At 38.7% G+C, this 72089-nt stretch overlaps 1 protein-coding gene across 5 annotated transcripts; it reads right to left on the reverse strand.

Moving 5' to 3' along the window:
- Positions 1–1008: 1008 nt before the first annotated feature.
- On the reverse strand, positions 1009–45893 carry SULF1 (sulfatase 1). 5 transcript variants are annotated; one of them, XM_070942227.1, is made up of 18 exons: positions 45654–45893; positions 38110–38261; positions 36413–36582; positions 28008–28158; positions 24015–24190; positions 23313–23441; positions 22990–23046; positions 21420–21549; positions 17634–17850; positions 16455–16746; positions 15326–15422; positions 14270–14364; positions 13381–13449; positions 9927–10099; positions 9041–9183; positions 8013–8136; positions 6029–6062; positions 1778–1860 (listed from the first exon to the last, which is right to left on the reverse strand). In XM_070942227.1, exons 1-18 carry the CDS (start codon positions 45877–45879, stop codon positions 1830–1832), a joined length of 2466 nt encoding a protein of 821 aa, XP_070798328.1. In that variant the 5' UTR covers positions 45880–45893; the 3' UTR covers positions 1778–1829. The 5 variants fall into 5 exon arrangements, with proteins under 5 accessions (XP_070798327.1, XP_070798328.1, XP_070798331.1 ...); XM_070942226.1 differs by lacking the exon at positions 6029–6062 and having other exon boundaries at positions 1009–1860; XM_070942230.1 differs by lacking the exon at positions 23313–23441.
- Positions 45894–72089: the final 26196 nt, after the last annotated feature.

The following is a 72089-nucleotide window of genomic DNA, read 5'->3' on the forward strand; positions in this document are numbered from 1 at the left end:
CTGAAGTCATTTAGCTACCTTCACACAATTCCAGATTACGGTATCTTTTTTTTCCTGCTTGGATGCTATATTCTAAAGCACTTTAATAAACCAAACATATGCAAACTTCCCTGATGTTTCTGTGAGCAGCATTCATTTCTTTGATTCTGGAGAAGAGTAGAGAAGCACTTTTGCACATAATATTATTCCCTGTGTACAGGACATTCCTGTTTAAAAGGTATATCTACAATCCAGTATTCCGTATGGCTACATACAGATATGGCAATGCAATTTGTAGTCTTACCTTAGATTGTGTTTAAAAAGGGTATGTGTTGTACGTCTGCAAGTGTGCCAAGATGCAATATAATATAGAACATATTTGTATACAGAACCTTTCTTTGGACTAGATTTTATTCTAAAATGACTAGAACTGCTGTGAATACATTAAGACCTTTTGCAAAGTGGAAATCAAATTTTCCTGAAAAAATCTTAATAACAATTTAGTCCCTATCTACTGGAAAATGAACTCACTTTAACTCTTTCTGTTAAGTTTCCTGTTTGTTATATCTAAGAAAAAAGTTACTGTGAATTGATTGGAAGATAAAGATTTTAAATCAAACATGAAAATCTGCTCAATATACCAATAATTGCTTTTTACAATCCATGTATATAATGTATTCTCTATCAACTTCTTTTATTGTTTTGTAAATTACATTCCATTAGCAAAACTATGAACATGTAGAGGAGTCAGATTAATAAAGACTAGGCACGATGATTACAAAAGGGCATGTAAATTTACTTTGACAATATGAAATTTCAATTGTTCAAATTAATAAAAATTACTCAAACGGGATAAGAATATTTGTTATGAGAACAGAAAAACAAGCTTATTTCCTTTGAAGGTGCGTTTACACTACTTTAAAAATAGGGCTCTGCTAAAAAGTCACAATGGTGCCTTTTTAATTCTCGGATTTTAATAGCTGTAGCCATATTGACAAGAATGTGAATGTAAAATATACACTACTGGAATTTTGCTGTTTTGTTGTTCCATTTGCGAGCTTATTAATAGTACCTGACTTGCTAACCCAGCCTAATTTGAGGAGAGTGGATTTGAACCACTGCCTTCTTCATTCAGAAACTGTGAAGATTTCTGGAAACCTTCCCTTTTTCTCAACATTTCAGTTTTATGCTGCACAACAAATGTATTTAAAGCCCAGCTGATTATTTTTGTAGCAGAATTCATGGGAAGATAGACTTGCTCTTCAAAAATACCCTGTGCAAAATCTTTGTCTGTCATAGAGGCTTTCTGAATAATGTTAATTGGTTGCAAGATGAAGCTGTGTCTGGACTCCAGTTCTGTCAAATCGTTTCCACTAAAATCCATTTCTGAATTAACTGGCTCTTCAATCTTCAGCCTTGTTTTGGCTTGGTGGCCATTTGTACTCCTTTTTGCAGGAATATCATTGCTTAATTCAAGTCTGCCATCCTTGCTTGACACTACTGTGCTCAAGGTCAGGTCTCCATAATAGGTTGGGATGATAGGTTGAGCCTCTAGGGTTGTCAACCCACTCGAACCTTCATCTATTTCAGCAGAGCTCATTCCCAGCAAGGAAAATGATGTGGATGATTCATCCAAGTCTCCACTCGTATTAACAGTGGGAGTCTCTGCTCTTTGATTTTGCTTAGAGTAACTGTTCAGCAGTGCAAAGATTCTATCTACATCCTTCAAGTAATTTCTCCAGTCATCAGAATGAATGCTGTAGTTGTTTCTGGCTTCATATAAACTTTCATTCACACTGTACAAATCCTCCAGTCCTTGCCAGCTGATACTTTCTGTAAAATTTGGGAGCCTAGCCTTCCCATCCATGCCATAAGTGTCCTCTGTTAAAAAGAAAAAAAAAAGAAACAGTAATACTTGTAATATTGGAAATCAATCATGTGCAGCTTAGCTCGGATCTGATTCAAATTGCTTTGGTTCAAATCATAATTTGGAAAGTCAAATCCATTCCATTTGGCACTTCAATCTGATTTTCCAAATTGATTCAAGAATATCTAGTTTGATTCAAAGTGATTCATAGATACAGAGTGATTCAAAGTGATTCATAGATACAATTGAAAAACCAGTGATTTGAATTGAATATCAATCTAATCTTTGCACAGTTGTATTTAATAATTGCCTTCTTCTCAATTGAGTAGCACAATACAGGAAAATCTTACATGCTCTTTTTCAGAATTTTAGTATATTGTTTGCAATAATAAAATACCAACTCTTTTAATATTAGGTGGGGATATGTAATCAATATTTTACGCAAAGAGCTCAAGTGTGACATGAGTGGGTTAATACCAGGCAGCAACATTTTCTTGCATTTGTTCATAGCAGGTCCCATTCAATATGATGAAAGTGAATTTGCTTTAGAAATTCTTCCAAAAAAAGAAAAGCATTACAGAAACATTCACATGGATTTCTTGCTGTTATAGTGATTGACATTTAGTTGCAAGATAGCCAAAGCATATGTATGAAGAGTCATTATACACTCATTTCTCCATGGCTTAATTAAATCCTAGGGAATTATAAGGAAGCTGCTTTTAATGGAGAGTATTTCTAATTTGATGTTACCAAATCTTTACAAAACATAGGGCTTATAACAAGATGCTCAAATATAGTGAAATAGTTATAAGGTAAAAGTAAAGGTTCCCCTCGCACATATGTGCTTGTCGTTCCCGACTCTAGTTATATCTTTAAGCAAAGCATGTGGTTCATAACAAAAAAATCAATTTCTAAGCAGTAAATAAATAAGTTGGTGAATATGTTCAACAATGCTTTTTTCCCACAGCACCTCCTGAAATTGGGGCACCACAAGGCGCTTCTCTTGAGAGGATCTTCTGAGATGAGGTTAATCTGATTGGTGGCCCTGCAGATACCTAGGGACCAAGCCATATAGAGAATTTCTCTTTTCCCTGGAGATGTGGATATATTAAGACAAAGCAAGAATCGGCTTAACTTTTTTTTTAACTTAAACAGAAACATTTTAAAAAATTAAATGCAGTAGAAGAATCACTTAAGAGTAAGCGCTGATGTACACTTCTATAGTGTGTAAATTGTTTTACGTTTACATTGCAGATAATAAACTGTTAAGCTAATTCTTCCTTGTCTTCATAATATTTCTGAGCTATATTAATATTCTGAGCTTTGCTTTAAATCTGTCCAACATCTCTGGCACAAAACTGGAAAAGCTATTGATGCCCAACTCCAGAAAAAGAATGACCACATTATCTAATCCTGTACCTTTCAAATAGATTGAGCTACAATGATTGTCAATAATGAGAATATTCCTGGAGAAAAATGGGTTAAGACAGAAACATAGCAGGCATTTTCCCACCAAAAGCACACATTTGAAAATTTCAGGGAAGTTCTCATGTAAGGCATAATAATTGATACCAAGAGTTATTTTATCTCTGTGTTATTCATAATTGTTATAAAAAGAAATCCTTTTGTGGGGCATAATAAGATGCTTCAAGATCTATCCATGTTGCCCAGTTGACTTGTCTTCTGGAAAACTTCCGTAAGTTTTTAGCTCCAGTCAGTAATTGGGACGGGTAAAGAGTATATTTGTTTTATATATTTTTTTGAATGTAACAACAAATGGAAAAACAAATGGCATTTAACTCATAAATATTCTTATAGGCAATAGCAATATTACCAATACTCTGGATTCATTTGGGTGCTTATGGAAATAACATCACTAAACTAGCTGATGAGGACTTATTATAGACACTAATTGAAAATATGGATGCATATACGGACTATACAGGAGAGTCACCCAGAAAGGCTTGCTTCAAGAATCTCAAAATCTGTGAACAAATGCCTTTCCTATCAAAAAGGAAGCAAATATTATATAGTGAAGACTCGGTATGCCCAAATATTTGGGGAATTGGAAAGAGAAGCAGAAACTAATTTTCAGTGCTAATTCTACAACATTTAAATGACTTAATGCTAATCCTTTTATTTTCAACAACATTTCCTGCCTTATCAGGGATTGCAAGACAGTTTAAACCTTTCTATCATTAGCCTCCCAATTCATGACCAGTTGACCAAGAAGTTGACTTATTGATTTTATTTTAAATGATAACAGAAGTTTTGGTGAATAACTAGCTTATTTTAGTTTCCTATTGATTAAAACTGTGTCTCAGTTTGATCTGAAGGCAAGTAGATACTGGCCCTCAATCACCTCTGGCTTAGCCTGAGGCAATCTGATCTTTGGTGAAAGTCATCACTGAGCCATCAATTTGAAGTGTGTAAAGACTGGTAATTGTTGCCACCAATACCACAGTAAGCAGAGGCAACTTGAAGCAGTTTGACAGAGTAACAATCCTTGTGAAATTAAGGAGAAGAAGATCGTAAATGCCAAAAGTGAAACAATGTAAATGATTATTTTCTATTTGACTCTAAATATGTAACAAAGCCCAACCTCTTACTGAAGTTCTGCAAAACAATAATCCTAAGAGTTAACTCTTCTTTGAAAATTGACTTAATAATTATTATCTCATAGCATTCTATATCATCTGGGTCAGGGGTGAAATGCTACCGGTTCGCTTCGGTTCGGGCAAACCAGTAGCTAGCTACCGGTTCAATTGAACTGGCAGTTTAAAAAGCTGCCGGTTCCTCCAAACCGGTATTTCCGACGATCAGCTGGGCAGTGGGGTTTAGCTTTGCTAGAAAGCAGGAAATCCTGCTTTCTAGCAAAACTAAATCGTGCACCACAGCTGATCCCCCACCCTCGTTCTACATACCTTTCCAAACCTCCTTTTGGCGTGTACTGCGAATGCGCGCGCACAGCTTGTGCCAAAAGGAGGCTTGGGAAGATAAGTAGAACAGAGGGGGGAATCAGATTTAGCTTTGCTAGAAAGCAGGATTTCTTGCTTTCTAGCAAAGCTAAATCGCATGCCACAGCTGATCCCCCCCCCGCTTCTACTTACCTTCCCAAGCCTCCTTTTGGCACATACTGCGCATACGCAGAGTGCACATTTGGTGCGCACTGTGCCTGTGCACGCAGCACACGTTTGGCATGCACTGTGCAAACGCACACAGCACATGTTTGGTGCACATGCACGGCCAACAAACCGGTATCAAACTGGTTCGGATTTAACCACTGATCTGGGTGCTGATCCAGTCCACATTGGCTTAACTTCAACAGCTTTATAACTGGTGCAGAATTACATAACCCTTTTTTGCATTTTATTTGGGAAATGTGCGTAAGTGTCTTATAGACCAGGTCGCTATCTTGCAAGCTGATATCAGTTTTATAAAACATCAAGTTCTACAGGAGAAAAAGTGAACAAGTATCCAATCATGTTTTATAGGAGAAAAAGTGAACAAATATCCATTCAAATATATGAACATCTACATACAATGTAAGCTCAATTGATTTTGCTTTGCTGTGCAAAGGTAAACATATTTAAGCACCCTCTTTCGGGCATCATGACCTACAATACATACAACAGTACAAGAATGTATTCTTCATTCCAGGTTGCCTAAACATGGAGATGCCTGATGCCCACAGAGTGATATGTAAATGTTCTAGATCAGGGCTGTCAAATTCCCGGCCCATGGGCCGGATGCGTCACACGCTGGCCACGCCCACACCCAGTTTAGCTATGGGGGAAACAGTCCCGATATGTCACGTGATGCTGCCGCGACAATGTGAGTTTGACACCCCTGTTCTAGATGGAAAGACAGATGTGGGTGGATTGGTGAATAAATGGCTGAGCATTCTTTCTGCACTATACCTTCTCTCCCTTCCTCTGCTTAAATATGAGGATGAGAGTGAATTTCCTAAGGTGGAATAAAATAAAATGAAATTTTGATGTAAAAATATTAAATGTCATGTGAAAATGTAAACACCAGTGGTTTCATGAACAGCATTAGCGCTTGCATGCAGCAAAAGCTATATGATGTGCAGCAGGCAAAGTAGAGGCATTAGTTGAAATGGACCAGGTCATGCAATTATTTGGAAAGAAGCTGCTGAGGAGAATAATAAAGTGTGGATACCTGTGTGGATCATAGCTTCCTCCATCTTTATTTCCTGATATAGGAAAATACAAGAGTAACTTTTGTTAGTGTTTAGATTTGGTAAAATCATTCACAACGTAGCTTTCCATGCACAGCATCTAATTCCTAATAATAATTTTATGGGGTTATAATCAAGTAAAGAAGCAGTCCAACAAAGATACCTGAGTAAGGTATGTTCTGAAATAACTGAAATGGGACAAAAAGATGATTAAGTTACAAGAAAAGGGAAAATGTTTATTGTAAAAGAAATGAAACCATAAAAAAAATGGGAGATAAATCTCCAAGGAACAAACCCATGATTTCTAATTATATTACAGATGATAAAAGAATGGATATCTTGCCCCTTTGGGAGGAAGTGAGCTGACTCAGCTATGCACGTCTGTAATAGGAGTTGATGTTGTGCAAGGCTGATGCCAATTCAAATTCCTTTCTCCTATTGGCAAGTTCAGGTTGCTATTGCTATGGGATTGAAACCCTCCTGGTGGTCACTGTAACTTCATCAGGACATCTGATGGGCCTATTTGCTAAGAATCCCATCCAACCCTACTGCATTCCTTCTTTGACTGAGGGCTTTTCTGTATAGTTCTGTACAGAATTCTGTGCAAATAAATTTGTTTAATAAGTAAAAGTAAAATCTACTAACCATAGGTGGAAAATATTTTAGTAGTTGTATCAACAGAGTTTGAAAGCACATCACATTCAACTCATCCCCATCACAACACAGAGGCTGCCTGCTTTCCTGTTGTGCTTCAAAAGGAGTGTTTTCCAACTTATTCTAGCACAACCTGGTAATGCTGTTTGAGGTGCTGTGTTTGATCTAGGTCTGTGTGGCAAACCTATGGCATGCATGCCAGAGGTGGTACGCAGAGCCCTCTCTGCTGGCACACGCACCGTCGCCCTAGGTCAGATCTCTGTGGCGTTTCTTTCGTGAGCGTCTGTTTCCCTGCAAACGACGAAACAGAAGGTCACGAAAGAAAAAGATCTTGCCGTGCTGCCAGTGTTGGGGTGCCCTGCCTCCTGCGGCCAGCTGGTCTTCAGGTCTCTGCTGCGCATGCATGCATGCATGCCCATGCACATGTCCATGCATGCACACCTTTTAGTTTGGGCATGCACGCGCAGTTTGGGCACTCGGTGTCTAAAAGGTTCACTATCACTGCTCTAAGCTATGTAAAAAGAGGCACGTTTCAGGCTTTGTCCATCTCCAGTAGATTTCCTAGTCACCAAAAAGCTCTAAAACCAGCTAAAGAAAATATTTTAATTGACAATACAGAGGATATGCAACATCAAACTAACATTAAGGAACACATATTAAGGTCTCATAATCTAACCATCTTAATGGTTATTCGTATAATAAAAACATAACCACTGTAGGTCATTTATTTTTATTTTATCATTCTCGTATCTCAAATTCCCAATGGATTTTTGAAGAAAATAACCTAGCTTAATTTATTGATAATGGGTAATTATTATTTAAGGTAGGGATGATTTCTTAAATCTATCCTAGCTTACATTGACCAAAATAAAAAAAATAAAAATGCCCGTCTGTTAGAAATATGTTAGGTATTTAACATATGGGTAAATAAGGAAATTGCAGGTTTTTCTACTCCTTAGATGATTGAGCCAATCACTGTCACTCAGTCCAACCCACCTCACAGGGTAATTGTTGTGGGGAAAATAGAAGAAAGAAATATTAGATTGGTTTGTCATCTTGGGTTATTCATAAAATCAATAACGGTGGAATATAAATGAATAAAAATAAAATATTTTGATATGTATTATTCATATGTTCAATGAAGTGCATTTTTTTCTTGAGCTTTCCTTATCTGAAAGTCATTGTCAGGATCCATATTTTGATCCTTGAATTATTGCACAACAAGAGGTTTCACAGACAACTTAGCTGCTCCTTGGACTAATTAGGGGAAACAAAACACAATATGGCAGTTTTTAAACCATAGGTTGTTACCTGTGTCAAGTCCCTTAGGTCTTGGATTGCACTGCTTATAACCTTGACAACTTCGTAGCTCCATTAGCTGAAGATGTAGCTGGTTCAAAATGCCTCTTTCTACCGTATGAACCGAATTTGTTAGCTGGGCAGGGAAAGAAATAAATGAATGCCTGCATCTGCAAAAGGTGTGAACTTTAAATTATTATGCTTATGTATGTGGACTTTCAGCAAGTTATAACTGCTTCTCACATTTCTTTTGTAGTTATATTAATCTCCTTGGAAGACCCCTTGGAAACCTGGCTAGGTGGCTCAGTGGCTAAGAGGCTAAGCTTGTCGATCAGAAAGGTCGGCAGTTCGGCGGTTTGAATCCCTAGTATAGGTCTCCTGCGTGAGCAGGGGGTTGGACTAGATGACCTCCAATGTCCCTTCCAACTCAGTTACTGTTACATATGCAAGGATCTACAAATAATCCTTGATTTACAGCTCTAATGCAGTCTGCCTCTGATGGTCATAAGTTGTGATGGTCATAAAACAGGTCACCCACATGACCAATCCAATCTTTTTGGAAGTGATCATTACATGAACCAAGGGGCTGCTTTTGTCAAAAACTGGAAGTAAATGCCAATTTTTGGCAAAATTGTAATAAAAGGCAGTTATGTGACCACGGGAGCAAAAAGCTGCAAATGCAGGGAGCCTAACATACAGCTATATGACCCAGGTGGGGGGACAACAGCTTTCAAAACTTTGGAACTGGGTTATAAGTACCCCAGGGAAGTCTGTCATAACTTTGAACAGTCTTTAAGCAACTGGTTTTAAATCAAGTGCTACCTGTAATATTTTCTCAGTGCCATATACGCCATGTACTAAGAGAACTGCAAAATACTCATGACTGTACGCTTGGATCAAAACCTGGATGTTTTTGGGGAGACCAGCTTACATTATTTTGAGTTCCATCAAGATATAAAATGGGATATAATTGAAATGTATTAATAGTGGCTTAGCTAAGGTAATGTTCCACAACTGTATCATTTTTAACATAAATTTACCTGATAGGGATCAGAATTCATATCAAAATACTCCAAAAATCCTGTAGCAAATTCACAGAAGAGGAAGTTGTGTGTTTCATTTACTGTTCGCAAACACCAGTAAGTGTTGTTGTTGGAGCTTGTACAAGCACAAAATGATCCCACTGTTATAGGGAAAAAATAAATTTAAACATGCATGTATTCACTTCACTTGAGCAAGGGCAATCCGTTGATAGTTCCATAAGCATATCACAAGCTGTATGCAATGATATTGCATATTAATGGACAATGCTTGCACAAAGTACAGATATAGCTGTTCCAAGTGCACAAAAACATTTCTGCAACCCATCTTATAATGTTAGAAAACAACCTCCTGATGATAAGACCAGTTTGGAATTCAAATTAGCCAGCAGGAGAACTTTCTCTCCTAGGAGTTCTTCAAAGCAGAGCCTAGGCAGCCCACCACTGGATGAGTTTAAGCTCTAGATTTCTTGAACGGAGGAATGGATTGGCCCGTTTGCCTACGAGACCTCCGCCAGATGTATCACTAAATAGATAATAGGCACTGCTAGGTTTCCTAGCATTGTCACATATGTTGCTGTCCCTTTTGCCCTTTTGCACACCATCTATTTAATCAGGCAAATCTTTATACTCCTACTGAGTCACACGAGATCTCTGGTTTCATTTACTTGGAAACTGTTTTCACTCAGAAATATGTAAATTAAATCTAATCAGTTCAGCTCTAAATGTAATTCTAGTTTGAATTAACATACCCATTTTTAATGAGCTCATTGTCTTTTCCTCTCCTCTCCATATGAGATCCAGAACAAATATGCCCTCCAACTCCCTAAGAGCTCACATCAATTCTTATTCCCATGAGCATGCATCTACTGGAAGTGGTTCTCACAGTTCCAGAATGGCGCAGTCTGCCAGTGATTGTTGTCATGAGTAAAGCAAGTGAGTCCAGGAAGGCTGCATTCGTCTCCTTTCTTCTGGCGCTTTTTCCCTTTCCTTTCTTTTTTTCTCCTCCGATTCTCTTTGAAGAGCTGAAGTTTACCATCCACCTCTTGAGCAGCTTCCCTAATCATTCAAGAATATTTAATAGATGTTAAACAATAGCATACTTTAATAATCGAGGCTACAATAAACTAAGTCTATGTACATGTAGATTTTTCACATATGAATTGACAACTATAATTTGGTTTATAGTCTAGAAACATTATGTAGTATATTTTCCCTAGTTCTGGAAGAGTATCATCAGTCACATTGGCTAAGCTCACTACTGCTCATGAGAACTACCGTGTTTCCCAAAAATAAAACCCAGACTTATTTTCTTTTGGGCCCCGAAATAAGCACTGGGGTTTATTTTTGGGGATGTCTTAATTGTTTTGAGTTCCACCTCTGAGAGGTGGGGTGGACCTGCCTGACACACACACTGGCTTACCTTAGGGCCTCATGGCTCCAAGCCCCGACAACTGCCTGGCGGCGGCAGCACCAACTATATGCAACAGAAGCCCATGTCGTTGTTGGCTCACTTCTTCCAGCATCAGTGCGGCACCAGAACAGGAGGCCAAGCAATGCAGCCAGGCAAAACACTCTGTTCCCAAGCGACCCATAGACATCCAAATACTTTTCACCAGATGGAAAAATAAGGGAGAATCAAAGCTTTATCTGCTTGCAAATGGGACACTTTGAAACAGAGCGTCCCACTCACAAGCAGAAGAAGCTTCATCTCCCTCTGGGCGAAAAGTGCATGGTGGAGGCTGTCTCCCACCCACCTCTGCCTCTGTGCTTGGATTTATAGGTATCTGCACTGCACCAAGGGGCCAGCGGGCCACGTCCATTCCCCCGAGCTTATTTTTGGGGTAGGGTTTATATTAGGCCCACTCCAAAAAATTCAGGCTAGGGCTTGTTTTCAGGGTGGGTCTTATTTTTGGGGAAACGCTGTATTATGCAAAATATACGGATTGCACCAGGTTTTGAGAAGTTAATCTGTTTTATCCAGGGGTGGGTTCTAACCGGCTTTACTACCAGTTCTCTTTGTACACGTACTTTGCACGCGATCATCGTGTGGATGCTGGCTTCGCTCACATGCGCACCAAACTTGCGCTTTGCGCAAGCGCATTGCGAATCTGCCCAGCTGAGGTGTGGCAATCTGCTCTGCCGCACCTCTCAGCTGGGTGAAAAAAGAAGAAATATAAGGTCGGAATAATGTGGGGGCGGGCATGAGGGCCCAGCTCCCGAAGAAAGAGAACCGGTTCAGTGATGTAATAGTGTCACCGCTACCGGCTCGGCCGAAGCAGGCCGAACCGGGAGCAACCCACCATTGGTTTTATCTAACCTCTGTGATTTTAGTTTTGCTTTTGTTTTTTATTTTTTCCCCAGAAAAGAAGAACTAGCTTATTTCACAGTGGAACACAGATATTACTTCTCAGCTACTCAACTCTATCATTAAGAATATAAAGACATAAAATCATGTTCCGAAACCTATATGCTTTTAAGTATACATAGAAACCTGACATAAACAACGCTTCCTGCTGTTATAGTCTGCTTTGTCAGTGCTGGAATATGGTTACTGCGGTTTATTTTCCTATTCTTTACTTATGCATTTATCAGGTAGTTAATAACTTAATATGCATTTTTAACAATGGTATTATGCTTCAGAATGGCCCTCTAAAATTTAGGCTGATTAACTCAATAACTTCCTCTTAGAAGCTGTGAACCCTGAGATCTTACAGATGATGATTGGCATATGATACTTTGCCATATAATCACCATCAGTCAATTGCAGCTTTACTTGGAATAGCCTGCATCTTGCAATGATATCCTTAATACCATCAAACAACATCTGCCTATCTCAGGTCCTTGGAAACAACTTGATCGATAAAAATACCAAATTCAGGTCTAAACATCTGTCTTATTGCAATCAACCATAATAATAAAATCCATTGAATTGAGATACGTATATAGAAAATACAAACAAAACATATTAAAACCTAAACAGCTTTAACCCTAAGGGAATAGTGGAATACAAACAGATAATCACTTTCTTTAAAAAAAGAACACATAAACTAGACCCTGTAAAACCTACCAACAATTTAAAAGGAAGTGGACAGCTTATTTGAAGCTGTTAAGTGAGGCCATCTGTGTTTTGAATCTATATCTCTCTTGGTTGATCTAGGCTTCCTGGGAGATGATTTGCAGTAGTGGTGAATGAAGTATTATGAGATTAGGTGGTTTTGCAGGCTCTGAAGGAGACAGTGGTCTAATCACCCCAATAAACTATGATTGGATCCTATGAAACAGACAATTTCATCCAGTCTCCAATCTTCCTTTTTTAGAAGGAGGTTGTGTTTCAGCAAAAGGCCCTGGAGAAAATGAATTAAGTGAGAGCTCTTTCACTTGGTTCAGCTGGAGATGTAACCAGAGGTGGTTTCAGCAGGTTCTGACCAGTTCTGGGGAACCGGTAGCGGAAATTTTGAGTAGTTCGGAGAACCGGTAGTAAAAATTCTGACTGGCCCCGCCCCCATCTATTCTCTGCCTCCCAAGTCCCAGCTGATCCGCCCAGCTGATCGGGAGGAAATGGGGATTTTGCAGTAACTTTCCCCTGGAATGGAGATTTTACAGTATCCTTCCCCTGCCACGCCCACCAAGCCATGCCATGCCATGCCACGCCCACCAAGCCACATCCACAGAACCGGTAGTAAAAATTTTTGAAACCCACCACTGGATGTAACCCTTTTTGATGAACCTATTGTGTGTGTGGGGGAGGGAGAGAGAGATATCTTCCTTCTGACTCTCTTTGATCTCTCAGTAACCTTTAATACCATCAACTACAATTTTATTGGGGATTAGGAGGCACAATGTAATGGTGGTTTTCCTCCTATCTCCAGAACTGATTCCAGCTGGTTTGCTGAGGAGAGACAGATCTCCATGGTGGGGTGGCTTAGTGATCCACTCTCTTCCACTTTTCTTTAACTTAAGTTATATAAATAAAATTGCTAGATGTGGCCATTCATTGGCCTAGTTTAGGGATCATCTGTATAGATGGGAATGTACTGCATTCAGGTAGACTGAAAACAATGTATGTTTAGAAACTGAACAAAATTGAAGTAAAAAGAATTGGGTACATCACAATTCCAGTGAAATGAACAAAAAGTTAAGCCATCAATATGAGATACAACAAAAAAATTGAAATGTAACTAAGGAATTCTTTAAAGCTATTTACTTATTCCAAATCCCACATTATTAGGTGAAACATTTTTTTTTGACAAACTTCCCATAGTATGTGAATGACAAGATGATTGGAAGATAGATCTCATGAATATATGCTGGAAAGATAATAAATTAACAAGACTCACTTGAATGGATGTAGATGACTTGTCTTAAGCTTTTCTTGAACTTTTGCCCCCTTTTCTTTGTGGTAATAGCTATAAAGAAATATTATAACATAAAAAACTTTCTGTAAAATGCCCATTTAAAGCAAAAACATGTCTGATGTTTTAAAATCTGATTATGAGCAGCACTGATACAGTGGGCGTCTTAAAGAAATATGGATCTGGAGTAAAAATTTCTTGGATTTCAGAAGCATTTACTTTGACCAGAAACTTTTTGGTCAAAGCTTTTTTATATTAACAATATAAAACTTAATATATATTTTTTTATATTAACAATATAAAAGATCTGGGACTATAGCAATATGGTCCTAAATTTTGTTTTAAAAATGCCTCTAAGATTACTTACTTCAAAAATCTTCTGAAATTCTACTACTAAGAGCGTTGGTAGTACAATGGTTTAATGCACCCTGTAATTAACACAGCTGCCTGCAATTTCTGCAGGTTCGAATCTTACCAGGCTCAAGGTTGACTCAGCCTTCCATCCTTTCTAAGGTAGGTTAAATGAGGACCCAGTTTGTGGGGGCAATAAGCTGACTTTGTATAAATATACAAAAGTATGAAGGCTATTGCTTAACGCATTGTAAGCCACCCTGAGTCTCCGGAGAAGGGTGGCATATAAATCAAATAAATAAATAAAAAATAATATATATATATATATATAAGTAGAATTCCATCAACTAATGAAATTATATAATGAAACAAAATCCAATAAAACAATACTTTGTCTAACAACACTATATGAGTATTTTTTTTATATGCTGTCATAATTAGTTACAAAATCAACTTAAGAACAATCAGTCATGCTCCCAAGTTAGATGATAATACGTTAAGTTATTGAGAAAGTTTTATATACCTCTTTTTGCTACAGTCACATTCATCTGGTTTTCGTCTTTTAAGATGTCCTCTTACTTCTCTTAAATTTTTAATTTTATCCTGGAGAGCTTCAATCTGAAAAAAGAATGTCTGGTTTAATAGCAATATTATATGCCCAATCCTTATATTGTTCCTGATAAATCTTCCCATTAAACTATTTCATATCATTGCTAAATGTATATGAAAATAATTATTGCTTTTTAACTCTTTAAATTATTCATATATTACAAACACATCTTGTAAATTGTTGTATATTTACACATGCCACTAGAATAGCAAGTTCAGACGTGGTGAACTACCACTAAACAATTATTTCCCAAGGCCATAGAGTGTTTAGAATGTTCTTTAATGTGATGTGGATTATCAAAAGACATTGACTACTTTCAGTCTATTTGTTTAGATTCTGTAGTTTTCCCATGCTCCATTTCTTATATTAGTTTTTTGAAGTGAACAGAATTGTTGTTACACAATCCCAATCAGTGGTGGGTTGCCCCCCTGGTTCGGACCGGTAGTAAAACTGGCAGGAGGCCCTGCCCACTGCTCCGGATGTCGTCATCGGCGATCTGCATATGTGTGAGCGAAGCAAGTGCACGGACGCGATCCTGTTGCGAACTGGTAGTAAAAGTAGAACCCACCCTTGATCCCAATGTGTTTAAAAGTTTCACGTGGGGAAAGACTGGTTTAGGGAATCAAACCCAGAAACATGGCCCATTGTCAGAAGCTGCCTTGTTTGTATCATTATAAATAGGACTACAGTTTGTCCAAATTAGCATTTTATAAGAAATCATAGTGAATGACAGTGGGGATCTTCCATACAAGAAAAGATACTGGAAAAGAGAGAACCACAGATAAGTTTCAACACTGAAACAATAGTTTAGCATTACCTCCAAGAACATATATTGTGCATATCAATATGCAGAAATTTCTACCCTATTCCAATATCATTCCAAATGTTCATTCAATATATATCTTCTGATAAATTATTCTGTCTCAAAATACCAGTTCTAATTCTAAATTAAGAAAAAGACCTTCCAACCTCCTTATCGATGTAGGCTTTGTGATCTTTCCAAGCTCTGGCTGAATGATATAGCTCCCTTTCACAATGGATGGTGTCATTTGAAAGAATAAAACATCTGTAAGGAAAGAATGAAGAGAAAAAATAATAAAGTGTGATATCTTTGAGACACCTTGCCCAGTCTAAATTCTAGGACTCTGCATAGCAATAAAAAAAAGCAAATAACTCTCACGGCTTTAACAGTTAACTGTGGTAAGTGCTTGGCCTAAAAACTTTCTATACAGAAAGCAATACCAATGTTTTAGGAAGTGTATCTAAACATTAAATCTGAGTTTATGAACACTTAAGTATACAGACAGTTCAAGAAAAGGTATTTGCTTTCGAATGTATCTACCGCATTTCCCAGGGCTTAAATGATACAAAACTATCCCTAGAATTGTTATTTTTCTCCTTCTACCTCCATCAAATATTTATCCTACCTTTTAAAAGCTCTCCATAATATTCTCCTCTTTATTATACAAACTAGTCCTATCTCAAATGTGCTTTTCTTGTCCTCTTGGTTCTCAAATATCCTGTATTAAGCATAAAATGCTCTTGTCCAGATTTGAATAAAATCCTCCATGCAATCAAAAACCTGTTTCATCTTGAATTTTCACTCAAGTAAAAATAATTTCAGACCTTCCTGCTCAGTGAGGGAAGTTGAGAAAAGAGGGAATGGCCACACAGGGAAATTGGCAGAAGGGCTTCTGTGCTGCTGTAGCTTTAATGTTTCAGATCTTCTGTAGTTCTTCTAGATCAGAGGTCTTCAAACTTGGCAGCTTTAAGACTTGTGGACTTCAACTCCCAGAATTTTCCAGCCAGCTATGCTGGGAATTGAAGTCCATAAGTCTTAAAGCTGCCAAGTTTGAAGACCTCTATTCTAGATAAACCAAAAGCCTCTTTGGCTTTAGTATTTGATATTCATCCTAAAATGAAAAGCAGACATTCTTTTTGCTCAAAATGTATCCCCAAAGATCTTCTCTCAAAGATCTTCTCTTTTCTATCCCTGAAATCTGCCCTGGAGCTATCTTTACCTCTGCTACCTGGGATAACACACATAGTAGATGGTTCTGAATAAATAATGAAAAGCAATTAAGTAAAGCACTCCTACTTATGAGTAACTTTGACAGAATCTGGCTGGCCAACTGTGTTAGTCCCATCAGCAAGCATTGCTTTAATTCCATCACCATCTTCTGGATGATCTTCCTCTGCTTCCTCTTCTTCCTCTTCACTGTAACTTCCATGCCGCTTAACAATGCTTTTGGACTGAAGGATGTGCAACTCCTCCTCCTCTTCCTCCTCCTTCTCCTCTTCTTCCTCCAGATTTATACTGTATATTTCCCCTTCAAATTCCACAGATAAGGACCGAGTTTGGCGAGTATGGACAAACCGGGGTTTGTATTCTGCATAAGATCACAGACTCATCAATAGGAAACCATAAAATGCACACCAAGCTAACCAAGACATTGGAACTAGGCCTGACATTCTTACAATGCTGATGTCTATACAATCCATATAAATAGTGATAGCTATTTCCAATTCTGCATTTCAGGGCAAAGGTTTTCTAAAGATGGTTTGCTACATTTTTAAAATTATTATTTATTTAAAAATAATTGTAATCCTTTCCAATCTTGACAGACTCTCGATGGCTAACAGAAAACAAATATCATTTAAATGGAACGTGAAAATAATGAAAACAACAATATATAAAAATAACTATAATGGTTGTCTGTCCAGAATCAGTTAGGACCATACCAACTTTCACTAGTTTGTAAAATGCAAAAAAGACTGAGCACCTTAACCATCAGAAAGATATTCCACAAAGGGCGAGCTACCACTGAGAAAGGCTATGATCTCATCCATATCAAATGTACATTGCAAGGAGGCAGGCCTTTCTGCAGGGCCTCTCTAGATGGCTGGACTGGATGGGCAATTTCAATTCAGTTATGTCTTTAAAAGATAGCTAGTATTGAAAGAATATGCTTGTTTTATGCAGATAGAAGAATGAGCTAGTAAAATGAATTGCACAAATTCTGCAGGTGGGAAATTTAATTTTTGAATGCTCTGCAATGTAAAACTAAGACATTCTTTATAAGATTTTACCTTTGCTCTTCCAGATTACCACCTGAATATTTTTTTAGGATGATAATTCAAAGATGTGATTCCCATTCTAACAAGTGAGTCTGAATACAGTGGCAGTTTTTTTTTTTTCAACCTATAAGGAATAAATTATTCTTTAGCATTGCTGCCCATCAAGATCTCTGGCTTTTTCAAATCTATCATCACCTACTTTGTACACTGGATGTCCTCAGGAAGCCTCTTTGATTTTTCCTTTGGGCCCGACTGGTCTGATAATCAGCCTCCCCGCAATCACAGTCATTTTCTTTGCTGCTATATCCCTGGGAATGTATACTCCGTGTTCTTTTTCTCATAGCAAGAATGTCACTTGCCCCTTTGCATTTGTGAATACGTAGTTTTCCAGACGTGTCTTCAATACATTGCCATTTCTGTGTGAAAAGAAAAAGACAGTCCAGTGAAATACAGATGGCAATAATAACCTAGAGAACATTTATTTCTTTCTGAATCTTGTTAAACATTAATCTGTGTACTACAGTGACATTCATACTAGCCTCATCTTACCATTACTGCATAGATATTCAGGATGCTGCTCTCAAATACCAACCCTGCTACAACATACAGGTTAGCAGATTGTGTGCAGCAGTGCTCAAAATTTGTCAGATGATGACCAGTGCTACAAACTATGGTAGATTTAATGAGCACCTAGTTAGTTATATCATAATGCTCTGTAACTTGACCTAGACTTCCACATACTGTATTAACATTTTAAGGTCCCCTACACCTCATCTAAAGCATCTTTTAGATTTTTGTTTCTATATATACTTTGTTTTTTAAATTCATATACATTTTATATTTTATAGCTTTTAAAAATATAGAATTTTATTTTTTAACTCTGATTTAACTTCTGGTTTTTAAATGACTATACTCCACCCTTCCTATGACAATAAATAAATAAAAAATTAAATGTTTTTGGGCAAATTAGTTTTTTAAAAAATGAAATGCAAACAAGGTAGAAATCCTTCAGGTGAATTTTGTTGGGAGAGGATACATTTATAATTTGCCAAATTCAAAAAGTACTTGCCTGATTGAGGCTGCACTTCTTGCTGTTACCAAAAGGGGTCGGCAGAACTCTGCTCATAATTTAATGTTTTGAGATGCATACAAAGTTTCTTTATTCTGAGAAAGATATCCACAGCTACTAGTGGAAAAATAATTCTAGTAGAAAAGTAGTAATCTGTTTTATAAAGTTACAGCTCTATTCAATGAGAAGTGTTTCATTCATGATAACCAGGAAGCTACATCATTAACAAGAAGATCAATCCATCAAGTCATGTCAACTCTCAGTGACTACATAGATACATTTTCTCCAGTGGGATTTATCCCTAACTTGGTATTTCAGATCTTTGAATGGTGCACCTGTCACCACTGTTAGTTAGCCCAACAAAAGGACTAGAATAACTAAAATTTATAGCATCTAATCTGGTGCTTAGCATTTCTTGAGTTAAATAGATAAAACAACCCTCTGTTGACTTCATCCTTGATGAGGAGTCACCCTGCGTATACAGGATACCTCACTGAATATTGAAGCCACTACTTGAACTGCCAGAATTCTATATATAATTTTCAGAAAATAGACAGGTAATTAATAAGTAATCCCATCTTTATGTTTTTACACTCCGATATAAAAGTAATACACTCATCTCAATCATGGGAGGACTACTGGGTAGTTTTATATTGTAATAGGAGGATGTAGAAGTGAGGAAAGATAATTCCCGTACCAAAGTGATAAAGCATGTGCTATTTGCTAAAATTTGAATTTATTTATTTATCATTGATTTTTTAGAACGCCTGTTGGAAATAGGCAAATTATTCTTATATTATAGACAGAGAACCACATTTTGCCCAAGATCATCCATTAAAATAGCAAAGAATTTTACTGATTTTCTCAGACACTTATTGCTTAATTCTGACCGTGAAACCTAAACAATTTATAGATGTAAGAATATATAGGCATGTTTATCTTGACTGTATGTATAGTAGCTTTCTGATATTGCTGTGTTTTCTCAGAGTAATCCTGGACCTTGTGCTTCCATCTTCCTGCTGCATTCTTTTCTAAAATTATTTTCACAGACTAAGCTATCTGGAGAAAAAAAAACTTTTCCTGTCTGTTGAAGAAATTACAGAGAACCAATGGTGACAAACATAATTCTGGAAAGATTTGCAATAAACCACATGAGGTAGATTATGATGATCTCCCTTTATTGGTTTTTGTAAGAGTGTTAATGTAGCTTTGTATTCAACATCATTAAAGTGCAATAAATGTCCCTCTGAAGTCTAAAAAGTGAACACCGTTTATTTAATATGCTGTGACAGCTTGAAACAGCCACAAAAGCCTTTCGTGTAATAAGGAAATTAATTACATCGTCTACAAAATATGTCTCAATGATAGGCACGCCTGAAGGTTAGGGAAAGAAACATTGCCAGCTGACAATTCAAGCTTTAAATATGCTGGAAAGTTTGACTGCCAAGACATAAAAAGTGCAATACGGAGTAAAGAACTTATTCATAGGCTTCAGCAAGACTTAAATTTCCTCAACGTGGTAAAAGAGGGTACTTAAGAATGAATAGATGCTGAGTGAAGGTAGTTGGAATACACAGGCAGTCCCTGGTAACAGCCATTCAATTATGACTGTTTAAAGTTACAAAGGCACTGAATGAGAAGTGGCTATGACCAGTTCTCAAAGTTCCAGCACCCCCACAATTACATGATTATGATTTGTGTGCTTCGCAACCGGCTTACAGTTGCAGCAGCCACCTATGTGACTGTAATTTGCAACCTTCCTTGCTGGCAAAGGAAGCAAGCGAAGTCAAGGGTCAAGATGGTAGGGGTAGACTGCAAATTGTTGGGGTAAGTCCTCCCCACCAATGCACCCAGCCCCTTTGTACTGCCACCATGTCCCCTGGTCACTCACACACCATCACACACCTTTGCCCATGTGGCAGCAGCCACCCCAAGACCTGCTGACTCCTGCCATAACTCCTGCTATTTGCACACTCTTGTGCATTTTTCTTGCCAGCAGCAGCGATCTACTTAACTGCCAGCCTGCTTATAAGATAAGTGGGACTTGCAACTTCTTGTCAGCTTCCCCCAATGCCATCATAACTCAAGGACCACCTTTAAAAGTAAGTGATTAGAGGAAATAAATATGTTACAATTGTTTGATCTTACAAAGAGAAGAGGATTGACTTGTGACTGTTTATATATATGAAGGTGGGGTAATGGGCTGAGTTGAAAGGAAAGTCTGAGAAAGTCATGATAGGATGGAGTTGATAAAACTCATAATTGCTAGGTTTATCAGGAGCCTCTTTAATGAGTGCTACATACCTTAATTAATCAACTCACAAAAAGTTAATCTCTTTTGTTTGTTTGTTTGGGTGGTCTATATCATCCTTTTTTCATTTATATTGACCCAAATGCATTCAAGATGGTTTTCATCATTGTTTTGCTCTATTTCTGTAGATAAGTAATTATTTCTTATATATAATGGAACTCCACCTCTTCTTTTATTAGGTCTGTTTCTTTCATCCCTCTAGCTGTATATTCCATTCATGGGTTTCATCCCACCAAGTTTCCATAATGCAACAATAGCATATCTGCCCTCATGAACTTGAATTTCTAGATCACCCTGTTTATTTCTCATCCTTTGGCATTGCTGTATAGACATTTGAGTCCTTTTGGACTGACCCTGTATTTACTTTCTACATACACTGTTTGTATCTGAGTTCTCCTTCTTTCTTACCACATGTTTGATTAGTGCACATGCTATGGCACACACTATCAAAAATTTGATTTTACTTGGTAGTAAAAAGTCCCTTACAAAGCTGGTTCATATGACATGTGCTATCAAATTAATCACTGCATTATCACATCAGCTCTTAAAGAATTATGAATTATATTTAATTATAATTAAATATTATATGATTATCTGTTGCTTACCTGACCAGGTTGTTCACAAGCTGTTTGGTATCGCGTCTGTTGACATAATTCTTTTACTCTCTCATATTTAGGCAAATGATTTGATTGCTGGGTATTTTTGCCCAATTCTTCCTTCTTACGCAAAAATTTGCTTTAAAAAGAAAAGAGACAGTACTTTTGAGAATGTATGAATAATATACATGAATCAAAACAGAAGTGTCTCTATAAGATGGAAGTAAATCAACAAGGACTGACAATTGTTTATCAGAGAATTAAAATGCAATGCATTTTAAACACAGGTCAGGGTGAGGCATGAGAAGAGCTTTAATCTAAAGCAGTGTTTCTCAACCTTGGCAACTTTAAGATGGGTAGACTTCAATTCCCAGAATTCCCCAACCTGCATGGATGGACTTCAACTCCCAGAATTCTCCTGCCTCCACACTGAAGTCCACATATCTTAAAGTTGCCAAAGACTGAGAAACACTAACATAAAGAGATCTTTGAGCAGTCTTATATGATTTATATATGTTCACCAGGATATCTAAAAAGATCTTCTGCATGCTCAGTTCTTTCCATGTACAGATTTCCAAATTTTGCAGGGAGATCCGAACACTGGAGGGGGAACATATTTTAGTGTAGAACGTGTATATGTATATGTATATGATATATTTGTATATGTTGGACAAAGGTGACTGGCAGGATTCAATGCTGCATTTCATGCAGTTGTTGTCTCCTAATGAGAAAATGCATGGATGGAAGAAAGATATATGTTCTACATTAAAATATGCAGGATAAACTCAAACAGGGATATGACATTTGCAAAACCCTTTCTATCATTTCTTGGCAATGGCTGAAAAAAGAGGGCAGAGTAAGAGTTGGCATCTGGCCTCGCCTTTAGTACTGCACTGGATGATCTCCCTAGGCTTGTTCACCACAAGCTTTTAACATGGAAGCTGTCAAAGAGTTGGAAGGATTCCTTCCTCAGCGCATATACTTTGGCAGACCCCTTCTTATGTACTTCAGTTGTGATAATATCTGACTGGGGCAAGGATGAAAAGAGACAAACCAGCAGTGTCTTTTGTCAAATGACAAAAAAGAGAGAGAGGGGTGGGGAGAGAGAAAGAGAGAGAGAGAGAGAGGGAGAGAGAGAGAGAGAAAAAAAAGAACAGATTCTCTTCTCTAGGCATGCTGGTTTGTGAGGGACAGTGCAGTCCTAAAACCAAACCAATTTCATTCTTATTAAAATGTTGGGTTTTGCTATTTTTTTCCTTTCCTCAGTTCCTAAAGGGTGCCATTGGGAAAAGTTTGTATTACTAAAACTGAGGAGATGGAAAGCAGCTCACACCCAGTGAGATCTGGGAGGAAAAAGCCCAAATATTGTTCCCGTTTTGCCTTCTTCCAATTCTCTAAAGCATCCAAGGAGATTTTCTTTTACAATTCGGGTCAACCTGGCATGGCAACGAATCAGCTTCACAACCTGCACTGTTAATAGTAGCAAAACAAGGTTGAACAAAGGATGTCTTTGCATTCAGAATTAAGAGGATTGCCCACCAGGCAATTTTCCTAGAACTCACTCAACTTCAATAATTACCCTCTTTCCACCAGGAATGTATCACGCCAGACTTTGGTTTTCTTGTTTGTTCGAAACCTAAAATCAAAATAACAATAATTTACTGTTGGCATTCATGGCTATGTTTGGCTATGCAATTAAAGATGACTAATTTATTTTTACTCCAAGCAAATTATTTGCTCACAACTTCCACAATTTTATAAATATGATCTTTAAAATTGTTTCGTGTGCTGGGAAAGCAAGGGTCACTTATACTTGTTTAGACATGTTTCATTTTCCATTTGCTTCACAATCTAACTCAGGCACTCGCTGCCAAATAAACTTCAAGAAAGTGTTCAGCTCACCTGTTCCCTGGTTTTTCAAGGTCCAGAAGTTTAAGAATAGATTTGCCATCCATATCTGGAGGTGTCTCGAGTCCTGCAATATCCAAAACTGTTGGAGCAAGGTCAATATTCAGCACCATGTGAGATACTCTGCAAATGAACAGAAAAGGTCGGAGCTGTATTATGCACATTAGAAGAAACATCTTAAATCTTTGTAGAATTAAAAGAATCTGAGTGTCATTTTATACAAGTACAGCACCTTAAGACAACATTGTATGCAATGGCAGTTTCAAGTTTCTTCCAAGTTTCCCTTACCGGACAGTGAATTAGGACAAGGCACACTAATTTCATGATGTACTAAGTTATGCAATGAGATAAAGCAGCCATGCTATTTGAGCCAGCAGACTTGTGGCTAAATATTTATATACCCCATAAAGCCACAGTAAGTGAAATATATCCTCACATGACCCCATTACAGTCTTAGCAGCAAGCTACAAAATAACTGTCCAAGGCTATAACAATAAAAAAGGAATATGCCATTATATTTCTAGCAAAGTTGGGAAAGAATAACATTTACAAAGTAACAAAAAAGATGCTCTTCTTTGTTCATGCTTTGCAAATAATCTTGATGAAATAAATCATCCACAAGAATGACAATCAAATGTGCTTACAAATATTTTACATTAGGTACAACAGCTGTGCTGCAGACATAGGAGAACGTACACTGATCCCGGCTCTATACTTGGACCACGAATAAAGAAAGGAACACGAATATCAAAATCATATGGCATTGACTTTCCCTTGACCAGTCCAAACTGTCCAATATGGTAACCATGATCAGCAGTGTAAATAATGTAAGTATTCTCCAGTTCTCCAGTTTCCACTAGCATATGATATAACTGAAATGCAATAAATGGAAAAAAGATCAATGCAAACCAATGCTAAATCAATCATTATAAATACACACAAAGCAGTATTTACAAATTTTACATTTAAACAATTCTGTTAGGGCTATATCACTAAAACCAATTAAAATCCAGCTATCATGAAACATTCACCATATGCTTCTAGAAGAGATTAAACAAATTCCATCAGATGTAAAGCAATATTGAAATGCCACATTTTACAGCTTGAAGCTTCAAACAAAATGCATGCATTTCATCAGTGGTTTCCAGATTGGAACAAAGCGCAGTAGTTTTGCATGATTTTGGAAACGAACTAGTTTGTTTCAAAGTTGAAACAATTGAGGCTTTCAACCATTATAAGAGTGACAATTGGACTTCGGTGCCGAGTATTTATTTTTTCTCTTTTTAATTCCTAGCCTACCAATTCAACAGCAGGATTTTGGCTTGACTGATCTGAAACATTCTAGGCCACTTAAGGAAAAGTGGCCATTCATTTTGTAGGCCCAGAGAAAGAGGGGAACTGCTGCAACTGACCACCTGCAACAGGGCTGCTACAGCTGTCTGCCTTCAAGGCAACCCCATCTTCCTGATCCATCCTACTTTAGCAGGTTGTTGCTTTTTAATGAGTTTATGCTTCACTACAATGTACTGTATTAGATGGGAAGATTGATTCTCCCTCCCCTTAACCCTGCTTTTCGGTTATCTCGCGCACATAAAGAAACAACTTACAGTGACGTGAAATCCTTTCTTTTTGCTTTATTTTTCTTTCACCTTTCCTTTACAGTACCCCTCCAGTTTAAGGCTAGATAACTAGATCCAGTTTATCTGCCCTATTAAATTATACTTCCCAAAGTCATGATGGGAAGAGGCAGAGGAATAGATAAAGAGAGAGATGCTAACCAGAAAGAAGAGAAGGACCAAGGCAGAATTTGCTGGTCAGCGTGGGCAGAAAAGAACTGCACAGAGGCCTGACTTAATAATACACTCTTCTTGTGCTACATCAGCTAGCATCATAACAGAACAAGCCAAGACAAAGCCCAGGACCAAAGAATAGGGTCTTCCCTCTTCACAAACAGAAAACAGCTTCCATTAGCAAGCCACTGGCCTGATCATCATTCCCTACCCATATATGGTTATTGGTGCTCCATGAAAGCTGTTCTTCAGATACCAATTCACTTGTGTCTAGCACTAGATGTAGAAGGTGGAAAGAAGAGCTGCTACCAAGAAACAGAGAAAAGGAGCCTGAAGCCAGGCCAAGAATTTAATGTGAATAAAAGTTTAAAACAAGTTCTTCCCTAGCTCACATGAAGATAAAGGGAAGGATGGGAGAATACATTCAGACTTGTAAGATTCTATTATTGCACCTTTACAATAAAAGTAGTACTTATCTATGAGGCATTGGTTTCCTAGACTGATCTACTTTGAAGGGCGGACTATATTCTTCCCATCCTTATTGTGAGTATTCAGTGGGACCCTGGTTGCTAATTATCTTGCAAGATAAAATGCACTGGCTCTGAGACCACACACACTTTATTGCCTTAAAGACATAGACATGATTCTTGCAGCAGCCACAGCCAAGTCAGATGAAAAAGACAGCTAACACAATGTCTTCATGCCATTGCCTGCCTATTTAGTAAGTAAACTATTGCTATTTTTAAAATTAATTCTGTTATGGTGAAACTTAAGTTCATGATATGGATAGTAGGCAGGTAAATACAAAGTAAGTGTGCTTGTGAGAATGAGGCCTTGTGAAGTAACGTTGCTGAGATTAATTTGCCTTGAATGATTTGTTGGGCCTATTTGGAAGTGGGCAGTCTGTGCAAGCTATTATGACTTGTAGAAGCTGAGTTTTCAAAGTGTATTCAAAAATACACCAACTGACATTTGGAATTGTTTGATGAACTTTTGATTTCTCTTCTGTTTAACTTTTGCTGATTCGGCTGTGGTTATATGAGTGATATATGTTTGTGAATATACAATCAAATGCAAATAAACACATGAGTACATAATTGTCCCGACTATTGCTTAATCAGTTTTCAGAAAACATTCTGGTCTTGTTTTATACTCAACCAATATTCTGTATTTTTTCTGCGAGAATTATAATTAAGCATTTAAAGTAGTGAACGGTACTTAGTTTAAAAATTATCTGGAAAGATAACCACAAACCTGATAGGTAGAACCCATAAAAAAATAACTTTTTGTCTATGTCTGCATCTAATTACTTACTTATAGCTTGGCTGGTTGGTTTTGTATTTGCACGCTGGCTGTTAACTGTTGAATATCAATGAGTCTTTCTAGCTTCCTCTCTTTGGTTTGTACTGTGTTGCTGAGCATCCCAGGGATGTGTTTAATTGAAGGCTTTTGTGGCCTTTCCTGAACACCTTAAGGGTTTTTCTAAGTTAATGGTTGGGTGAAAATGCTTTAATTATGATTTTTATAAATGTTTTTATTCGCCACTTTTCCCAACCATCATGTGAGTTCATTGGCCAGCACAGCCATCACCTACTTTTGTGGTCCTGGGCCATAAAACAAGGCAGCAGCAACAGCACTTAGACTTACTGTATATACAGCTTCACAGTGCTTTACAGCATCTCTAAGCAGTTTACCCAGTCAGCATATTGCCTGCAACAATCTTGAGTCCTCACTTTACGGACCTCGGATGGAACGCTGAGAAGGCAGTCAGTTTCTGATTCCAAGTTCTCATTCTTCTCTTGGAATCCCAGAGCATACAATTTATTTTAAGTTTGATATGATGAAAGACTGAATCTGGTTTGAATTTTATTTTATTTGATTGTTTCAAATGGGGTTGTTTGTTTCAGGCTCAAAACAAACCATGTTTTCCATTTTATGTACACCCTGGGAAGCTTTTGTAGGTCTCTGCATTTCTGATATTCTCCAGGTCATATTAATCTATTTGGCTGCAAAACAAGCAACTATGACTGTATAATTAAACTTTAGAGACTATCACTGACACAAAGTCTCTTGAAATGTGTTCAAATACAATTTGTTTAACATTTCTGTCTTTTCTTTTTCATCAGCTAAAATGAACCTATCAAATTATTTGCAATGAATATTTCAAACAACCCAAGGAAGCTTCTATTATATAATGTTTTCAATTAGTACAGAACACAGAGTGACTCATACAGGTAGTTCTCGACTTACAACTATTTGTTTAGTGACCATTTGAAGTTACAACAGTGCTGAAAAGTGACTTATGATCATTTTCCCCATTTATGGCCATAACAGCATCGCCATGGTTACATGATCAAAATTTGGGTTCTTGCTTACTGGCATGGATTTATGACAGTTACACTGTCCTAGGGTCCTGTGATCACCTTTTTGCAACCTTTCCAACTGGTTTTTGACAAGCAAAGTCAATGGGGAAAGCCAGATTTGCTTAACAAACACACAATACACTTAACAACTATAGTGATTTAGTTAACCACTCTGGCAAAAAAGGTCATAAAATGAGCTTAACACTTAACAACTGCTTCGCTTAGCAACAGAAATTTTGGGCTCAGTTATGATCATAGGTTTCGGATTACCTGTACACTACAATGCTTCACTAAACAACCCTTGTGCATATACTGACTATTTTACCAGATGAAATCGTACCCTTTTTCATGCACTTGGTTTGCCTTTTAATCGGTACTGTTGAAAGAATGAATGGAATAAAAATTGGGGTATTCATATAAAAATGGAATGGACTGGTAAGTAGAATTCTGGGAGAAGGATTTCCTACCACAGCAATATTCAAAACAGAGCAGAATGTAATACTACAGAATGGCTTTAAGCATTTTTATTTGCTTACCCTTTCCATGGAATCATCAACTGACAGCAGAGTTTGAAGTCTTTTGCGTTGCAAGGTATTCGTAAATTCCATATGGATGGGAAGCATAGGCCCTGTATACTGCATGATCCAATGCTTATCCATATTGGGTGCATAGTTGTAACTAGGAGTTCTACAGGAGAAGATAATATAGATTAAGCTCCAGATGCAAAATCTGCCCCTTTTGCTATTATCTACCACACATCAAAATAACTTTTAGAAAAAATGCAAGGTTATGAAATGCATTTATAAATTACCAGTTGAGAGTAAGCAATCACAATTAAGTAGGTAGTTTATTTCATACAATTCTGAGATCTGACGTCCAGCATGTTATTTATAATCCCAATATTATAATCACCTGGTCTTTTCTGAGGCTGATGTTTCACTTCTCATCCAAGAAGCTTCTTTAGCTCCAGAGCTAAAGAAGCTTCTTGGATGAGAAGTGAAACATCTTCAAAGAAAAACTAGAAAGTCCAGTTGCCTCTTGAAAAAACACCTTTGGGACAACTATGACCTGGTTGACTGAGAATCTCCATAGACATTAATTGATGTTTTAAATAATAAAGGCAATATGCTCCTAAGAAACAACTTTCTCGGGAGATGAGTGTTGTTCTGTGTGACTCCCAAGGTCTAAACTAATCTCTTCCTTGAAAGCCATAGACTAGTGTTTTTCAAACTTGGTCACTTTAAAAGGTATGGACTTAAACCCCAAGAACTGCCCAGGCAGCATACTTTCAACTTTCAGGCTTGCTGGCTGTACCACAGCAAGTTTTTTTCCACTAATTTCTGAAAATTAATATTTTTGAAATTAATATATAGGTAAACGTCTGTACTATATGTATATCACAGTCATGAGAATTAGGAAAATTAAGAATAAATAGTATTTCCCTTACTCAATAGCAAAAAGAAAATTTCCTACTGGTGCTAGAATGTCATGTAATTAAGCAATTGCTTAATTAACAGACATTCCTCATTAATAGACACTGTATCATAGTTCTTTAGTAAAAATGATAATTTTTCATCTAACTTTGCCAAGTTATCAAGCAACATTTGTTCTGCTTTCCATTCTTTGCTGCAGACAGCTCCTATGGTTGCACAGCATCACAATTTCTGCCACTCACATAAATAAACAAATAAAATAAAACTAAACACGCACATACCATGCCACTGTCTGCAGCACTGTTATCTTGATTTCTGTATAACTGCCATGATTAGAGCGAGAAAATAGTGTTTATCTTCCGTTTTGATTACTAAAGAGTCTATTGATGTTTGGATGCTGTCCACAGAAAGTCAAGCTGCCCCAGTTGCCCCTAAGACAATGGCTGCAGCCATCATTACGAAGGATGTTATGTCTGTTCTCATTATGATATGGGAGAATATAACACTAATGCTACTGTTTGTGCTGTAAATATTTCATTGGGTGTTGCTGAAAACAGAATGCCCCGAGTCAAAGATTTTAATGTCCTCTGAGACATCCATAACTGAATTATTGAAGGCTAATACTCTTCAGGCCATAATAATGTCTTTCAAATCTCAGTCTCACCAGTGCAATTTACACATGGTTGGAATTCCACAATGAGCAGAACATATTAGGTGGGATATTAGCTCTGCCAGAAGATTATCAGTAGAAACCGAGAGGGGTCCCTGCATTCCACCCTTTCCTTTTTCTATAGCTGACAAGCCTTTGCCATTTATTGGGAAATATCTCCGACTGAGATCCATATTATGTTCTGTCCAAACTACCTTAAAAAATTATAAGAATGTAAGAAGGTTTATCTCCCAAATCGTATCTCCCAATACGATTTGGGAGATAAATTTTAAAATGTTATTGAATTTTCAGTCATTTTTGTTATCTGTCAAGCTAAGGGCATCCAGAAATCTTGTGGAAGCAGGAAAAAGCAAACTGTATTTTAAAAAAATTTCACTAGCAAAGTCACATTAATGTAGGGCTGTCAAACTCGTGGCCCGTGGCCAGATGTGTTACACACTGGCCATGCCCATGCCTGGTTTAGCGAAGGAGGAAAAAAGTCCCTGATACGTCATGTCATGCCAGTGGCAGATTAAGGCTCACTGGTGCCCTAAACACTGACAAATCTTGGTGCTCCCCTCCTTTGTACATACTATACAAATGAAGCCCAGCTTAGGCTACATAAAACTTTGTGGTGCCCCTTTGGGTCTGGTGCCCTAAGCACGTGCTTAGTCTACTTAATGGTTAATACACCACTGCATGACGCCACTGTGACGCCACAAGTTTGACAGGCCTACATCAGTGGATTGAAAATTTCCCCCCTTTTCTACAGAATTTATTTCTAACTTCAAGCTCTTTCTCTCTAATTCATGATCATACATTTGTTTGTTTTGCACACTGTTAGAGTTTGGAGCTACAAGGAAAAGTTAATAAACTGTAGTCCTTTTTAAGATGTAATTTATTTTCTCCTCTTTGCTCTTCTCCTTTTTCTTAATCTTAATCTGGCCTTCCAAAAGATATATATTCAATGGCAAATAAAAAGTTTATTTCATTTTTGTCTCCTGTTCAGTTCTGTATAAAATTAATAATATAATTATTAATATAATTTATTAATGTGTTTAGAGGAAATTAGAGATGCTTCATAATAATGAACCATTTTTAATTTTTTTTTCTCAGAGATACTGTGTTTGCATATTTACAACAGTCAAGTCCTTTGTATCCTGTCTTAATTAATCCTTGTGGCACTTCTCTTTGATTGAACTTTTAGGGTCTAGATCAGGGATGTCAAACTCATGTCGTCATGGCAGTGTCATGTGATGTATCGGGAATTTTTCCCCCCTTCGCTAAACCAGGCATGGCATGGCCAGCATGTGATGCATCCAGCTTGCGAACCGGGAGCTTGACAGCTCTGGTCTAGATGATCTTTATATAAAACTCATATAGTTACAAGCAATAAATAAGTCCTACATAAAGCTTGGGTGAGGGAAATATATATATGAGACAACTCTGAATGTGCAAGGAACGTTGCAACTGGATAGATTTTTTAAAATAAGATTGCTTTTATTTACAGTGCATCTGATGATCTGATGATCTTAGTGGTTTATAGTCCTCCATTCAGTACAAAGATTAAAAACAAAATATAATAAAATAATGTAAATAAAATAAAAACTTTTCTTTCTCTTCCTTCCAATTTGGTTTCAGAACGTTTCACTACTTAGAAATTCTGAAAAAAGTAGGTGGATGGCAGTTGATGAACAGTGGTAAAATTCTGTGGTGTCCAGATTATAAATTACATTTCTTACAGGAATAAGAAACCTATTGTATATGTCTAGCTGCATTTTGCCAGTACAGGTAATCTTCAATTTACAACAGTTTGTTTAGTGACCATTCGATGTTACAGTGGTACTGAAAAAAGTGACATGAGCAAGTATTCAAAATTTGGCAACTGACTCATACTTATGACGGTTGCAGTGTCCTGGAGTCATGTGATCACCTTTTGCGACCTTCTGACAAGGAAAGTCAATGGGGAAGCCAAGTTCACTTAACAACTGTGTTACTAATTTAACAACTGCAGTGATTCACTTAATGACTGTGGCAAGGAAGGTTGTAAAATGAGGCAAAAATTACTTAACAACAATGTCACTTAGCAACAAATTTTGAGCTCAATTGCTAAGTCAAGGACTATCTGTGTATTCGTCTGGTATCCTATCTGGTTATTCTGAATTGCATTAAATCAGCCAGAATTAATTAGGTTTCAATAAAAATATTTACATAAAAATATTTAGGCTGTATTCTGAATTCTTTATTTATCTTGCTATAAAAATTCCATAGAAGTTCAATTTAAATTTGTCTGCAACTTCAAACAAACATAAGAATATCTAGTTCTCAGACTTGGAGGTAAAATTAATATTATTAAAATTAATTTAACTCGAAGATGATTTATATTTTAAAAGAACTTTCTATTTATATTCCTTTTATATTATTTAATAGCATTAATAGCTTACTACACTATTACATCTTCTAAAACACTTTCTCGTATGCTTTAAGATTTTTACTGTGTTAGGATTCAACTGTCTGCTGACAAAGATCATTTTCAAGCCTATTATTAGGTATTTTTTCCAGTTCTGGGCACTGTATAGAATAAAGAATTGCAAATTCAATTCCTTTTGGGCCTCAGTTTCAAAAGTTCTATTTGACCTCAGTAAAATACTGATGAATATTATCTTTATTTGATTTATCACTTTCTTACTTGCATTTAATTCTGCAAAGTACAGTCATGTGGAAAATAAAGGACTGTGGCTAAAATTTTGAAGGTCTTAGCCATGAACAAGTTATATTATTTTCCCAATGAATTAGCAAGGAATAAAACTTTCAACAATTTAGTCATTTTTTATATTTCTTTTGTACATAATATATTTTTTCTAGCCTTTCAATCCTTTTGTCTTTCATTTTAATATTACTTCCCATTGTTAACATTATACAAATACATTTGTTAGTCTGACTTAATACAAACTAAACCAAAAAAGAAAAGTCAGACAGCTTAAATTTAAACCCATTACCCAGAAAAAAATGGTACCAAAATATATTTGACCACCAAAAGAGAAGAATCCTCAATAGTTAAATATTCAAATGATGACACTTCTTACCAAATGATTATATTACTTTTGCCATTATTTTCATGAGCTATGCCAAAAGAAAAGTCAGGCAGACATTGGATTTTTCCTTTGTTATCTGGCCATGATAAGCTGGCAGCATATTAAACTGCAGAAACCATTCCTTTAGCAATTTAGGCATGCAAACTGGCAGTTTATCTTCCATTTCTTCTTTTACTCCTCCAGATAAAATCTTACTCTGTTTAGTCTTTCATTATTAAAACAACCTGCAGCAACCACTGAATAAAAGTTGCATAATACTCCCAGAATTTCAAGACAGCTGGGTTGGGAGAAAATAGTGATTTCTGATTTGTGCTTTCACACTTTTTATAATCAGTTAAGCACAAATAATTTTGACTTCAACTATTACCGTACATATTTGCAGGAATGCATACGGAGTTTAACAAAAGTTTCCAAGGTTACCAAGTTCAGATATTAATATCATACAGTGTTCAGTGCAGACGAAACTTCTCTCAATCTCCTAATACAGAAGAGTGGAAGTGGCTGCTAAGTTTAATGCTTGAGAGCCTTCTTTGATCATTTTTAAAGTGAGCACAGATTCCACATGCAAAATGCGGGCAAGGGTGAAGACAAACAATTTAACTCTGCTTTGCCCTCCATCATTTCCAACAGGTAACAAGCCACTCACTGCAAAAGAGGGCTTCCTTTGTCTATGAAGACCTTTCATTTAATTGGAAACCCTGGTCAATCAGAGCTCTCAAGTGTGCAGACAGCCTCCACAGAGAGTGGAGTCTCTCAGCTGCAGACACCCCCTCCCCCATATGTAGAGGGCGATGGGAACAGTACAGCTTACATGCTTTAAAAATGATTAAATGGGGCTATTACTTGGCCTTAGTTTCAACCACTCCATGAAATCTGCTTCTAATTAAATTTTTAGAACACAGCCATGTCTGAGAGGCTTCAGGCAAGTTCTCCCTCCCCTTCCTTACTCCCCTGCCTCATCCTGCTATCCTGTCTGCTACCCTGTTTATTTTTGGGGTGGGGGAAGAAACGTTAACTGCTGAACTGATAATGCATACTTTTTTTAGAAAGTCAAAAATTTTAGAAAGTCAACCTTTCAGTATTTAAAAAGTAAGTGCTCTGGCCTAAATAGAGCTGTTTTCCTTTCCAGTGGTGGTGATCAAAGACTCCCTGCTAAGAGGGACCATAGAAGCAATCTGTTGGCCCAACAGTCTGTTAAGGGAGTGTGGCCTAGTCTCCCACAAAAAATTAATAGAGAAGATAAGCAAAATGCGGACTGGATTTTGATCCCAGGAGATGGATACAGAACTCATTACAGTTATAAACCTCTATGTGCCTACAAGAGTGGCTCTCAGTCAAGCGGAAAGAGGTGTTGAATGGTAACACTACAAAGATCCCAGGCTCTGTACTGTTAATATATTTATTAATGATTTGAGTGACGTCCTAGAAAACATAACATGGGTGACATATATATAGGGTAGATAGTGAATTATTGCAGTTTCAGAACTTAGGATGGTACTGACAAGCTGCAATAATAGGCTGAGAGCAACAAGATGGATTTTAACAGGAGAAAATATGTAGTACTTAATTAATTTGGAAAGGAAAAATCAAAGGCGTAAGTGTAGAGTAGGGAAGACCATGTTGGGAAGCAATATTCCTGAGAGAAACTGGGTGTCTTGGTGGATTACAATTTGAACATGAGCCAACACTATTGATGGAAATAAAGCGAATGCAACTCTAGGTTGCATCAACATAAGTACTGGGAAAATATCAAGTCATTTGTGCTCTCATTTCTGGGCTGATGGGACAAAGTCTGACACATTGGAGCACATCCAGAGAACAATTACGATGATTAAGAGACCTGGAAGAAAATCTTTTAAGAGAAAACAATTGGAGGAGTTGTGGATATTTAATTTGAAGAAGTCTGTGGGGAAATGTGATAGCTGTTTTCCAAAATCCAAAGAATTCTAACGTAGAAAATGGAATAGTTAGGAAGCAAATTTTGATTAGATATCAGGAAGTGTTTCATAATGCTAACAGCTGTTAAACAACGGAACAAATTGCTTCAGGAGATGGTAGACTCTTATGGGAGGTGTTTAAACAGGGTGGACAGCCATCTGTCAGAGATAGCTAATGCAGTAGATTCCTGCACTGGAAAGGGAATTGGACTAGATGACTCTTTCTAACCATTCGGTTCCATGACTGCATGACTATGGTTGGTTCAGCTTATTTAGGTTGGGAAATTTTTGTATCTTAAAATTAGGTTTGTCTGCAACTTCAGTCAACCAGTCTGATATATTTGATATATATTTATGTACTGATTATTTGTTAGACATTTGGTGTCTCAAAACTAGCAATAGACAAAAATAAATGCTTGGAAGTTGGAATGTCCCAATTTCAAGTACAAAAATAAGCTCTTTTAATTATTTTGAAAGTATTTCAAGCTAGAAACAGAGCTATTTTGAAGATGTTTTGCACCTGAAATATTCAAAAATGATGAATTTTACAAAGTTTCACTTAAAACAGTTTAAAATAAAGCACTTCACAAACCCTTAAGAATTGTGTCTTTTATCCAGATTTACTGGTGCTACTCCGACAAATTTTGGTCTGAATTTCTCGCACCAATTAAGATATCAAAGCAAGAGCAGAGGAGTTGTGGGTGGGATGGGATGTGGGTATAGATGTCAAAATATAGCATTTTTTTTATTTATTGTTTTAAAATAGTGACATAAACTGGCTTTTTTTCTTGTGCAACCATTTATCTCAGGCATAGCTTTATACATAAAGCATAACCTGGGGGAATTATGAAATATATTTTCTGAATATGTTTTAGGCTACAAATGTGTCTACTACATTATAAACACATTAGCAAATACATCAAAAGAAAGATCACCGTTATATTAATTCATACCCATTTTGTAGATTCTACTCAGTGGTTTTTAACAGAGAAAGCATGAAAATATGTGATCTGCATCTACCAAATGAATGGGTAAAATCTATTGTACAATACCAAGACTTTACTGTTTCTCTTCCATCAAGCTTTAGTGCAAACTTAATATCAATTGTACAGAAATGAGACAAAATGTTCAGAGAGAAAATTGAAAGAAATCCAGGCAACCCCAAGGAGAAAAAAAGAAAGATGGAAGAAAAAGAAGGTGTTCCAACTGCTTTAGGCATCTATAATCCAGACACCAAGCCAAATGACAACTCAGCATTTCTCACTGCCAAAGGTGTTTACAAAGCTTCCCTCAAACAAAAAAGTAAAGATTATGCTTTTCAAAAAGTAGAAAATATGGGATCCGAGTATGGAATATTCTAGAGCAGCGATGGCTAACCTTTTCTGGACTGAGTGCCCAAAGCACGTACGTGACATGCCTGAACCTCCAAAATGCAATGCACGTGCAGCCCCCACGCATGCGCACGTGCCCCCCCGTTCATGCACCCTGCACCCGCACATGTCCCACCCCTGCAGATGTGCAACAGAGACCCAAAGACCAGCTGGCCAGCAGGAGGCACGTGCACATGTGCAGCAGAGCTGAACTGGAGCAACGGCTAGCGTGCCATCAGAGAGGACACTGTGTGCCACCTCTGGCACTCGTGCCATAGGTTTGCCACCACGGTTCTAGAGTATTTCATTGAACCTCAAAGAACTGAAGCAGGGCAAGGAGGTGACTGGCTGAGGCTATGCAGGACATCATCTTTCCATTTCATTACACACCTGAAAAGGGCAGTCAGCAATGAAGTGGCAAACCCCCAGCATTTTCACAGTATAAAGTTTCACTTACATGTGCTGAGAAGCGTTTGCATACAGCTCAGAGAATTGTGGTGCAGAGTCTTCTGGGCCATGGGGAGCTGCATGGCTGATCACCATCATTATAGGTCTATGGGGATATGTCCTCTTAGACATTTTGAAATAATTGATACTGTCATTAGTGATTAAATCTGTAAAATAGTCCTGAAACAAACATTCAACATAAGTGACAATTTGCCAACTGCATCCAATATCACAAGGTCATATTATAGTGGCTTAGTCCAATAGGCTTTGAAAGGATATCTAGTTTTAGAGGCTGGGCACAGTTCCCAGATCAAATATATGCAGATGAATGGCTGCATTCCAATAAGCTTATCTGTGTAGGTAAGGAGGAATAACATCTTTTAAGTAGAAGACAAAGACTTAGAAACATTTAAATCACACCCAAGCTCAGACACTATAGCCCCTTGTCTATAATTGAAATTAAAAAATTATATTTGCATTTCTAAAGAAGTCAGCTTATTTTAGAACAGCACAGCTACTAATGTCAAAATCCAATCATACCAACTAAACAGCTTAACCTATAGCCAATAGTAATAAAATGAAAAATCACACACACACACACACACACACACACACACACACACACACACACAAAGGAAAAGGACTTTTTTTTAAAGTTAGGAACTAAACTATCTGCCATCTCTAGGTTTGCAGAGTTTTTGATCAAATAACTGGCATGTACTTCAGTGAGGAGTTCCAAGGTAACATGAACATACAATTTCAACCATTTCCAGACAAGACTAATCAATCAGATGATGTGGTCTCAGGGTCATGAACAGCTGCAAAAGCAACAGTGAAAAGAAGTGCAGGATTTTTTTCACATAACACTATTAGGGAAGCCCAAACAGCTGTGAACACTTTGTCCTCATTCCAGGATGGTTTCTCAGACTTCTAACGCCAAAAGTACTTTGCAGATACATGTGAAAAAGTATGAAAGAAAGTATGTCATAATTCTAGAATAAGAAGTCAACTTAAATGTTGTAAAAGAAAACCAGAATTTATTTCTTTATATTTCTTTTTCTCTGAGCTTTTGGCTTTGATCTTTATTTTTTTAAAAAAATTCTCACCTGACTTATTAGTTTCAGTTAGTTTTTATCCTACTTGTTTAAAAATTTAATAAAGTTATAAAAATCAGTATGAAAGATAAATTTCACTGATTTTCAGATATATTTTTCCATTAAGCCACTCACACTAGCACTTCTCTCAAGAGTGAAAGATTTACTGGGGAAAAGGTATTTTCTGAAGGAGGAAGTTTTTTTCCAAATTTCAAATGCCAAAATATTATAAGTAACATAGAGTCATAGACAGTACTGGAAATGAGAATCTTTTGCAAATTATATCTCTCCCAAAAGATAAAAAGATAATTGCTTTTTATAGGAAACAAACGTGCTGTGTAATTTTTGTTGTGTGTGTCTGCATGTTTGTTTGTTGCCACAGTCAAGTTTCCAGGATTCAGTACCTTTCATTATTTCTTCTTCATAACCAGAAATCCATAGTGTTAACTGACCTTCTATGAAGATTATGTGAAAAAAATTCTGACCGTGCAGTAACAAAAAAAAAATTAAGACTATTATTTCAATGAAGTAATTTTAAAATATCATTTCTTCTATCAAGAATAGGTTTTACCTACAGTATGTGCATAATACGATAAATGAGATTATTCCTTACCTTTGAATATTCAAATCCATGCTTCTCTTTAAGGCCATTGCGACAAACAGTGTAATTATAGAAACGAGAATTTTTTATTAATCCAACCCACTCTCGCCAGCCAGGGGGGATATAGCTGCCATTGTATTCATTGAGGTATTTTCCAAAAAAAGCTGTGAGAGGAAAAGAAGCCACATTCATTTGCACTTGGTGAACAGTGGTGTTTTATGAAGTAAAGAAGTTGGTTACAGCAAGGGTTGGCAACATAAGGACCCACATTTGTGTGTAACCCAGGGGTGAAATGCTACCAGTTCGGACCGGTTCAACTGAACCGGTAGCGATGGTGGCGGGTGGTTCAGTAGCAGTGGTAGCACAAGGCTCTGCCCACCCGCATGGTCATTACTTCCTGGTTTTAACCAGGAAGTAATCTGTTTTTTACCCTCTGGTATCTTTGTATCTACAAAGAATTGAGGGCACATTCTTCATCATTTTGAAGCGGATAATACACAAATATGGATAAATAAAGAAAATAGCAAATCAACAAATGTGGGTTCTTTAACCCTTTCCCTTTGTCCATAATGAGCCCATCCCAGTCCTTGGTTCTTGGGAAAAAAAAACTAATCTTACACAAAAGATAATTCTTGCTACCTATTCAGTGCGACAAGGAGTGGGAATGGTGAATGCATGCTTGAGAGAGGAGGTGGTTCTGCCAGGTTTTTAAAAAAGTGTGGTCAATCCTGTGCTGTAGCCCCTGTCCTTTTGAACAGGGATCTCCAACCTTGGCAACTTTAAGACTTGTGGACTTCAATTCCCAGAATTCCTCAGCCAGCAAAGCTGAAGTCCACAAGTCTTAAAGTTGCCAAGGTTGGAGACTCTTGCTCTTGAATATTCTCCCTTCAGATATCAGAATGACCTGTGCCCTGTTGGCCTTTCACAAGGCTGTGAAGACTGGGTTGGGTGCCAAGGGACCCATTTTCTGTCTGTATTAATGTCCATAGTAACAGTTTTATTTGGTCCCGTATATATTTATTTTGTATTGTTTTATGATGTGTGCCACCCAGACTCATTTGTTGAGCTAGGCTGATACAGAAATAAAACAAAACTAATAAATTTCAGGACAGTACTATATTGTACTGTCAAAATAAGAATTAGAAGGATGTTTTGAAAAAAAAACATTAGAAGCTAAATAATTAAAATAGATTTGATCTTACTCACTGTATATAATGGCAATAGTTGCAATAAAAATGTAATATCAATTAATCTGTGATTTATAATATCACAGAGAGTTAAATGCTCTACAGATGTGTTGACTTTTAATCCTCATAATCCTCATACAAAACCAAGAAAAACACTCCAGATGGCTGCTCACATCTTTGCACTATTTAAAATGCCCCTGGCCAATGAATGTATTTAAAAACAGAGGCAAAGAAAATTAGGAATTAATTTATGTATAATTAATAAGCATACAAATACAGCTGAATTAATAAAGTCTCGTTAAAAAGCAATATCACTGCCCATCTTTTCATTATTGTAACTAATGGTGCCCACAGGAAGAATTTTAATTTGTAAATTCTAATGAGATAGAAAAACAGTCGGTACACAGAGGAAATGGTGAGCAAAAAACTTCCACATTTTCATCTTTTTCTCCCTTAGGATGGTAACACGTTATAGTTGTTTTCATGCTATGATTCAAGCAGTCAATAACCTCCCAGTATCATTCTGTTTTTTGTAGACACATCCTCTGAATCTGAAAATGTGACCAATTTTCCCTTAAATTCTATTCATCTATCCTCAACCTCGTGCTCACCTGATACCTGAGACTTCAATGTGTATTACCCTGTTGAAAGATTATGCTGATCTGGCAGATGCTAGAGGGCACCATATTGATTAACACCATTTTAATGACAATACTCCAAATATTTTTAAGTCTCTCTTTTTTTTTTCCAGAGGTAACACAATATCTTCAAACCAGGGCTTGCTAGAATTCAGGCATTGGCGAATTAATTAAGAAAAATGTTTTTCTGGATCTGCCTTGTCCAGTGAAGTGAAGTGCTTTATGAATATCTGACCATCCAAACATCAAAAGACGTGTATGCGTGAAAGTAAAAGTCTCCAGTATTTAAATTAACATGGTAAACAATCAAGGATATGTAAGAATATGTCTATAATTGATGGAGGTGATTAATGGCAGTTGTAGTCACAAACCTGATAATGATGATAGCAAAAATGCATCAAGGTAACAACAGGCAGACTTCTCTGTTTGGTTGGTGGAATGGTAATATGAATCTTAGACCCAATGCATGGCTATCAAAAATTCTTAAGATGGAAGGTTCTGAAGAACCTTTAATGTCTTGAAGGGATATATATATATACACACACACAGTTCAAGAGAACCTTTGATTTATACATGTGCTATCTATTTTTACTGCTTTTTTGTTGGTTGCTTTATAATTTTATCTGCAGTTTAAACTGGGTAACTGCTTATTGCTAAATAACTGGAACTGTATGTGGATACTTTATTGTAATAATTGTAACCTGCTGAGAATTTCTTGACTATGGTGGGCCTAAACCAATGAACAAATATTTGGACTTCTGAAACAAGACACCCAACCTTGTCTTGAGAGGGAAGTTCCTTTGAAGTTGGATGGAAAAAAAAGAATAGTAATCCCCATTACTGCCTTTGGTTTAGCTTACAAGCTGTCTGGAGGTATTCCAAGCCATAGTGGCTTGTCCTTACCTCCACAGAATGTTGAGCCCTTCCAAACAAGTCTCAAAGGCCAGGTTCCAAAGGCCATCTTAATGGGCAAAAACTCCTTAACCCAAATAATGTAATACTTTTCTCCAGAATGGAGTAGAGGTAATTGACGCAAAGTCTCGAAATGTTTGGAGTTTGTAAGAGAATGCCTTTGAACAATTTTAATATCTGAGGAGTTGCCAAACCAGAAAGGTTTCCATCTTTATTAGATCCATCTGAAGTCTTTCTAGTGAAATGTGAAGGCATAGAAAGTCAATAGTGGCTACTTGAATTTAAGTTTTTTAATTTTATCTCTAGATAATGCTCCTGAACCCACTGTAAACTGCCTCAACATGACATGTGTATATCTCAAGGGAGAGAAAATAAATTAGAGTGTAATCCAAATAAATAGTATCAAATTGTTCCATGAAATCCCACAAAATATCATGCCTTAGAGCAGGGGTGGGCAACTGTGGCCTTTTTACAACCTGTGGACTTGGCTTGGCTGTCTCAGGAATTCTGGGAGTTGAAGTCTACAGATTGTAAAAGGGCCTCAGTTGCCCACCCCTGCCTTAGATGATTAAAGACAGAAGGGATATTAAAAAACCTGAAAGCTATTATGTATTTTCAAAATAACTATACAGAGTACAAAAGGAAGTTTTCTATCAAAGGCTATTCTAGATACTTTTGCATAGCATGGTATCCTTCTGCCAAAGTGAGAGTGGCCTGCCATGCATTTTCTGTCTATGGGAAAAGCATTTGTATGGCAGAAAATGGTTCTGGCGATGTCACTCCCTGTGAAGGAAGCATAAGGAATACCCCTGTCATTGTCCATTACTGCCTCCTTCTCTTTGGAGTTCAGCTCATCACTGGCTAACCAAGTGATGCTGACAAGGTCTTATTCCAGTGGCCTAAAAGCTACTGGGATCCTGGATGGAATCCCTATTATGGATAGATTGGGGGTCTCCACGTTGTTGGACCTGTGTCCATCCTGGCTTGTTGCGGCAACCAGAGAGGTGACCGGTGACTGGGTCCGGGCGATTGTCGACGCTTCATTGAGGGACGGGGTCTTCCCTGCCACCCTTAAGGAGGTGGTGGTTCGACCCCTTCTCAAGAAGCCAGCCTGGATCCGGCCATTTTGAACAACTTCTGTCCCGTCTCCAACCTTCGCTGTTGAGTCCGTGGTGGCACACCAACTCCCATAATTCTTGGAGGAAATGGATTATCTAGACCCATACCAATTGGATTCAGGGGCGGACACAGCACGAAACGGCATTGATCTCCCTGGTGAATGATATCTGGCGGGCCCGGGATGGGGGTTATTCCTCCATCCTGGTCCTACTTGACCTCTCAGCGGCTTTTGATACCAACGACCATGGTATCCTTCTGCGGCGACTTGGGGGTTGGGGGTAGGGTGCACCGTTTTACAGTGGTTCTCCTCCTACCTCTCGGGTCACACGCAGTTTGTCTGGGCGGGGGACAGAGATCCTCCCCGAGGCCCCTCACTTGCTTTTGTCATTTGATGGACTCATGGAATGGACCTTCTCTGCCATTGTGCCTAGCTCTGAAAATGTACTCCCAGATGATCAAATAACCGTCACCTCGCTCCTTTTATATGAACCCTTAAAATCTGAGTCTTTTCCCACATTTTGCCTTAGGATTGGTAGTTGGCTCCTTGAAAATGTGACTGTGATAGAACAGGGGTCTCAAACTCAAATGAATAGGTCAGGTCACATTACTTTCAATGTGCTAACTGGTGGGCTGTCTGCAAAAAATGCAAGTACTATTAAAACGAATTGAAACTTATTTTTTGATTTAAAACCTGTTGGTTAACATGTTTATACAACATGTTCCTTCTGTAACAGGAACCCACATTTCCATTTGTCCACTGACTATATAACCTATCAGCCAAACCAGACACATTTGAGACTGATGGGGCACTAAAATAATAAAATCATGCAAAACTATATGATTTTTTAAAAAGCATTTATTATTCCTGAGTTTCCCATTTCCCTTCCTTTCTATATCAGCAGCACCCCCTGGCAGTTTGATTCTTTATGCCATTAGCAGGCAAACTAGCTAGCTCAGATAAGGCAGGGGCACATAAACTGGCACTTGATTCCTGCTATTACTTCCTCCTTGTGAGCTCCCACCTTCTCCCCAAAGCACTACGTTCTCCTCTCTTGTTTTCCTTCTGCCCTGGTAGCACCAGTTTCTGCAGAATTGGCTTTTCCACTATGGTGCCTTGCAAGCCATTTAGTGCAATAAATGCACTTAGCACTGCACACTGGCACTATGGGAGAACAGCTTATTCTGTAAGGAAGAAGACAGTGGGGTACATTTTGCCTAAGACTTGAAAATCTAGGACAAATTTAAATTAGGAATGTACAGTCACCCTACTGATAAGTTGCTGCTTGGCATGGCCAAATATGTACAGGAGAGAAGCTAAGACAGCAGCTCCTGAGAGGTAACCACTAAGGGCTGCACATGGCCCACGAGCTGCAGGTTTGAGACCTCTGGGATAGAAGACTATGTCGTTTTCCTTCTCATTTAATTATTGTCTTTTACCAATTTCCTTGTTTTCTTTCCTGTTTTTATTCTTGTGCACCATATGGAGTCACCTGTAGTCTGATCATCTTATAAATATGCTAAATAAATAAATATTGATAAGGTACTACACTGTGGATGGCTGCTTAATGCAGGCCAAGTCGTCAAGAATTTGGTCTCCAGGTCTTTATGGAATGGATTCGTTCATTCTGCTCCAAGTCTTGTCAAAAGCAGGAAGTTATTTAAAGGTTCTGCCACTAGGTGGTGTCCTTGTTGCAGCATTCTGATCTGGTGATTGGCAGATTTAATGGGGTGTTCAAGTATAAGGCAATAGAATTGCACATTTGGCCACTGCTCCTACTACTTTCTGTCTACTTTGTTAGATAATCTTCAGGGTGTTGCAAATGTTGGAAACTAGTTGTGAGAACCCTCAAATTTTTCAAGTATGGCTACTGAACATTTGTATCTTGGAGGGATTGAAGCCGTCAACAGGTTCAGCTGCCATGGCAAAGCATCAATCAGAGCAATTAGCTGGAACAGCTGGGCTCTCAACTGAACATACTCCATTTCAGCAGAAAAAGCTGAAAGGAAGGGGGCCTTTAAGGACTGGCAACAAACTCTTCTGTTCAAGGTAGAGCTGCGAGCAGGTGGGAGTAAATTAGCATGTAGGTTTTAAGTACTTCAATTACTTTAGCCATAAATCAGTTGAATGCATAAATAGAGATAACACACAAGCTGATGGTTGTAAATCAAACTGAGCCTTACACACAATGGGAGGCTCATTGACAGAATCTTGCCTATGGATTAGAGTCTCTCTGTGGAAGTAACTGGGGGAGATAAAACCTGAATTATTTAGACAGAAGTCCAGAACCAGTGGAGTCCAAGAGCCAATGTCATCCCATCGAGGTCAGGAAATGGAAGTCACAAGAAATGTACTTTAATGCAGTTAAGGTATTGGAACAGATCTTGAAAGCCTGCCAAAATCCTTCTTTACTTCAGCTTGTATCTAACACAGTCAAGGCAGAGTTGTTTTGAATTTATTTCTACACTTTCTATTTTTCCAAGACTCAGATATCTTTTCTGTAACAGCCTAGAAATCTCCTCCCCTGTCTTTGAGTCAAAGCCACATTCCTTCACAATTGAAAACTGGATATCAATCCACAGGGCAAAAAACTAGGAGGAACTAGGAACTTGAAGCCAAAGAAATTCAGATTAGGAAAGCAGGAGTTGCTTCCAATAAAGGAGGTTAGAGAATGTTTTCTATAGGAAGAGTCAGCAACCTTAATTAAGTTGACATCCTTTCTTCTTTCAGGGTGACACAGATATCTACTGCTCAGCTGTTTTTAACTGTCACCTTGTTATAGGACTTAATATTCAACCAAAATCAGGATCCAACTCTTTAATACCAGAGTCAGCACCCTATATGTGCCAGGAACAGTCTCATTTGGCTGAAAACCCCAGATAAATGCTGGCAGCCCAATAGATTCTCTTCTCCACTTCCTTCATAACAAGATGAGGGCTTGGTATCCAGTGGTGGGTTGCTCCTGCTTCAGTCCGGTTCTATAGAACCGGTAGTAAAACCGGCGGGAGACTCACATCACTCACATCATCATGGGTGATCTGCGCGTGCACAGAAGCGCGCGGGGTCCCATTGCGAACCAGTAGTAAAGATAAGTAGAACCCACCCCTACTGGTATCTATCTGCAGTTTGCATTTTCAAAAAATATTCTATTTGTTTCAATTTAAATTTTAGGACAATGCAAAGGACAGATAATTGGTTCTATGATCTGGAATACAAGGATTAAAAGGCAGGCTCCTTATTAAGAAAAAAAAATCCCTGTATTTTTACTTGAAGACCTTCAAATTAATATGGGTCCAAGTTGACTCTCTAAACCACGGGTGTCAAACTGGCCATGTCATGTTGCCGTCACGTGATGTTTCACCATGTTTTTCCCATTTACAGAGCTGGAGTGGGTGTGGCCTGTGTGTGATGCATCAGGCCCATGGGCTGCCAGTTTGACACCCCTGCTCTAAACTCTGCTACCACAACTTCCCTCTATCTACCAAAGCTACTACACTTTAATAAGTTTAGTATCTGGTCTTTTATACAGCTTTCTGCTGATTTCCTACCCACAAATTAACAAGACAAAGTACCATTAAGCTTTGCAAAATTGCTGCATCAATGTTCCAAAAATAATTCTGTTATTAACAGCATTAACAGATTGCAAACAAGCAACTTTTTAAAAATCAAAATGAAAAAGGAGTGTGAAAACTAATTCCTTACCAGTTCTATATCCAGTATTGTTGAGATACACAGCAAAGGTGCGTGGCTCATGTGTTGCTTGCCAGGATGGAGAAGAGCAGTTCTCATTGTTAGTATAAACATTGTGATTGTGAACATATTTTCCTGTCAACATCGAGGACCGAGATGGACAGCACATTGGAGTGGTTACAAATGCATTAACAAAACTGGCACCTCCATTCTCCATTATCTTCCTGGTTTTATTCATCACTTGCAAGGACCCTAAATATCAAAAGCAAATACATAATTAACTCACATACGGCACACATTTAAAGCAGGGGTGAAATCTAGCAGATTCTGACAGGTTCTGAAGAACCGGTAGCGAAAATTTTGAGCAGTTCAGAGAACTGATAGCGGAAATTTTGAATAGTTCGGAGAACTGGCAAATATCACCTCTGGCTGGCCCCAGACTGGAGATTTTGCAATATCCTTCCCCTGGAGTCGGGTGGGAATGGAGATTTTGCAGTATCCTTCCCCTGTCATGCCTACCAAGCCACGCCCACCAAGCCACACCACGGTCACCAAGCCATACCCACAGAACCGGTAGTAAAAAAAAATTGGATTTCACCACTGATTCAAAGTTTATATAAACTATGATCTTGCTCCCTGATATTGCTAAATACAATTTTCAGTGTTACATCTTAATTTATCCCAAGAAATTTCCATTTATTAAAGCATTTCTTGTATATACACTATTGTTTACACTGAGTGTGATTTAATTACTTGATTGTACATTTCTTAAGTTTTTTTCTCACAGTATATAAATCTCATAAAGCAAAACATTTTTAGATTCCAGAAAGATTAAGAAATTTGAAAAGCTATTTCTGTCTGGAATTAAACTGAAACAGTGCATTTGCAATAGGAAGGCTTTTGCCCCCAAAACCTGAGATTTATCGAGAAGAAAAGAAGAATCTGATGGGAAAAAAATGGAATGAACAATGGGCACAAATGAATATAGATGTGGCTGTCTGAACAGGAGTGTGAGACAGCTGTTGCTCAAGTTTTTTTGACCTGATGAGTTTAAGCCTTTTATAACACCTAAGAAGAATTCCTCTTTTCCCTCCCCTTTCATCCCTATGGCTAACTTAACAGGAGTTGAGTTACTTGGCTACCATCTAAGTGTTTGTCCAGATATTGCATAATATTGTCACATACTAATCTCTGGCAAATCTCTGGCAAATAAAGCTATGGCAAATCTAGACAGCATACTAAAAAGCAGAGACATCACCCTGCCAACAAAAGTGCGTACAGTCAAAGGCTATGGTTTTCCCAGTAGCAATGTATGGCTGTGAAAGTTGAACCATAAGGAAGGCTGAGTGCCAAAGAATCGAGGCCTTTGAACTATGGTGCTGGAGAAGACTCCTGTGAGTCCCTTAGACTGCAAGGCAATAAAACCGATCAGTCCTGAGGAGATCAACCCTGACTACTCTTTAGAGGGCCAGATCCTGAAGATGAAACTCAAATACTTTGGCCATCTAATGAGAAGGAAGGACTCATTCGAGAAGAGCCTAATGCTGGGAACAATTGAGGGCAAACGAAGAAGGGGACGACAGAGAATAAAGTGGCTGGATGGAGTCACTTAAATGGACTCCGGGAGACGGTAGAGGATAAGAAGGCCTGATGGGGTTGCGATGGGTTGGACACAACTTCGGACTAACAACAACAACTGATTTCTCTCGCACACACAAACACACATAATATCCTTGGGTGGAAGATAAATATCCTGGATTGGTTTCAATTGGAGTTGGAAACTTTAGGTTGACAATGTGGGTATTGCACATAATTTTTGTCTGTTTCATAATCTTTGTTTACTTATTTTCTGTAGGAATGTTCAACTCAAGTGTTTTCTTTTCAATAAACACTACATTCTTTTTTAAAGTTCAGTAATGATAAATATGCTATCAGTTTTTAACTGAACAAGGAACAATTTAAGCTTTTAAAAAATGTCTTCGAGCACTACAAACTTCCATTCTTAACATTTAATTTCACAGGGAAAACTATATTCCATACTGTAGAAGCTATATTGTCACATTTTATTGCTTTGAGGTAATAGCAAAGTATTAGGTTTAAGCCCAGGAGCCTTGTAATTAGTCACTATTTACATATAAACCAAGTGCTATTAAAAACATGCAATTAATTTTTAAACAAATGCACAACAGAATGGCAATCCCTCAGGGCCATACTTTACACATCAACACTGTTCAAAGGAATTTCTTTCATTTAAATTCTGTGTTCAGAATCTGAACCTTTTTGGTATTGGCCTATGATACACACAATTGCATAGAAGTCCCAGTTGCACTATTCCTAAGTAAATGTAATCCACTTCCCAAAATAAATTAGTATTTTATTCTTGATCTCAGTTCAAGAGACACAAATTATTAATCTGTAATCAAGGATTTCAGAGTAACTTTGAATCTATCTATCTATCTATCTATCTATCTATCTATCTATCTATCTATCTATCTTTCTCATCTATCCATCCTACCTAATACTCCTGCCTCCTATTTTTTCCATAACAGCACTATGAGATTGTTTGACCTGAGAGAAAGTAGCTGGTCCATTATATCCATTTATGTCAGCCCTTGTGGTTCTTGTGAACCAAAGTACTTTGGTTCATCTCTTGAGGACCATGGTCATGAGCTAGCAAAAAGGATGAAAAGAAAAAGCTCAATTCCTTGTAGATGTAGTGAAGAATAAACAGTTAAAAATGATTTAGACAAATGCTATAGATTCTGAGATGAGCAAAATGGATAATTAGAGACCAGATCAAGACATAAAAAAAGATTGCAAAAAAATGGGAAAGTTTAACTTCGACAGAAGAAGACTAAGGAAGGATAATACTTTCCAAGTACCTGAAAAAGTGCCATACACAAAAAGATCAAGGCACATTCTTGTTCCCATTGTTTGAGGGGCAGGACATGAAGCAATGGCAACATCTGATTGACTTTGGCTGATCTCAAAAAGATAAGCAGGGTTTTGACATGTTTGACATTTGGTTGAGCTGCAGGCCATATTGGAAAATTGAAAGCAAAATCACTTCTCTATTATTGTCAATAGATTTCATGGAAGAACCCATGAAATCCCTGACTGTTAAGCTCAACTCAAAGCATAATTTACTTATTCACCATTTGCTTACTTTCCAGAAAATGTTGATTCCCAGAGGGCTAATTGACCCCACAGGTGGAATACTTTATCAATGCCAGATTACCTTGGGATCTATATTGTCCAAAATGAGTCTGACTCTACTCTTAGATCACCGAGTCACATTCTGCTCTATGAGTGATTCTCCTGCAAAATCTGTCCCAATTGTGGCCCCAATTCCATGGAATACACTGACCTTAGAGATATGCTTGGCTCCTTCATTCCAGACTTTTAGGAAAATAGCAATAGCACTTAGATTTATATACCGCTTCACAGTGCTTTACAGCCTTGCGTACAATGGTTTACAGAGTCAGCATATTGCCCCCAATAATCTGGGTTCTCATTTTACCCACCTCGGAAGAATGGACGGGGAAGTCAACCGTGAGCCTGGTGAGATTTGAACTGCCAAATTGCAGCACCTGGCAGTCATTCTTAAGATTCTTAAAACCTTCTATTTCAAACAGTTTTTGGTGCCTCACTGGCCTTTTGATTGCTTTATATTAATTGACGGATTGAATTTTGAGACTTCTTCCTGAGATACTTATATAGCTAGAGTGAAATTGGGCCATACAGACAGTGCATAGTAAATATTAATAAATATATAAAAATAATCGGCTTGTAATTGTATACACAGATAAAATAGAAGTGTAACTGCATCCAAGAGATTGTGTTTTCAGTGTTCCAGATATTTAATGTTTTACACACATTCATGAATGGCCATTATTAGAAAATTAACAGCTGTTGACAGGAAACTTCCTCTTTTCCTTTGCCACCCAGTCTTAAACAATTCTTCATTTAATCAGAGGTAGCTGAACATTATCTCAATTCTGCAGTTAAATAGGAATAAGATATATCACGTTGAAGCAAAAAAACCCAGATCATTTTGTTTTCTGGGAATGGGTTGTCCAAATCTGTCAGGTAGTTACAATAATGGACAGGAAAGGCCGCTATATAGAAGGATTATTTACAGAGCAGAAAGTGATTTTCAAAAGAACAAAACAAAGCCAAAGAAAATGGTGACGGTGGTAAAAAGATGCTGCAATTCAAAACAGACTTACCAAGCTCCACATCCTGGTCATCTGTAAGCACAAGTATAATATTTGGCCTAATATTTTTTCGTTCATGCTGCACCCGACCTCTGAACCTTGGGGATTTGACAGGGGTACCAAAGCTCCTTAGTAATTCAGTGCCAAGCACAGTGCACATAAAAGCAATGTAATAATGATTCATTGTTATCAGTCCAAGACCACCGTTAAATTCTTGAGCAAATGTTGCTTTTCTTTAGTTGTCAGATTCTGTGCAATAAAAAAGGGAAGCGGAGAAATCATTTCAATCGAAAACATAACTTTTAGACAAAGCAGCCAGAAATCTGCAAGATACACATGAAAAAAAAGTACCAGCTAGTCAAAGTGTTATGTCATTAAACTTCTAAGCCTAGGATAATTTATTTGGGAGGAAACCCTATGCAATGAGACTTAACGATTAATATAAGAAAAAGATGAATGGATGGAGTGATAGCATCAAAAGCTGGTCTTGAAGCTTAAGATTGGTGTTCAGAACTGAGGCTAATATTCTTCAACAGCAATATGTTTTTCTTTTGCCAAATGTCCATACTTTAACTGATCTGAATTTCGTGTGTCTGCATGAACAAGTCCATTTTATTTATGGCAGAAATATTTTTTTTAAATAAAGCTATTTCCTTAATAAATTTAATAACATCATTTTTTTTTTAAAATCCATTGTATTTTCCCAAGGTATTATTTGATAGCAGTCTAAGTATTCTTAAAAATGCCTATAAAGATAAACTCTTAGTTTTCTGTTAAAAAAATAAATTTCTCATCTAGCATAATGAACTTCTATATTGTACAATAAGCACGCACCCTCATTGGAACGATTCAGATTTTCTCAAAGGGAGAAAATGAGGAAAATAAGTGTTTAAATAACTCTCCTGAGTTTTATTACATTTCTTAAAACCTTCCAAAAGGGCAAGTGCTCCTTTGAGTCCCAGGCTGCCCATACAGCATCCATCCTGTTTTAAGTAAACTCACCTGCGTTTCCATATTGAAGGAGATGGCTTGGCTGCTGATCCTGATATGCAGCAGAACATTGATGTGTTTCCAGTTTTATTTTTCAATGTAAACAGTTTGTTCAGATGATCCTATTTACTGCTATGAATGCCTATATTACTATCCTTCTTTGGTCAGTAATGGGACTTAGTGCATCATCTATTATGCATAGAAGCTCTGAGAAAACCCTTGTCCCCAATTCTCTGTTTCCAGATTCGGCTCACTGAGCCTATCAGAATCATTTCTCAGGAAATGTCAATCAAATAGCATTGCTATTGTGAGCCCTAACGTACTCTCAGGAGTCTCTGTGCTGCAGCAGACCTAAACCCACAACAGAAAATGATTGATTGGCCTTTTAACTAAAAAGGTTAGTTACTAGCATTCTCTGACTTGTTGACAGACACATCACCAGCAGAACTAAACTTGCAATGGGGCTAACTTAATTCCCAGTTTAATTGTCTGTATTTATAAAACAACTGAAGACTCATTGGTCAACAAAGTTAGTAAAGTCTGCTCCCATGGGAAAGTTTACTTGAAAAGGATGCAATACTAGATTTAATGAGAATGAGATGCAACTCATTAGACCACTGGTACTCCCACACCTGAGACTTCATATTTAGACATGCAACATTAACCAGCAGGAGATAAATCAGCAGAACTAATTAAATGGAAGCATAGCAGAGCAGAGAAGGGGGGGGGGTGGATGAGGGGAAAATGGCCCCATTGCTCATTGCAAAATACAAAAAAGAGATAGAAAGATAGATAGATAGATAGTGATAATGTGTGAGTTTTCTTTGTCCCCCTCTTACTTTTCTTTATTCCAACTTGAAGCTTCATAACATACCCTATAAATGGTGTCATGTATCTCACTCTTCAGGCAGATAATTGCCCCAGGAGACTGTGAACATTTCAAAACAAAACTTCAAGCTCTAAGCAGAGAAATTTTGGCTCCATTGTCTGAACAAACATTCCAATCTCTGATTGACAACTCAGAAACTTGTAAGCAGGATGCTGGAGAATTCAACATTCTGAGTTAAATGCCACTGCTCTGACCAGTGAGGTTTAGATAAGCAGATTGGACACTGGTAATTCGTTTAGGGAGTTCTGGATTTCCCCCTTCTTTCTTAAGAATGTTTTGGGTTCAGGAGAAATAAGATAGACCCAATAAGCATTTTATTATCTAATATTACACTGAGACTACCTAAATTTACAGGGTGGAAAAACCCTAAACAGACATTTCTCCCAAGGTTGTTCTTTAAACAACCTTGTTGATGATGTGTACTTTAGGGCTCACAATAGCAATGCTAAACAATAAATTTTAGACAACTCTTGCCAAAAGGAAGAGCATGTAAGAGTAAAAGAAGCAAATGCTTAACATTTCCTGGATCAATTATTTTGCTTAGAAAAGTTTCAGATCATGTTGTCTCAGCAAAATATATTTTCTAAATACACCGAGCCAGAATTTCCCAGTTTGGTCCTTTCCAGATGTGCTGGGACGCATCTTCCAGAATTTACAGCCAAAATTGGAGGAAGATTATCGTTAAGAAAATACTGGGAAAAATCCTAAGGCTTCAGTTTTGTCATGGGATTATTAAGTAGTACGGTGAGGTTCTCTTGCATCCATGTACCTCAGTTGGCTTATCTGCTGCAATATTCTCAACAGCTATCTCAATGTCTCCAATTTAATTTCCTACAATGTCCTCAAGTTACTTTATTTTAGGGCATTCTAGGAGATCTAAAATATGTCAGACTGAGTCACTCAGTACTGACTGAAGCTTTATATGCGGGGGGGGGGATTAAATAAGACCCAGGTGTTAGCTATGCTCAGTTGTAGCACTGATGCCAGCCAGCAAAGAAACAAATTTTTAATTCCAAACATTTCAAATTAAAGGACTTCTTGCACTTGAGTATACTGAGGACTATCCTAGTAGTTATAAATAAACAGATGACCATTTGCGTATTAGCATCCCTTTTCCGGGAAGAACCATCGTTTTCCAGCATCTAAATTGTAAACAATTCTTCCTTTCTCTGTCTGTAGTTTTGTTGCAAATAAAAGTACCGTTTAGAGGCTGACAACATCATTAGTGCCTAGTAATATTTGTCTTCTCCCATGATATTACTTCAAAGTCTGTAAGAACTTGTTACTTTATCATAGCATAGAATATTATTTATTTAAAAAGATTTATGTAGTCACCCATATTGTAATATAATTCAGAGGAATGGAGAATGTTGTTGAAAAGTGGATGCTTTTGGCTTCTCTTCATATCTTCTATTATTTTCCTTTCTTTTTCTCCCTCTTGTTCCCTATCTGACCTTCCGCGTTGGTTCTGCATCTTGAATTTAGGTTAAAAGCTATGTTAATTAGAGGATGAATCATTTTCCGTATTTAGGACAGTCTGACTATTCCAGAAAAAATATCTTTGTGAAAGTACCCAAATGCCATACAAACTGAATCCTATACAAGGTATTTTCTATTGGCATTAATAAAAATACAAATTAGGAGGCATGTTATCAATGGTTAAAAGACTTGGAAAAGATGAAGACTGGAACACAAACCTCACCATATTTATAATGACAGAGAAATGAACTTGTGGAGATATATCTATAGATTCACATTAATTCCAAGTCATGGAATGATTTAATTTTGAATTGTAGCCACATTGTTTATTCATTACACTAGATATTAGTCAAGGAAGCCATACAGTATTACAACTTAAAGCAATGTCTGAACCCAATATCAGGCTTTCCACCACTCATACCTTGATTTCCTTAGCCTTAGCCTATAGTAGTGATAGCTAACCTTTCCAGACTGAGTGCCCAAGGTGCACACATATGTGCACAAATGCATGCACGCATACCTGAACCCCAAAAATGCAATGTGTGCGCACCCCCTGCACATGCGTCCCATCCCCCATGCATGCGCGCACACACACCCGTGCATGCACCCTGCCCACGCATAAGCACGCATGCCTCCCACACGTGCCCCACCCTCACGCATGCATGGCAGAGACCCGACGACCAGCTGGCTGGTGGGAGGCACGCCGCATGCACAGCAGAGCTGAACTTGGGTGACGGCTCACGTGCCCACAGAGAGGACGCTGTGTGCCACCTGTGGCACGTGTGCCATAGGTTCACCATCATAGGCCTATAGAATTCATTTTCAGTAGGGTCCCCAAAGATTCAGTATCAACTCCCAAGGTTTGATAAGGTTACTCATTATTGTTACTATTATTATTTGTAACATTATGAAAGTAGCATATATTAAATTATTTTCATATAAGGCAGGGATGTCAAACTTGATCGCATCACGTGACGTATTGTGACTTTTTTGCCTTTGTGGAGCCGGGGTGGGCGTGTGATGCATCCAGCTCACAGGCTACCATTTTGACATCCCTGATATAAGTGTTTGGAGATGAATGAACCATATGAAATTTCATGAAGAGCTGGATAAGCTGAAGACTTTGGTAACCCCTGGTTTACATTGTAGATGAGCATCTCTTGCATGATCACACATCCTGAAAAAAATTGGGTTTCTAATGGCATGCTTAAACAGGTAGGGCTGTATAGGACATTTTTTTTAAAAAAGAAATGATTTATATGCTGCCCTTCTCTGGAGACTCAGGGCGGCTTACAATGCATTAAGCAATAGCCTTCATACTTTTGTATATTTATACAAAGTCAGCTTATTGCCCCCACAAACTGGGTCCTCAATGTACCTACCTTAGAAAGGATGGAAGGTTGAGTCAACCTTGAGCCTGGTGAGATTCGAACTTCAGTAATTGCAGACAGCTGGTGTTAATCACAATGCTATCAGTCTGCTGAGCCACCAGGCCCTTGGGCAAAGAATGACAAAATAGCCTGCTACATGGATTTGTATATATTCATTTCTCCTATCTGTTGTTATTATTATTTATTTTATTTGTATACCGCCCTTCTCCAACAGGACTCAGGGCGATGAACAGCCACGGTAAAAACACAACATATAAAATTTAAAAACAATTTAAAAAACATTAAATAATTTTGGCCATCAATTTAAAATAACCCAATTAAAACCAATTATAAATTTAAAACCGCAAGGATGGGGTCAGGCCAGCCCGGCTAGATGGAATAGATGTGTTTTCAGGGCCTGACGAAAAGTCTGGAGGTCTGGTATCGTGCATATCTCTGGGGGTAGGTTGTTCCAGAGGGCAGATGCCGCCACAGAGAACGCTCTCCCCCTGGGGGTTGCCAGCTGACATTGTCTGGCCGACGGCACCCTGAGGAGGCCCTCTCTGTGTGAACGAACTGGCCGGTGGAGGCTATTGGCGGCAGAAGGCGGTCTCGTAAATGTTCAGAAAAAAGCTACGGTTTCATACAAAAACAAAGAGTTAAATGGCACAACCTACCCATGACACATTTTTCCATTGCATGGGGATTTCTCTATTCAACAACAAGCTCTTAAAAATGTGTCATCTATTTGCAACCTGTCTCCCACCTCTTGAAGAAAATGAAGTAAAGAACCACTCTTAAAAAATCTAAGGCTTCACAGTGGAAACAAGAATAGAGTATATGCAAGTGTTCTCAGAGACACTGCAATTTATCTTTGAGAAACAGTCAAAAGCTGGAAAAATTAAAGAGGCCTTTTTCCTTCACACATGGTATATTAACATAAAATATTGTGCGGTGTCCAAGATTCAAGAAAAGACTACAAGTTGCCTTTCTTCCCCAGGGTAAATGAAAACAGATTTAAGTGTACTGAAAAATATGCTACATGGAAATTGTAAAGGTGTTTTTGTAGAGACGAGCACATAATCAACTGATCTCAGATGGAAAGAATGAAAGTAGTTCCATTTTGAGACCTTTCACTGACAAATATTCCTTTGCCATACACATACTACATCTCAAAAGATCAGATCTGCAGCAAGTCCTAAGAAATCCAGATATTTGATGTATTTACACAGGTCCACATCCAGACTGAGCCATTTTTGCTCTATAAAACTGAACAATGGAATGAGACTAAGCAGAGTCTATTTTATGAAGACTGGCTTGAGTGAGAACATTAGAGCCTTTAGCTGAATGCTGCCAGCACTGCCCAATACTGTGGTAGTTTTTTTTAAAATGCTTAAAGCAGAACTCTTTTTAGTCCTACCTAAGATTCCAGAACTTAAAATTGGGACTTTTTGCATGCAAACCATGAGATCTTTGATTGAACTATGACCTAATCCTATGAATCATTACAGTTCAAATTGCATTATAAGCTTTTCACCCATAGACGAAAGATCTGGGAAGTACAAATCTAAGAATCATTATGCTATGTCAATAATTTTTGTCCAGGATTTTGTCTCTTTTTTTAAAAAAAACGTTATTGTAATTTCCACAACATAACCCAATCCACAACAGATAAAGGGTTTGATAACTTTCAGTTTAAAGCAAAATGTGAAGAAATTATAACAGACCATTGAAACATCTGTAAAAACCAACTGATCTGATTGGGACTTTGATGCATGATATTGATCTGGAAGCATAATTTATTACATTTATTCACTTTGGAATTTTGTTTTTGAAGAAGTATTGCTTGAATTGAAGCTTTTGTCTTCATTAGTCATTGTAGCAGGTAAGCACCAGAGGTGGGTTCTACTTACCTTTACTACTGGTTGCATCGTGCCCGCGCATGCGTGCTCGTTTCGCTCGTGCGCGCACACTCTTCTGCGCATGCGCAGATCACTTCTGATGACGTCAGGGTCAGTGGGCGGAGCCTCCTGCCTGTTTTACCACCCGTTCTATAGAACCTGTCTGAACCAGGGGCAACCCACCACTGGTAAGCACACAGAAAAACATTTCCTAATACGTGTAGCAATTGCAAAAACCAAGTTGGTCTGAGCACAAATTATCTGTAAGCAGTTAAATCATACATTGTTCACAATTTAATTGGTTACCCAAGAATATCAGGACTGGATAAACTGATGCAATAAATGACACAATAGCCATTTTCTATCCCATATGTCTAAAACAAGTTTTTTTTAAAAGGCATTTTTTATAACCAAGACAGACTTGCCTTCCATAAAGCTCAAAGTATCAGATTTCAGAGGTTTTATTGATTTATGTCAGTTTTTTTAAAAAAAATTGGAATTATAACCGGTATCTACAATTATGTGAAGTAATTCAAACATATTTCAAGGTTGCAATCACCGGCTTGTTTTCCACAATACAATTCCTTCTGCCAAGGTAGTTTGTAATGTAAAACCCTAAAGACTTACACACACACACACAGTACCTTCAGAATGAGTTTGAGAGAGGAGGAATCTAATTTTCCTGCATGAATAGCTTCCACAGATTTTAAGTGAATTCATCGTGAACAGGTGCTCTGTTGGAATCTAATTTAAGGTTACATATAGTTTTGAAACATTAAAAAGACAAAAACATATACAGTTTTCTGTTGAATTTTAGTCAAAAAATGTCCAATGTTTAGGACAGTTCCTTTTGGAAATATATAGTTATTGACAATCAAAAGTTCTGTTCAGTCACAGGAAGTTCAAAATATACTGAATGTCAAATCAAAATTAAAAGGGAGCAATAATGCTTTTAAGATCCGGCATTCATATTGCATCTCTGAAAAACAGAGATAATAATCTTTTCAGCAAATCAGGAATAGCACAGTGAAATTCCATTTCATTACTCAATGGGGTATCCGGCATTTACCATGGAAAATGCATTTACACTAAAACAAAATCAAGAAACAGCAGGATCTATTGCCGCCTCTTAAAGGTTAATCCATTAATCTTAGTTGTAAAACATTAGATTTATACTGAATACAAAGAATGCAGTTAAATGTCTAAGTCTAGTACTTATCTCTCCGATCTACATATTTACCAGTCAATCAGAATTATTTGCTCTCCTCCAAACATAATCTCCCTATAATTACAATGTTTTAACCCATGCCTAGGGATAAATCAATGCACCTACCAATTATAATTGGTTAGACTGCAGGCACAAGAATTTGTAACCTCATAATAAGCAAATTATAATTTACATAAACAGCAATATGCAGGTGATTGACACATATGGTCCTCTAAAAAACAATTCCTACATGAACAAAAATACTCATATGTTTTAATCTATCATAACCAGTGGTGGGATTCAATTTTTTTAACAGCCGGTTCTGTGGGCTTAGTGGCTTAGTTGGGGGTGTGGCTTGGTGGTCATGTGACTGGGCGGGCGTGGCTAGCTGGTCATGTGACCGGTGGGCGTGGCTATCTGCATAGGGACTACAGAGGGCTGAAAAAAAGTCATTTCTGACTGGTCCTCGCACTTTTGACCGGTTCTCGCACTTATGACCATCGTCACATTTATGCCCGTTGCGGCATTCTTAACAACCGTGTCACTCATTTCACAACTGCTTCTCTTCACCATGGTGAAGAGAGGGATGAAGGAAGGGAAGGGAATTAGAGTAGGAGTGAGGGTAAGAGAGGGAGGAAGAGAGGAGGAGAAGGAGAAAGGAAGAGGAAGTAGATAGGAGAAGAAGAGGGGGAGGAAGAGAAAGTAAGAAGGAAAGAAAAGAGAGAGGTGGTAGGTTTGAGGAGAAAGACTGCTGTACAATAAAAAAGATGAAAGGGAAGAAAGCCAACCCCAAACAAATATAAAGATATTAAGATAAAGAATGAATTGTTAAACTTTAAAGAATAAAAGAGAACAAATATGAATAAATAGCAATAATTAGAAACACACCTACAAACATACAATGTATTTTCTTTGAACAGAGTATTTGGCCGGTTCACAAATTTAAACAGTGTTTAGTCATTTCAATTAAATTTACAATTTCTATATTTCCTTTTTCCCAGATTTATTCCTTATCTATTTTTGTAAAAAACCAATATTACCCTTCATCCTCATCTCTAATCTTAATCAAATTCAATTTTTCCCTTCTATTCTATATTATACCCTTCCCATTGTCATCTATTTTTATATCCATCCTCACATTGGTTAATTATGTAATATTACAGTTGTTTAATATAAATTCAACATTTTAATATAAATCAATTAGTTATATAACTACCTTTTTTGTATATTAATCAATATGAACATGAATATTCCAATTATTTCCATGCCATTCAATTTCTTACAAATCAATTAATTATATTTACCAATAATAATATATTCCTCCAAACCACAACTTAACCATTTCTGCTTTCAACACAATATACAATTAATAGTATCTCAATTATTATAATTCCCTAGTTAAATAGAGCTTCTTTCCTTTTGTGTTTTAAAATTTTGAACTCTCCTCTTTTTCCCTAAATTTCCCATTGTTTGCACCTACCTTTTTTGGTGAGGAAAAAGAAAAGAAATCTGCCTGCCTAATTTTCCAACGTTGCAGCAACAGCAAAGCCAACAGCCTGCTTTACTTTCAGTTTAATTTTTCAGCATAAATAGGGGGAAAAAAATCTGCTCCAGCAAGCAGCAGAGCCCTGAGCAAAACAACTGAGAACAAATCAGCTGAGAGTCGGGAGCCAATCTAATCAAGGGCTAATCAGGCTATGCTGAAGCTCTGCGGGCCAATAAAATTACAAAAAAACCCAAACCGTTTGTTAAATTGCTGGCTCGCCCGCCCCTCACCCACCACTATTTATTGGCAATAAATAGTGGTGCGGAGGGGCGGGGCAAGGGGCAGGGCGAGCCAGCAATTTAACAAATGGTTCGGCCGAACCCCCTAGAACCGGCAGAATCCCACCACTGATCATAACCATGTACATACCCAGCAGTATCATAAATAGCAAAAAAAATTGAAACCAATTTTTTAGTACCAATGATGTTGTTTTATACACCTTTAGGATATAAAAATAGTTTACTCTATGTTTTTGTATACCAGAATTATCATACTGTATCATGTTGCTACTTTCCAAATGGGCTGAGACTACCATTTCCAAAATTTTTAATTGGCACTGTTAAATAGAATATAATGTGGAATTCATTTGTTTATTAGAAAGTTATATTGGTACTGCATTTGCATTCATTAAACATTCTGAATATTTTAAATAAAAAATTCTGAAGCAGTTTCCAAGAAAATAATCAAAATATAATAATCTAATGCAATTCTATTATTAAATCAATAAATAAAAAAAATAAAATTAACATTTTTTGGGTATATTTGCTGATTATTGATTTAAAAGAATACTCCAATAAATAAGTGTTTCCTGCTATAAGAAGCTTCAACATTGGGAACTGCAAAATTTCAATAAAAGATCATTGCATGTAGCAGGTATAATTCAAATCTGCTAAACATCCACTAGTTCAGACAGCTGTAATGGCTGTCAAAATATATTGTTCAAGATGGTACTGTTCATTTACTGTTTTTAAATTGTTTCAAGGTTTGGGGCAGTTAAATCTTTTTAGTCTTAGTGTCTCAGATGAAACCATATTAACAAGCCAAATCCAAATTGTATTTTATTTCTTTACAAAAGCAAAGACTCATTCAGTGATGGTTCAGCGAAGAATGTTCCACGGTGCCAGTTTACTGAAGGCATGATCAAAAGTTAAAACATATCAAGATTGAGGCTTATATTAACCACATGTCACATGAAACAATTCAAAGGAATGTTCCAATATGTATCTTTCAGCAAAAGGAGCTTTTACAAACAATTCTGGCGTAAGCTTTTAACACGCTCTTTCCCAATCTTGTTTTCTCACTGTCTAATTTGCTTTGTTTCAAAGCTTCATATTTCAGCTTGTTAAGGATTGCACTTGTCACACAAAAGGATGTTGATATAATTAAGCCAGATGATGTGCCCCACAAGTAAAACCAGCCATTCATGAAAGCTGATCATCAGAGGCCATTTCAAACAATGCATATTTCAGGGTAATCTAAAGTAATCCCTTCTCTCTGCTGATTTGGTTTCCAGGCAGTCTTAAGTACATATGTGGAGCAAACAGGAGTCTTATTAAAACCTGATGTTATATTGGAGAATGTAAAGCAATGGACCCATGATTGAATTCAGTGTTTCTTACCCTTCAAATCAAAAATATCAGATATGGAGATCTTTTAAAATGGAGAAGTGAAACCATACAGCAAATGAATTCTTATCCACTTCATTAAATAAATGAGCACTTTGAACTTTATGGGAAGGGGAAAATAAAAGAAAGAACATCATAGCCTGATTTAGCCATTATCAGAAAATCCATGGCAAAATTCTCCCATGACTTTTGCAGCCATAAACAATGATCTCAATGTTTACAGGAATGTAGGCTATTTTCATATTCCCTTTGTAAACCATGTCCATTTGCTATTATTCTCTCTGAACTGCTCAGCAGTGTACAACTGACGGATCTGAAGTCAGGATATCAAAGCATTAAGTAACAAAGTGATCCTTTTTTATATTTTATTAAAATGCTAAAAGTTTGGGGAAGGTGGAGTGAGGAGACACTTTAAAGATCTTCCCCAACTTGGTGCCCTCCAGAAATGCCCTCCAGACTACGACTCTCAGATTTCTACTGTTGCATGCCTTCATACCAGTAGATAAGATGTACCCATGACATTTTTTAATGATCTTTTTAATGTGTAAAATGATAAACTGAGGCAGTTTGATGTAGTAGTTAAGACAATGAGTGGGCTAGAAACTAGGAAACCACAAGTTCTTTCTTAGGGTGACTTTGAACAACTCACTTTCTCTAAACTCTAGGAAGAAGGGAATGCAAACCACTTCTGAAAATACTCAGCATTTGCCAGGAATCAAAACTAATTTGGAGGCATCAATTTGTTTGTTAAATTGAACTTCCATTAAAGATGTCTTGGGATAAGAAACAGCCATGGAAGAAAATCCTGCAGTTTTATTTTAGGAATTAATGCCCCTTATTATTAGTCACAGATAAAACTTCTCCCATTGAAAAAAATCATTTTTAGAAGTTGAAGCTTGTATCTGCTATACGTTTTGTCTGCAATCCTGCTACATTAAAATGAGAATGCTTTTTTATTATATCCAATAATAGCAGAATTGTACCTCTTTTGAGACCAAAACATATTTAGGGAAAATAACTGGAAGTCAAAATGAAGGGCTCTTTTACTCTTTATAATATATGTAACAGGGGTGGGTTCTACTTACCTTTACCACCAGTTCACAACGGGATCGCGATGTTTCTGCGCATGCGCAGATCGCCAATGATGACATCTGGGGTGGTGGGTGGAGCCTCCCACCAGTTTTACTACGAATTCTTTCAAACCAGTCCGAACCGGGGGCAACCCACCACTGATATGTACAGATGTAATTTTCAAAAGTATATTTTGCATCAGTCCCCCACTAATATATTTCTATCTAAATATATTTATATATTTATAAAATACAATATTTTATAAAAGTTTACTGCATAAATCCCATTTATTTATTTATTTATTTATTTATTTATTTATTTATTTATTTATTCATTTATTCGTTCGTTCGATTTATATGCCGCCCTTCTCCGGAGACTAAGGGCGGCTTACAATGAGTTAAGCAATAGCTTTCATACTTTTGTATATACCTGCTTAGTAGGGCTTTCGGTCCCCTCTAAGCGGTGTTCTTTTTTATACAAAGTCAGCTTATTGGCCCCACAATGATTTATATTTATCAGAATTTTTTTTAAGTAAAGTATTTGTCTGCATAAAAGTCCATGCAAACAATAAAGAACTCATAACTACTTCAAAGGACAAGCTCATTTTAGCAAACTTTCTTAAGAGATTGAGTTGGGGCCAGAGATTTGGGGAAATCATTTGCATCTTGAAGTCTGTATATTTATTCCACTCTTCTCTAGGTTCTTAAACCCTTGGCGAGAGCTAAGAGTTCTGAAGCTGGCAGTCTGCAACCAATCAAGTAATTACAAAGACCATTGGCAAATAGTGATCATAGAACACATTTGTTATCAAATAGTGATTAGTACACTTACTAGCAGCAGTATATAAACACTATTTGGGTAGAGAAAACTGGAAAAATTGTATTATAAATATTTTTCCTTCGGTGTTCCACTGCTATTTGACAAAGAGCTAAGAAAGAACCAGCTAGAGACTGCTATTTCTCATTTGTTTTTCAGGAAACAAAGGCCTCTTGATTTGCAATATCTGTGTGATCACATCATAAAGCCACTGAAGTTTAGCAGTGGTTGATGAATAAAATCAGTTGCACCTGAACTGATCTGGCTGAAATTATTTTATAAAATCTGGTGTGGAGATTTTATATTTAGAACATTGCTTTCACCTCTTATATTTTTAAACTTTTGAAACCTAAGGATTAAAAAACCTTAAAGGTTTTTATACATGTAATATACAGTAGAACATTGCCCATCCTGCATGTGAATTCTGTCAGACATGGACAAGGATTATGAATCCTTGATCAATAATTCTTGAGAAAGAACCATTACATCAATGGCATGAAATATTTTATACTGTAGTCATTTTTTTGTTAAGTGCAATTAATAATGTAATGCCAATTTATCATATTTGTATGGCTTATACCTCGGCAGATTTGCTTGCGCTGCGAGATGCCCCCCTCTCGCGGCGATGGCCTTCCACTCTATCGAAGGCCTACCTTAAGGACGGGCTTTGGAGCCCCGAGAGGTGGCATGTTTTAAAGCGGGGATTGAGGGGTTTTTTAATTAGGGTTTTTAATAATCTTTTAAGGGGAACTGGTCCGAGGGAGACCACTGTGCCTCAGATTGCCGGATGTGAGTCCCTCTTTGTGAGATGGGGTCATGGGGTTCAGATGGGCTTGCTGCTTACGTACCTGGCTCCCTGCCGCGTGGCAACGGCCCTGCCCGAGCTACTCGACGTGATAGCCACGGTGGCAGTTGATACACCCAGGCTTATGGTCATGGGTGATTTCAATCTGCCGTCCGTTGGTGAAACGTCAGAGATGGCTCGGGAGTTCATGGCTTCCATGACGGCCATGGACCTGACCCAGTTAGTTCATGGCCCCACTCACGGGGGGGGGGGGGGACACACGCTGGACCTGATTTTTGTCTCTGGCCAGTGGTTGAGTGGTCTTATTATAGGGGATATAGACATGAAACCCTTGTCATGGTCAGATCACTCACTCCTTCGTCTGGACCTTCGAACCGCTACACCCAGCCGCAGGGAGGCGGACCCAATTAGATGGATCCGCCCCAGGCGCCTGATGGATCCTGATAGGTTCCAGATGGAGCTTGGGCCAATTCCTGAAGATCTGGCACACGACTCGGCCGAGGACCTGGTAGCTGCCTGGGATCGGGCAGCTGGTGGGGCCTTGGATCGAGTCGTGCCTTTGCGGCCTCTGACCCGGTGTCGATCCCTCGCGGCTCCTTGGTTCACCGAGGAGCTGAGGGAGATGAAACGCCGGAAAAAACGCCTAGAGAGCGGTTGGAGGGCCAGTCTCGCTGAATCTGACCGAACACTGGTAAGGTCGCATATTAAGACCTACCTAGTGGCGATAAAGACGGCAAAGTTTAACTACTTTTCCGCCTCTATTGCGTCATCAGGGAATCGTCCGGCCGCGCTGTTCAGGGTAACCCGCTCCCTGCTCCATCCGGGAGCGTGGGAGGATCCCTTGGAAGGCAGGGCGGAGGATTTCGGACAATACCTGTATGACAAAATCGCTCAGATCCGGGGGGATTTGGACTCTGACTGGGTAGATCAGGGCAGGGTGACGAGGAATAGTCTTGAGAATGTTACCTGGGAGGAGTTTGATGCTGTGACTCCAGATGATGTGGACAGGATTTTGGGGAGACTTAGTGCGGCCACATGTTTACTGGACCCGTGTCCCTCCTGGTTGGTACTGGCCTCCCGGGAGGTTACACGAGGCTGGCTCCAGGGTGTTATCAACGCTTCGTTGAGTGAGGGTCACTTCCCCGCCGCCTTGAAAGAAGCGGTGGTGAGGCCTCTCCTCAAGAAGCCGTCCCTGGATCCGGCAATATTGGCCAACTATCGTCCTGTCTCCAACCTTCGCTTCCTGACGAAGGTTGTTGAGAGTGTGGTCGCGCGACAGTTTCCACAATTCTTGGAGGAAACATCCTATCTAGATCCGTTCCAGTCGGGTTTCAGGCCTGGACACAGCACGGAAACGGCATTGGTCGCGTTGATGATCTCTGGAGGGCTCGGGACAGGGGTTGTTCCTCTGTTCTGGTCCTGTTAGACCTCTCAGCAGCTTTTGATACCATCGACCATGGTATCATGCTGCACCGGTTGGAAGAGTTGGGGATGGGGGGCACCGTATTACGGTGGTTCTCCTCCTTTCTCTCCGACCGGTCGCAGTTCATGTTGGCAGGGGGGCAGAGGTCGACCTCAAGGCCTCTTATATGTGGAGTGCCTCAGGGGTCGGTCCTCTCGCCCCTCCTGTTCAACATTTATGTGAAGCCGCTGGGCGAGATCATCCGTGGCTTTGGGGTGAGATACCACCAGTACGCTGATGACACCCAGCTGTACATCTCCACCCCAGGCCACCCCAACGATGCCCTTGAAGTGATGTCCCAGTGCCTGGAGGCTGTGCGGATCTGGATGGGGAGGAACAGGCTCAGGCTCAACCCTTCCAAGACTGAGTGGCTGTGGCTCCCGGCATCCCGATATAGTCAGTTGACTCCATCACTGACTATTGGGGGCGAGTCGTTGGCCCCCACAGAGAGGGCTCGCAATCTGGGAGTCCTCCTGGATAGGCAGCTGTCCTTGGAGGAACATCTGACGGCTGTAACCAGGGGGACCTTTTGTCAGTTTCGCCTGATCCGCCAGTTGCGGCCCTTTCTTGATCGGGATTCCCTGTGCACAGTCACTCATGCCCTCGTCACCTCTCGCCTTGACTACTGCAACACTCTCTACATGGGGCTCCCCTTGAGGAGCACCCGGAGGCTCCAACTGGTCCAGAATGCAGCAGCGCAGGTAGTGACGGGAGCAGCCTGGCGCTCCCATGTAACACCGCTCCTGCGCGAGCTGCACTGGCTCCCAGTGGTCTTCCGGGTGCGCTTCAAGGTGTTGGTTATCACCTTTAAGGCGCTCCATGGCATAGGGCCTAGCTATCTTCGAGACCGCCTGCTGCCACCGACGATCTCCCATCGACCCGTGCGCTCCCACAGAGAGGGCCTCCTCGGGGTGCCATCAGCCAAACAGTGCAGGCTGGTGACCCCCAGGGGGAGGGCCTTCTCTGTGGGGGCACCTACCCTCTGGAATCAATTGCCTCCAGAGATAAGGAGAATCCAAGACCTCAGTGCCTTCCGCCGTGCCCTTAAAACCTTCCTTTTCCAGCAAGCCGGGCTGGCCTAATTTTTTAAGTGTTTTTAAGTGTTTTGTTTATTGTTTTTAATTAATGGGGCCAAATTTATATATGTATATTTTAACTGTATTTTAATATTTGTACTTGATGTTTTTACTTGGCTGTTCACCGCCCTGAGTCCTCAGGGAGAAGGGCGGTATACAAATTCAAAATAAAATAAAATAAATAAAATAAAATAAATATTGAATGATATAAAAAAAGAAAACAAGTTCTCAAATCCAGGCATGATGATTATTTGAGTCTATTCCACTCCTTTACCAGGACAGAAATATATTCACTTCAATAAAAATCTTACACTTCAGCTGCATATATAGTGTACAGTTATATTAGTCCTCCTGTAAATTTAGCACATTTTTGTATACTTAATCGAGTAACTAGGAGAACATCATAGTTAAATTGGGCTTGATAACAAAATATTGCACTGAGGGGCTATTCCAGGCAAGGCAATAGAATTCTGCTTTATATCATCATCTTTGATATATGAAACGTCCCAGGATTTATACTTGGGCCTTTTAATAACAGTCATTGTGAACATTTGCAAACACGGTGTAGCAATGGCAATCAAGTTGGATATTTTAGAGACAGGTTTTTTTTAAAAAAAAATTAAATATGAATGTGTTGACAGTAAGGCAACTAGTCATATTAGCTGACTAGTTAGCTAATAGAATACCTGCATCAATAAAGACTTGCAATGAAAACAAGAAATATGTGTTATAGTACCAGTTATAGTGAAATGTAACTGATACCGTCAGAATGGAATGATGGCCTTTGGTCTAATCCTCTATAAATCTGATAAAATGACATGGAAATTCATCATGTGTAGAATGTGGTGGATAAAGTGTTGGTCCAATCAGAATATATTCTACAAATTGTTTTAATTACCAGAGAATGCTTTCAGGGGCTTTTAAGTACTTTAAAGTTATACTTTAAAGTACCGTCTGAGAGTTACAATTTTAAAAAATACTTCGACAGCCAAGAGATGGACTTGCAAGGAAATAGCATCTCCAAAGTCAGTAAATCAGGGAATATTGGCCTTTAGCCTATCAACAGCAATTGCCAAACTGTTTCCTAAACTGTTTTTCTGCCAGGATGCCTTTATCTACAGAACGGTTCACACTTAAAATCTTTATCAGAAGCCCTACTTGTTGACTCATCTAGAAGATCTGCTAGGACCTTTTCTGTACATCTACATTATGAATGCTGTCAGCCCTTTCAGGCAATCCAGACAAGAAACACCAACCGTTAGTCCAAACACCACCTTTATTTTAAAGTTTTATAATAATAAAACTTGCAAGTCGGAAAGTACCGCACCCCGTCCTTCTTTTATTCTCCCCAAAACTAAGGAGAATGTCTCCTTCTGAGACATTCTCCACTGCCATCCTTCCGTCAGATGCAGAGTTCATTTATCAGACCATTGTCTAGGCCAGCAAAGCTGGTTGAGAAACTTTGGGAGTTGAAGTCCACAAGTCTTAAAGTTGCCAAGGTTGGAGACCCCTGGTCTAGGTTGTGGCTCTTTCTCTCATCTCCCAAGGTCATTCCCAAATGCATTACAAGCACCCCCTTCAAATGTTCTAAAACAACTTTTAGTTTATGCATTTCAACAATCATCTTGGGTTGTGGGTTTTAGTAAAGCAATTGTCTTTGCTACATAGTTGTTGTAACATTTATACTTTATCCTTGGGTGTTATTTGGCAGTTTGGGTGGATTTAATATCGAAAACTGCTTCTAAATACAAATATCAAGTCTAATAGTTCAATTTATTACCTGTGACAAAATATATTTAGATTAAGATTTAGCGGATGGGGAGAGATGATAGATGATTTTTTAATAAAGAAATGTTTACCATGTCAGAAATCAGATAGATTTATTCCTCAAATGTAATTGTAATAACTTTAAAGATGTTAGTCTTTAAGTTTAAAAACATATCTAAACCTGACCAGAACTTTTAAGAAAATTTTCATAAATAATTTATGGAAAACAGATGTTTCAGTACTCTGTTCCATAAAAGCTATTATTATCCAGGAAGTAACTGACATAAACATATTGCCATTTGTAGTGAATTTACTTATAGATGGGTTTTTTTGTTGTTAGTCAAATTAAACTTCCAGAATGACCGATTTTCAGAAGTTTTCAGAATAATTCAATATTAGAACTCTATCTCCATACCCTACACATTGTTGTAGTTCTTTCTGTGCTAAAATAAGTTTACTGTTTAAGGTATGTATAATCTATCAATTTTGTGAAGAAATATCCCATGATATGGAAATGTTCTGCTGAAATAAATACAAGAATGTACCTCCATTATAATCACACTCTACTGCCACAAGATATAGCAGGATTCTGAACCTGGACAGTGGAATAATCAATATATAGGCATAAATAAATTCTTCATTTCAAATGTTCCAATTTATACCACCTAGCATAGATGTGTCTTAAATTGGGCACATCTTCTTTGAAAGAATTTAGGTTGCCTGAAATCTCAGTGTTCTGTGCCTTGTTGAAGCACTTTGTCATTAAATTGTAAGGCTTTGATATTCAGGCTTTTTCTAGCACCCATACCATAATTTTTAAAAAAAGAAGTCATGCTTTTCACCAGTGTTTACCAGCATCAATACTTTGTTGGGATCAGGATGGCAAAGTACAATCTCCAAGTGTTCATAATTACAGAGAAAAGTTTGGTATTTTAAATGATGTATGATTTGAAATAGATTGAACTCAGGCTTTCACCAAGTCTGACTGTTTATTAACTGTGACAGGCAGCTGCTCCCAGGAGATTTTAACAAAAGACTTTCTTTTCCTGAAAAGCTTGCATACTATTTTGTAAACCTTGAGTTTGCCTAATAAATGTTTTGGCTCAACATAGAGTGACACTTCTTTTCCCCTCAAAACCCACAGTCAATCAGGGAGTCAGCATGAGGTTACATAAAGGTTATCTGGCTAAATATGAGACAGCTTATTATGTATTTGTGCCTTCAACAGGGATGTATGATATGTTTATCATTAAACAGAGATATGTTTCTCCCAGGAATTATTCTACTAAGAAATGCAACATTGTGCCCACAGGTCTCAGAGTTTTGCAGAATCTCCAGGTAATGGTAGTTCCACAGACCTAAATTTTAAAAAGTAGAATTTTTGAACTGCATTACATTTTGGCATTTTGTCATGAGATCTCACACAAGAATATTGCCATTTTGCAGGCTTTGGAATGGAAAATCCAGACCATTACATGAGATCACACAGCTGTACACAGGTCCAGAAAAGCATGCCAACTATGATGTTATACTTTTAACAGTCATTATCTCGATATGTAGCAGCACCTGGCTGATCTAGTTTGGGTGAGACCAAATTAGTACTTGGGTGGGGAAACTACCAGGGAATGCTGGGGTGTAGGCTAGAGAGTGAAGTTGAAAAATATTCCAGAGGAAAGCAGTGGTAAACTGCTTCTATACTGCCACCCAAAAAATATCATGGGGATTAAGTCACAGACAGTGAGCTAAACTCATTGGATGCTGTGCCTTTATCTTTCTCTCATAGGCTGAACACATCACACATAATGGCATATTCCCAAATCTCTCTTGAATGCCATTGTCCAGAGCAAATTTTTAGTGCATTTTTTCCCCAAGAAGCTGTTAAATTTGTTACATGATGCATATCAAGTAACATGCATATCAGACCTGGCTTGCATTACGGAAACCTGGTTGGGCTCAGAGGTGTCCCTCTGACTGAACTTTGCCCACCAGGTTTGTGGGTCCTGCACCAACTGAGGGCCCAGGGAAGGGGAGGCGGTTGTTATCAGGGAAGCCCTTAGTCCGCGGGAGGTCACTATTCCGCAGATAGACGGATGTGAAACCCTCCTCATGAGATGGGGTCCACAGGGTCAGTTGGGCCTGCTGATCACGTACCTATCTCCCAGCTGCATTGCAGCGGCCCTGCCTGGCCTACTCGACGCCCTGTTGGGGTTGGTGGTGGAGCTCCCCAGGCTTATGGTGCTGGGGGACTTCAACCTGCCTTCCCTGGGCAGGGGGTCGGGGGTGGCTCGGGAGTTCATGGCATCCATGGGGGTGGCCATGGACCTGACTCAGATCATTCAGGGACCGACTCATGAGGGAAAGCACACACCTGATCTTGTTTTCATCTCAGAGCAGTGGCGTGTTATGCTCGGTGGGGGGGTATTTGTCGTTTCCCCCCTGTCATGGACCGACCATCATCTCCTCCGGTTGGACTTCCAAAATGCTGCCCCGCCTTGCTGGGATGCGGAACAGACCATCTGGTTCCGCTCCAGGCGCCTGATGGACCCTGAGAGGTTCCAGACAGAGCTTGAAATGATTCCTCTCTCTCTCCCACACCCTGGTTGAGACCCTGGTGGAGGCCTGGGATAGGGCGGTCGCTGGGGCTCTCGACTGTGTTGTGCCTTTGAGGCCTCTGACCCGGCGCAGACCCCGGCTTGCCCCTTGGTATACTGAGGGGCTCCGGGGGATGAAGCGCAAGAGGAGAGGCCTAGAGAGCTGTTGGAGGATTAGTCGTTCCAAATCTGACCGAGCCCAGCTAAGATCGTTCACACGGTCTTACCTGGAGGCGATGGCGGCGGCGAAGCGTACATACTTCTCCGCCCTCATCGCGTCCGCAGATAATCGCCCGGCTGCCCTGTTCAGGGTATCCCGCTCCCTTCTGTATCAGAGGGCAGGGGAGGACCCTTTGTGGGGGTGAGCCGAGGAGTTTAGCCAACATCTGCGGGACAAGATCGCTCAGATTTGGGATGGCTTGGACTCTGACTGGGCAGGGTCAGACGGTGGGGAGGCGACAGGTCTTGTTGTCTGGGAAGAGTTCGATCCTGTTACCCCAGAGGAAGTGGACAGGATCATGAGGAAGCTGAGTGCGACCACTTGCATACTGGACACGTGTCCCTCCTGGCTGGTTTATGCAGCTCAGGAGGTGACACACAGTTGGATCCAGGCAGTGATAACGGCATCCTTGGATAGAGGGAGTTTTCCCGCCGCCTTGAAGGAGGCGGTGGTTAGGCCCCTCCTTAAGGAACCTGCCTTGGATCCAACCATTTTGGGCAACTTTCGTCCGGTCTCCAACCTTCGCTTTTTGGCGAAGGTTGTTGAGAGCATCGTGGCACATCAGTTTCCGGTGGCCCTGGATGAAGCAGATTACCTCGATCCGTGCCAGGTCCAGTTACAGCACAGAGACAGCATTGGTCACGCTGGTGGATGCCCTCTGGAGGGCTCGGGACAGGGGTCATTCCTCGGTCTGGTCCTATTAGATCTCTCAGTGGCTTTTGATACCATCGACTATGGTATCATGCTGCAACACCTCGAGGGGTTGGGAGTGGGCAGCACCGTTTTATGGTGGTTCGCCTCCTACCTCTCAGGTCGTATGCAAGCCGTGTTGGCAGGGGGGCAGAGGTCGGCCATGAGGCCCCTCACTTGTGGGGTGCCCCAGGGGTCGGTCCTCTCGCTCCTTCTGTTCAACATTTACATGAAGCCGCTGGGAGAGATCATCTGTGGTTTTGGGGTGGGGTATCATCAGTATGCTGATGATACCCAGCTTTTTATATCCACCCTGAACCAGCCCAGTGATGCCCTTGACGTGATGTCCCGGTGCCTGGAAGAAGTACGAATCTGGATGGGGAGTAACAGGCTTCGACTTAACCCTGCCAAGACTGAGTGGCTGTGGATACTGGCATCTCGGGCCGAGCAAGAGGTTCCAACGCTGTCTATTGGGGACGAGGTGTTGCCCTCCCGTAGACAGGGCGTGCAACGTGGGCGTCCTCTTGGACTCACGGCTGAGTCTGGAGGATCATATCATGGCCGTGACCAGGGGGGCATTTGCCCAGGTTCGCCTGGTGCTCCAGTTGCGCCCATACTTGGACCGAGATGCCCTACACACAGTCAGTCAAGCGCTAGTCACCTCCTGGATCGACTACTGCAATGCTCTCTACCTGGGGCTGCCCATGAAGACCACCCGGAGGCTTC

The sequence above is a fragment of the Pituophis catenifer genome, unplaced genomic scaffold (genome assembly GCF_029215685.1).
Source record: "Pituophis catenifer annectens isolate HBS135680 unplaced genomic scaffold, rPitCat1.0.hap2 SCAF_3, whole genome shotgun sequence".
Lineage (NCBI taxonomy): Eukaryota > Metazoa > Chordata > Lepidosauria > Squamata > Colubridae > Pituophis > Pituophis catenifer.

Excerpts from the sequence above, each read along its gene's own strand:
- SULF1 (XM_070942226.1), bottom strand. The coding sequence starts at position 45,879 with ATGAATAAAACCAGGAAGATAATGGAGAATGGAGGTGCCAGTTTTGTT. Across the intron at positions 16,747-17,633 it reads GAGGACATCCAGTGTACAAA|AATACAAACCCCGGTTTGTC; the intron begins GTAGGTGATGAT and ends GATCTTATGCAG. Across the intron at positions 1,861-8,012 it reads ACCTAAGGGACTTGACACAG|AGGACACTTATGGCATGGAT; the intron begins GTAACAACCTAT and ends TCTTTTTAACAG.